This window comes from Meriones unguiculatus, chromosome 8 (assembly GCF_030254825.1).
Source record: "Meriones unguiculatus strain TT.TT164.6M chromosome 8, Bangor_MerUng_6.1, whole genome shotgun sequence".
In the NCBI taxonomy this organism is placed as follows: Eukaryota; Metazoa; Chordata; class Mammalia; order Rodentia; family Muridae; genus Meriones; species Meriones unguiculatus.
In genome coordinates this window covers 78,720,014-78,792,102 of record NC_083356.1, presented here as the reverse complement: position 1 = coordinate 78,792,102, position 72,089 = coordinate 78,720,014, and the positions used below count along the sequence as shown (strand labels likewise).

Below are 72,089 nucleotides of genomic sequence, written 5' to 3'. Positions count from 1 at the left end.
TCTTGTTACCTATGCACAAGTTATAAAATCACTCCATAGTATCATTGCATTCTAGAAAAACAAATTCCATTGGCTCACTTCATATTTCTTTGGAGTCTCATATTTTTCTCGATTTGTAAATTCGGCCTGATTGGGTTATTAGAATTACCAGAGAATTTTGTACATCTCTATGTAGAAATGTATATATGCATGCTTGTGTGTGTATGCGCATGTGCACACGCATGCTACTTTACTATCAAGGTCCATGGATTTCACTAATCACTGTAGAAGTAAATATATCCGTTTAGTACTTAATCTTGTTAATCAGCCCCATCAGTTCCTCTAAGCCTGGTTTTGTGTTTGTTTCTTAATCTGTTGATAAATGGGTTCAGCTTTGATGTCAATACTGTGTAGCTGATGGTTGCTATTTGATTCTTGACAGTATAGCTGAACAAAGGGTGGAAATAGACATAGATAATACTGCCATAAACCAAAGTGACCGCAGTGAGGTGGGAGCTACAGGTAGAGAAGGCCTTATGCTTCCCAGTAGCTGAGGGAATCTTGAGAACATTGATGAAAATCCTCAGGTATGAGATGATTGAGAGATGAATGGAGCCATCACAAATGCTGTCCCTCCTCTCATGGCTAAACTTTCATTGATGAGGGTGAAAGAGAAGGATCATTTCAGCATAGACTTAAAAATACAAGAAAACTGAAGGATTACATATCATATACAAAGGGTGAGTCAATTTAACAGATTCCTTCCTTCCTTCCTTCCTCCCCTTTTCTTTCTTTCCTTCTTTCTTTCCTCTACCCATCTATCTTTCCATCCATTTGTCCATCTATGTGTCCCTTCCTCCCTTCCTTCTTTCTTCCATTATAAGGTGCTTAGGAATCAAATCACCTGTTAGGTAAGTGTTCTATTACTGATGATGTCTCACTACAGATAAATAGCCATTCTTTTAAATCAAGCTGCTTCTTCTATATTGTTTTCAGGGAAGTCATTGTCACTGTAAAGCCACAGGGAACCAACTAAACAGCAATAGGGAGAAGATGAGGGAAGAAAAGGTGAAGGGAGAAAGTAAACTTACATGAGAAAATCTTATTCACTTTTCTACCCTATAGCTGAAAGCTTGTATCTTGAGGTCAGGGGAATGTAGCAAAGGAGTAAAAGAAGATTCAATGTCTATATGTATATATACATATAATCATTATTTTTGTCCATTGATTACTGATCAAGTCTCTGAGGTCAAATTGCCTCACCAGACATTCTCAAAGTTCATTTTCTTAAAAAACCTGTTTTTTTCTATTTTATAAGTATGTATATTTTTCTGCACATATGTGTATGTAGCCTGTGTGTGCCTGGTGCCCATGGAGGCCAGAAGAAGGTGTTTGACCCCCTAGAACTGGTGTTACAGACAGTTGTGAGCTCTGTGGTTCCTGGGAGCGGAAGCACAGTCCTGTGGAAAAGCAGCCCGTGCTCTTAACTGCTGAGACATCGCTCCAGCCCCTCCAAGATGATTTCTTACCTTGAGAATACACTAATGTCCAGTTTCATGTGTTCATTGTACTCTTTTCATTTCTGTTCCATGAAATAGTCAAGTCAGGTAAATCTGTGTTGAGAAACAACATACAAAAAAAAAAAAAAAAACCCACCTAATTTTAGAAGATCTAATTCTTCTTGGATCTGAGTGCTTCCTTCCCTGAATGTCACCACACACAAGCTCTAGCTAGTCATAGCCCCTGCTCCCCTCATGGATGTGTCTTCTGTACCTGCACTACTCTGTCTCTAACATGTGCGGGGGAGAAGTTGAGGACACAAATTAACCATGTGCCAAATGTCTCAGGGGCACGAAGGACCATAAATGATTTTCCTCTCCAAACAGTCCCTCTCCCATCTCTTCGGAATACCTTGTGTAGTAAGATACCTGAGCAGCTTGGTGTAGGCATCCATGCTAATAAACTTTTATTTCTAGTTCTTCCAAACTCTCAGAATGTTTGCCTGAGAATTATGCCAAGTGTAACTGAGGACAGAGTACCAATCATCAACGTCTGGATCCAGTTTCCCTTGTGAACCTTCAAAATGTCAGTTTGGTCTCTTTTTAGTACTACATTTACCAAATGGACAGTCACTCCAACCCACCCTCTCAAAGTTAAAAATAGCTAGTTTAGGAACACTTAGAAAATCAAGCTTTTGCTGGGCTAATTATGCTTTCTATGTTCTCACCAGGCATTTTAAAGGTGAATAGACACAGAAAAGACATTGGTCATCTTAGATACAGCCACTAGTTTAGCAGCTATGACTTTATGACTTTATTTTGTAAAAAAAAAAAAAAAAAAAAAAAAAAAAAAGCAGTATGAAGAGTTTCCCATCTAACCTTTGATACTATTCCCTCTGTGATCTCCAAGTCTAATGCTTAGATATTTGACTTGCATTCCTCACTACCACCTCTAGGGGAGAGCCAGATTGTAAGCACATGGAATGCATGTATCAGGCCCAATATCCCATCCTGACACACAGTACCTACTTTACTTAATAATTTCTGATTCTATCATATAATTCAACCACTCTCTTCTCCTTCTAGTTTATATTTCCCTAACTTTATTGAGAAAAAAATTGATGAGTAAAATTTTTATGTTAAGTGAAGTATGATAATTTGATTTAATATAAGTGTATACTATGAAATGGCTACTAATTGATTAGATATTTTCAATTAAGTGGCATATTCATTATCAGACATGCTTATCACTTTGTGTGTGTGTATATGTGTGTATAGTGAGAACATTTTCTAATAAAAATGCAGTACTAAAAGAGCTTTCTTTGAAAACACAAGGACCTAAATTCTACAGTAGTGATAAAAATTGAATCAAAGCAAAATGTTATAAGCATATTTCAAAATAAGAACACGATTTATGTAATTGATGATGTTAAATAAAACAATCAATGTGGCTGGTACTACTAATAAAATTTTGTTTTATTTTTAATATATTAATAGTTTATTTTTATTCTTTGAATGTTATGGGGATTTTAAACCTAGTAATAGTTCTAAACTTAACTTTTTCATGTTTAACTTTGTCAGTACTACAAATGTAAGCAATGTATATTGAATTTAAACTTTTGTTTGTAGGTTTCAGGTAATAAGAACTGCTGTTTATCCTAAACTTTTATAGTAATTTGCCATGTAAAACACATCCTTTTAACTGAAAAAAAAAATCCATACAGTATACACTGGTCACTCTTTTTCCTTCCCCAACTCCTCCTATGTCCTCCCCACCTCCTTATCCACCCAACTCCATGCTCTTTCTCTCTCTACCTTTAAAAAATAAACAAAACAAAAACCAAACAAACAGAAACAAGTGAGAAATGGCCACCCAAAGTCCACAAAACAGAAAGCAAAATATGAAAGCAAACAGCCAATAAGACAAAAATGCTCTCCCCCTAACCAGGTGAGACAAAAACTCTAAAATATTACCATTGATGTAAAATAATTTTTAATGTGTGTTAATCTACAAGCTTTAGGCCATGATGGTCACATATCTGCATTGTTAGAATTCGCTCCATTTATTTCACTAATGAGAAAGCTTTGTTTCAATTTATCTCCAAGACACATGCCAAGAAATGCTTCTAATTTCAACACAGAATTTGCCATCCAGTTTTTGAATTGAACAGAACGTTGGAAATGATGGCTGCAAAAATAAGTTCACCCTGTAATGGGGTGACAGTGCCCATAGAAGACACTACGTGATAAGTAAGGAAGACCCCAGTGCCAGCAATGGGTTACCTGTTCTAAATCATTATCAGTGAGGTCCAATAGAACGCTCTGAATGCTCTGACAGTATACGTTATTGTCAATGCACCTGGCTGCCCTGCAGAACTTGAACATAAGACCCATAGCTGAAGACACCACACACTCAAATCACAGAATACAGAGAAATCAGGAGCCTCCCACAGAGGGCCTCTGAAAGTCTCTACTTAGCAGTGTATCAAAGCAGATTATTAAGACTCATAACCAAACCTTTGGCAGAGTGCAGGGAATCATATGAAATAAGAGGGAGTTAGTAAGACCTGGAGAGGACAGGAGCTCCACAAGGACCAAATATATCAGGGCACAGGGGTCTTTTAGGAGACTATTTTTCCAACCAAGGACCATGTATGGAAACAACCTAGAACCTCTGCTGGGATATAGTCCATGGTAGCTCAGTATCCAAGTGGGTACCCTAGTAAGGGGAACAGGAACTATTTCTGACACGAACTCAATGGCTGGCTCTTTGACTCCCTCTTCCCCAAGGGAGAAGCAGCCTTGCCAGGTCACAGAAGAGGACGTTGAAGCCAGTCCTGAAGAGGCTTGATAAGCTAGGGTCAGATGGGAAGAGGTCCTCCCCTATCAGTGGACTTGGAAAGGGGCAGGGAGGAGATGAAGGAGGGATAGTAGGATTGGGAGGGCATGAGGGATGGGGCTATGGCTGGGATACAAAGTAAATAACCTGTGATTAATATAAAAAATAAAAATTATTATAAAAAAAAAGAATATAGAGAAATCAAGCTGGTATTGCCCTGGAAGCTTTGTCCTTACTGGGTAGTTTTCGTAGTGCTGGAAGTTGCTCTACATGATACTGAAGAAAAGTAGTGATCAGTTTCCCACAGCCGTGAACACTGAGTTACAGTAATGATGGTCTGCAAGACATGTCCCCTGGGGCAGTGCTGCCATCAACACGGAGGAGTAACCAACCACTTTCTGGATGGAGTTAAGGCCTGCTCCGCAAGACGAAACCACTACCTGGCACCATTATCAGGGCTAAGAACCTGCGGTTAGACAACGTGGCAGGCTCTATGGGGGAATCTCCTGCTCCTGTTCTGCTGGACTGACACAGCGTTAAACCGACGTAAAGGATTTATTGTCATACTCGTAGATTAGTGCATCTCTCAACCCTCACCGGACAAGCTTCTTTTCTGCAGTACCTGGTGATTAATACAGCGGCCTGCCGTTAGGCTCCTGCCAATTATAGATCCTGAGAGGGGAGTCAGGGCAGAATGGCTGGGGTCAGGCAGGCAGGTGGGCATGGGGGGGGGGCAGAGGGTGAAAGAGACCTCAGGCGGCAGCAGTGAGTGCGGGGAGAATAGACTCTCAAAAGACAGGCTTCAGTGATACAGCTTGTTTAACTAGGAGGAACAAAGGCTGCTTAAACATTTGAGAGATGGGTAAGGGCTTTGGAGGTGAGTGTACACCATTGGTCAGGGCCAGAGCACGGGGGATGCCTCATTTGCATACAAAGGAGTTCCAGATGATTCTGGACATGACCTTATAAAGGGAGAGGAAGTTTAATCTGGCTATTAGGCTGCCTGACCTCTGGGAAGCAAGGGTGAGGGGGCAGGGCAAGGTGGGGGAGGGGAAAAGCCCTACTCCTACATATCTCAGGACAAGATTTCTGAGGTTTGGACACAGCTCAGCCCCACTCTTAATCGAAGCTGGCTTCCCCCGGACCCAAGCTCCCTGGCCCCACAGAGACCCACAAGTAGTCAAGGTGCAGAGAACAAGAGATTGTGAAATTCTCAGTCTTTAATGAGACATCTGTATCACACTCCCTCCACGAAAGGTCCTGGAACATTTGTGGAATAGGAGGAAGAAAGATTGTAAGAGCCAGGGATGGTGGACGACCACAGGGAAAGACTGTTTTCTGGACACAACAGAGCATCTGCACATATGAACTCATAGCGACAACACGGTCTCTTTTTCATGACTTGCTGTTGTACACAAACACTCCTAAATCTATAAACAAAGCATCCTCAGTCCATATAATGTTACTTGTGTGCGTAATTCGAGGGATGACAAGAGAGAGTGCTAAGTGGGGGTGGGGAATATGTGGAGAGTTCTGGAGGGAGAAAAGGAAAGGGGGAAATTATGCAATCATATTTTAATGTTAAAATTCCAGTATTGGGGAGCATGAAGTGCCACCTCTATCTGGGGAGCCATTAGCAGCTGGGAGCTGCTGGGAGAGGATGAGTCAGTTTCACTTAAGGTTTTGGTCTCTGGTAGAGCAACCCCATTCTGGTGGATGGTTACATACCCAATAATATATAGGCAACACATGTTGGACTTGTCATTTCTTAAAATGAAAACACAGAGCTGAAAGGGTAAGGAGGGGGATGGATCTAGGAGGGATTTGGGGGAAGGGATGGTAATACAATCAAAATAATCTGTACTTTGTAATTAATAAAAATAAACTCACAACAAGTAAGTTTTAATAATTCACTTCTATTTCATTTCATTGAGCTGCACAAGCAAAGGAACACTTTTTTCTTTTTTCTTTTTTAAAAACTTCTTATTTATTCTTTGTACATTTCCTATCATGCACCCAATTCTACTCATCTTCCCATCTCTTCATATCTGCCCTCCACCCTGCAATATTTCCCCCCAAAGAAAACAAAAACAAACAAACCAAATCACCATGGAAGCTGTGGTGTGCCATGGTAGCACACAACACACCCCTTTTCCCAAACAGCTCCACTTTCAAACATTCACCGCAGTGAGTCTTTGGTCTGGTTCAAGGCTTCTGGCCTCTGCTACACTATCCATAGTTTCCTCACCTAGACCTCTCTACAATATCCTGTTGTTACCCTGGATCTGCAGGACTGGGCCACTCACGTACTCCGAAAGTTCATAGTTGGGGTGGATGTTGGGGTGGGCCAACCTAGAACCTTGAATCTGGGCCCGGGTGAAAGCTAAGTTAGTTAGCACACCAGCACTCCTGTGCCTGTGCCACTAGGGCCAACTCTACTGTGGCGCTCAGGAATGGTGTGGGCCACTCCCCTGAGCGCCACAGCTGGCAAGGTGTGGAGAGCCGGCTGGTTTGTCAGGCTGCTTTGTTACTGAGCTGTCAGCGGAAAAACATGTTTTCACCCAGGCCTTCACCTGAAGTCAGGGATAATCAGAATGTTTTGCTTCCTTTTGTTTGTTTGTGCGAGGATCACACAGACAGGTGGTCAAGGAAAACAAGTTTGACTTCTTCATGAACTCCTTCATTGTCCTGAGGTGCTTTGCTCGGACTATAAAAAGGGATTATTGGATTAAACTGGTGTAACTAGTTTCTACTGGAGCCCTCTTGAACAGATCCCATGTGTAGTGTGTTGGTTTATTAATTTTCTTTCAATCCTCACTCCTGACTCAAGAACTGTTCAACACTACAGTCGGGCTCTGGCAGCAAGGCAGGGTGTTAGCTCTCCTGCATCCATGCCAGCAGAGCTAGCTCTCCCATGCTTTCCAGGATTGGGACTAGCTCTCCAGAGTGTGGTGTCTAGTGAGGGGTGGGGTCAACTCAGCACAGTACTCAGAGATCAACATGGCCTTAGGCTACCACCCACATCAGGAATGTCTGCATAGCCTTTGGCGATAGCTCGGGCCTCAGACATCAACACAGACCCTGACTGCACTAGGACCATAAAACCCAGACATGGCCCCAGGCATCAGCATGGGCCCAGCTGTCACCATGGTCTCAGGTGGCAGCACAGGCCATTCCTCCCACCCCTGCCTCCATGTTAGTATGGCCTCCTGCCATCAGCATGGTCTCAGGCAGCACCTCAGACCACTGATATCAGATGGCCCTCCGTGACAACATGGGCCACAGACATCAGTACAGACCCCAGAGCCATGGACCCTGATGTGGTCCTTGGTGGCACTCTGTTCCAGATATCAGTATGGCCTCAGGTGGTTGCCCAGGCTTCTCATATCTGCCTGCTCCTCAGCACTGTAGAGTTGCCAGTCCCATCTCTCCCCAGAATGCATGGACCACTTGGCTTTATCTCTCATCTCTCCACTGCATACTCCATCTTTCCCTTTTCTCCATCTCATATTTGCTCCTTGTAGTGGCGCCTGCTGTGAGGCCAGAAAGGGTTCTTGGGTGTCATTCTTCTGGCCACCCCAGGGCCATAGGGCCACAGGGTGGGTGCTTGGGTGTCTTTCCTCTAGCTTCTCAGGGACCTCAGGGCTGTGGGGAAGGAGCTTGGGTGTCTCTTTTCCAGCCATCCAGGGACTACAGGGTCTGCAGGGCCGTGGGTGGGCCAACACCTTTTTCTTTACTAATAAGTGAGTGGTTTAGAAAAACAAAAGTAATTAGTTAAGTCACAGCACTAAATCATTTTATTATTATTATTTCAAAGCTATATTATCAAAATTTCAATTCTGGAAGTGAAGTTCCAAACCTAAAGTGTTCACCAGTCATATCATGAAGGGTGTTGGTTAATTATTTTATGTTTGCTTCAGGTAAAAAGATTTTAATGGTATTTAGAGTTCCCTGACTTTAACATTAGGTGAACTCATTTTTATGTTATTCTTTGTTTCAGTTGCCATGGTAAATAAAATAGATGGATACTTATGTTGTATTTTCATTAGATAGATTTCTGAACAGCTGTTCCTAGAGCCATAAACACAGTTTTTGCTGTCAAGGGAGACAGCATATGTGTCTGAGTGCCTGCCTCCATGTTTTGATTGCTGGAATACGGTGTTTATTCTATCCTACTCCCTTATAAATATGTAGAAATCCATTTTAATATTATCAAGTTTATTTATGATAAATATGTTTCTTTTTAAATAAATTGAGAATATTCAATTCAGCCTAGCATAGATATGGAAGAAAGCAAAGAAAATAAAGATTAAAATGACATTAATCTTAAATATTTGTTCTTGGTAAACAGTGTTGAAGAATGGTTAGGAAGAAGGGGTATTTCCTTAAGTCAGGATATTATGGTTAATGGAGGATTATTCCTTACTGGCCATTTATCTAACTACTCTTGAGAGATTGTTTTGTGCTAGGAATTGGTCTCAACACAGGCTACAGAGGTGAATTCATCCCTGACACTTCTATCTAGAAGCACAGCCCAACACAGGAACCAAGCCATACACAGCGCGCCTTAACCACACCTCAAGATTCTGCATTTACTGTGGTTGGATAATATTTCTGACAACTGTACCAGCAGCAGTGGATACACCATGGCCTCTTATTGTTCGAGTCCTTCACCATGTGCCAGCGTCTACATACACGCTCAGTATATAATAGTTTAGTTATCACAGTGTATGCATAAAAAATTAGATTTTATTTACACTTTATAAAAGGCTAGAGTTGAGCATCGCTTTAGGTGTTTCTCTGCCATTCTATATTCCTCTACAGAGAATTCTCTGTTTAGCTCCATACCCCATTTTTTTAATTGGATTGCTTGGTTTATTGCTTTTTAATGTCTTTAGTTCTTTATATATTCTGGATATCAGCCCTCTGTCAGATATAGGGTTGGTGAAGATCCTTTCCCAGTCTGTAGGCTGTCGTTTTGTTCTGATGACAATGTCTTTTGTTTTACAGAAGCTTTTCAGTTTCATGAGGTCCCATTTATCAATTGTTGTTCTAAGGGCTTGTTCTGTTGGTGTTCTGTTCAGGAAGTTGTCTCCTGTGCCAATGAGTTCCAAGTCCTGAAGATACCTGATAAGCTAGGGTCAGATGGAAGGGGAGGAGGTCCTCCCCTATCAGTGGACTTGGAAAGGGACAGGGAGGAGATAAGGGAGGGAGGATGGGAATGGGAGGGAATGATGGAGGGGGCTATGGCTGGGATACAAAGTAAGTAACCTGTGATTAATATTAAAAAAATAAAAATTATAAAAAAATAAAAGGCTAGAGTTGATATGTTAATTAATCATCAACTTTACAGAGCTATGGGTGCCATATCCCAGAATGATATTCAATTTTAGTTAGATCCAAAACACTATTTTGGGCTCTTACATTTATGTCACAAGAAGACAAAAAGTGATAATTGTGTTATTTATTATTTATTATGCATGGTAATTATACATAGTATACATGATTGAATAGTTCCCTCTGTCCTATCAGAGTCAGTGACATAGTGTCATTAGGACTTCTTTTAGCTCTCCCCTGAGATCATGTCCATCTTAACTGAAGGGCTGGCAAGCATCGTACCATCCTTTAATAGCACTAGGGAAAAGATCCCTTGGGCCACACCACTACTAAATCTAAGCCGGTCTCAGTAGCCGTGACCTAACGTGGATCTGCCTTCAGCACCATGGACAGATCACAATGGCAACCCTGTATCTTAGTGCTCAGAGCCCAGAGAGAAATGCCTTATCGCGTTAATGCGCCACGGGAGAGGTAACCTTTGTTCTTCATCATAATTCCTCCAACCAGCTCCCACCTCAGTCACCCTATATCCACCCACGCTTAACACCATCTTCTCTCTTTTATGATCTCATGCCCATTCCTTCTCCTCCCCTCCTTCTCTCTCTCTCTCTCTCTCTCTCTCTCGGTCACCTTTACCTCATTTTTGTATCAGTCTTGTCCCATTTATCATTCTTGCCTTCACTTCCCTTCATCCACACCCTTCTACAAGCCCTCCCTCTTTTCCCCTTCTATCCTGTCACATTTCTATTCTGTGAATTAATGTCCACATGTCCTCCCTGTTCCCTCGAAATCAACATTAATAGTTTTACCCTAGTCTTTTCCTTTAAATTCTCAGCTTTAATTCTGCTTCTGCCTCTCTTTATTTTAAAATCCTCTCTTTATTTTAAAATACTATTTTACTTACTAAATATTTTAATTGAAAAAGAAAATTTTTATGTATTTCTCATATTTAACATGATGTTTACAAACACTGTGAAATGCTTTAATCAAGTGAATTAATATAAGTATCATTTCAAATGCTTATTTTTCTGGAAGGAACACAAAATACACTTTAAATTATTTTTATGACTGTAAAACATCATTATTAATTTAGTCACTATGTTGTATAGCAAACTCCTTGAACCTGTTTTTACTATTTAACTGAAGTTTTATATAGTTTTGCAAGTTTTTATTTCTTTGATTTTTGAAATTATAAGATAATGTATTGATTAGCATGTCCTTGTCCTCCTGACCTCTGCTACTAAAAGTCCTTCTGTTCCTTTAATGTTCCTTTAATGTGTACACTCTCTTTCAATCTCTCATTTCCATTCCCATCTACCATCCTGCATCCTTTGCTTTCTAATCTTGTTAGTTCTTCCTTTTACTATGTCTTCATGTCTGTTGCTGATTCTCACAAGTCTTTTAGCCATTTTCCAAAGAAAAAGCTCACGCAGGCTTTTTAGAAGCATGGAATTTAGAAATAAATTTTAAGAGAACCTACCAATTAAAAGTAAACTTTGCAATTAAGTACTTATGTTTTGAAAGTTTATTGTTTGTATAAAGAATTTCCTCAGTAAACACAGACATGTACTCAAGCACATTCAATCAGTTACAGCCAAGGCTGCACACACACACACACACACACACACACACACACACACACACACACTCAGTTACATCCATGACCCATCCATTTGGAAAGTCATCTGCTTTCTGAGTTAAACGAAGAGCCCTTTCATTTTCACCTGGAAGTGTTTTGGTGTGTCAGGCCTCAGAATTTTGTTACTTCCTTAGCAAACTTCTCATGGCCTCAGCCCCCTCTCTGACTCCATCTAAGGCTGATATTAGACAAGTTCCAAATATGACCCACTGTCCCTTTGCTCATATTCAAGATATTACACGTGGCAGTGTTTTAATCCAACATCTATTTCTTTGTTTGGTTTCTTGAGACAGGGTTTCTCTATCTAGCCTTGGCTGTCCTGAACTCTCTTTGTAGACCAGGCTGGCCTCGAATTCACGGAGATTCACCTCTGTGAATTCGCCTCTGTCTCCCTGAGTGCTGGGATTACAGGCGTGTGCCACTGTGCCTGGCTCCGACATTCATTCTTTATGCTATTCAGGCCATGACTTCTTTGTGGCTTCTGTGTTGAGTTGTCTTCATGTCTTATCACAAGTTAGCTATTAATAATGGCAGAAGAGTTGAATCAATCAATCAATCAATCAATCAATAAGTGAATAGTTTTCATAGTATGTGACTGCCTGTTGTACTAATTTAGTAAACATCATTTCCAGGCAGCCTGTGTGAGAAAAATACTACTTGATAATAATTGATATATTATCTAAATGCCTAACATGATTGATTAACCCACCTCTATCCTTTCTGGTTTTCACTCGACTCTTTCCTGTGATCTGCTCTCCAATTCCCTTTATCCTTTCTGGTTCCTTCATGTGTATTCCTTGCTCTCCATTATACATAACTCTGAGCTTCATTGCATATAGTTCCTTCCATAGGAACTAAGGAACAGACTCTCAGCCCTTTGCTGTAACAATTGGTTTGCCTAGGTACGGAGGCTTCTGATTTACACTTAGGAGCAGTAAATTCATCAGTAAAGATTTATGACTGAACATGACAGTGTAGCCTGCTTTTGTGGAGGCCCTACTTAAAGGGACGGGGAAAAGAAGTCAATATAAGATAAAATTGATAACCTTCTGGCATTGTGAAAGCTAGCTTAGCAGGTAGAGAATTTTCAAATAACTTTATGACTGATTTCTCTATGTCCTGCCATCCAAGTCTGCCGTGTCCTCAGCAATAGAGTCTTATCATCTAGTTACGTTGAGCAACCAAGAGTATGGCACCAGCCTGTTTTGTTCTGGGTGCTTCCGGGGTCTCCTTGACCAACAGCTCATAGGGAGGCATCCCATGCTTGGTAACACCATTTTCATTTAATAACCAATGTCTTCCAGGCATGGCATTGCTCATCTATGCAGGGTACCTATGTTTAAACTTCTTTTAAAAACTGTTGTTTATAACTTGCTCACTACTGGGTTTTCAAGGCTTCTTTGTATATCCTTAGTTTGGGTTAATTTGCCCTCTACTTTCTTATCCCCCCCATTCCCCAGCCCCCACATCCACCTAAACCTTTAACCTTCACTATTGGCTCCATGCTATTTCATATCACATATGCTCTGCTGGTCCCATAAATTATATTTTTAACCTGTATTTCAAGATAGTGATTTTCATATAGCTTTTTCATAATCTATCATTCTGGTTCATCCCTTCCCCTGATCCCTCATTTCCCTCCCTTCCCATCATCCTCCATGCTTGTAATGTTTATTTTCTACTTTTAGTCTTTGAAGATGTTAAACATCATTTATAACAATAAATTGATCTTGTCATTTTTTCATTATTAACTGATTCATGATGAATAGCTTTTAGGTATGCGCTTCTTCTTCTTCTTCTTCTTCTTCTTCTTCTTCTTCTTCTTCTTCTTCTTCTTCTTCGAGACAGGGTTTCCCTGTGTAGCCTTGGCTGTTCCAGACTCACTTTGTAGACCAGGCTAGCCTCAGACTCCCAAAGATCTGCTTGCCTCTGCCTCCTGAGTGCTGAGATTACAAGTGTGCACTGCCAAGCCCCAGTTTAGGTATGCCTCTTAATTTGAAAACGTTAGTAGATTTTATCTGTGAGCTTTTTGTGCAGTGTGAAGCTTGTAAGTCCTTGAGAAGAAGTGTTACATTTGCTTCTATATAGTCCTCCACTGCGTTTACCTGTCAGAGCATGATTTTTCTTCCTAATCGTTTAGTCTGAGGTGTCAGCATATTTTGGAAATTATTTGTGCACAGATCCATAGCTGCATTCCTATGGGAAATGTTTCCCAACCAATGTAGTAAAGGCTGAAGTGCCAAAGTTTCTACGTGGTTTTTCACATCTAGTATAGATATTTATAGCATGTAGAACTAAGTCTATGTCAGCACCTCTCTGTACTGACTCCTGCCTGTGTACCCCTGTCACTGAGAGTTTAGCTTTCAGAATGTCTGGAATTCACCCAGTATTTTCTATTTCCAGCATCACACATGCCTGAGATCTTATTCTCAGAACCACATAGAATGTTATTACTCAAGATTGACTTGTATCAATTGTTGTTGTCATCTACCATTTATTATAGAGCCTTGAATTTTCATTGCATTCTTAAAACAAGGATCATCACAATATTTCCTCCAAATCAGTTTCTGGGCTGTGTACAAGATAGATTGGACTGCTTGGGTTTGATTCTGAAGCTCCTGTCTATTTAAACATGGAGTCATGAGCCTAAAGGTTGCTCTCGAGCCACCGAGGAAGCCCTGTCAGAACAGCTACACAGAGACACCAGGAATGAGCCTGCAGAAATTAGTACTGGCTAAAGATTCCAAAAATTAAGTAGTGGTAATATATTAAGAACAAAGGATAAATATAGGGGAAAACACAGAAAACAGAAAGTGATATGGGGAGATGAGGCAGGAATTCCTTCAGATGCTGGTTCATGTAGATAAAAATGGCAACAACTTAAACACAAGAAAAAAAGAGGAAAACTAGGGAATCTCAAGACAGTTCCAGAAATTTCACTTTAAAAGCTAACTAGTTGGGAGGAATCATTTCTTTATATGTTGTGTTTCTTAAAGGTTATCTCTACAGGCTCAGAGAGAGGAAAGCATGAAGTTGACATTGAGGTAAGGTGTGGATGGAGCACAAAGAGCTGAAAGCAGCGCATACAGGTAATTGTTTCATGATGATTGCCATTGGTAGGAGAGAAAACAGACTGCCTGTAAATACAAGAATGAATGAAGGGTTTCTCGTTGTAAGATTCTCTAAAGATGTATAGGTGTGTAGACTATATGAAATGAGCTTCTAGCATGGGTTGGGAAGATAGACATAGGAGAGAAATGACTATAAAAATTAAGAAAATTACTTAGAGAAGTATGTATATATAGAATTGAAAGTAAATATTTAAGGCCCTTGAATGACATTACTAAGTTAGGTAGAAACGATCTGATGATTAACCTCTGACCTCTGACTTAGGTTTTGATCTAACATCTCTTTCAGGCAGGATCTCTGTTACTCATCATGAGCTGTGCCCTGAATGCTTCACATTCTCCCATCTTCTTGCTCCTTGGGTTCTCTAGGGCTGGTGTGCCCCACAGTTTCCTCTTTCTTTTGTTCCTGTTTATTTACCTGACCACCATATTGGGAAATGTGACTTTGGTATTACTCATCTCGTGGGACTCCAGGCTCCACTCACCTATGTATTATCTGCTGCGCGGCCTGTCTGTGATAGACTTGGGACTGTCCACAGTCACCCTGCCCCAGCTGTTGGTCCATCTGGCATCGGATTCCCCAGCCATTCCTGCAGCCCGCTGTTTGACTCAGTTCTTTTTCTTTTATGTATTTGGAGTCACAGACACGCTGGTCATTGCTGTCATGGCTCTGGATCGCTACGTGGCCATCTGCGACCCTTTGCACTATGCTTTGGTGATGAGTCGACAAATCTGTGCCCGCTTACTGGCCTTGAGCTGGGTGGTGTCCATAGCGCACACCATGCTGCACGTGGGACTCATCCTGCCACTGTGTTGGGCTGGAGACGCTAGGGGCAATGTCAACCTTCCTCACTTCTTTTGTGATCACCGGCCACTCCTGCGAGCCTCTTGCTCTGACACACATTCCAACGAGCTGGCTATATTCTTGGAGGGGGGCTTCCTCATGCTGGGCCCTTGTTCCCTTATTATACTTTCCTATGCCCGAATCGGGGCCACCATTTTGCGATTGCCTTCAGCTGCTGGTCGCCGCAGAGCAGTGTCCACCTGCGGATCCCACCTCACCATGGTTGGTTTTCTCTACGGCACGATCATTTGGGTCTACTTCCAGCCCCCCTCGCAGAACTCCCGGGATCAAGACATGGTGGCTTCCGTCATGTACACCGCCATCACCCCATTGGCTAACCCATTTGTTTATAGTCTCCGCAATAAGGATGTCAAAGGTGCCCTCCGCAGACTACTGAGTCAGGGGAGAGTGGATTCCTGAGTAGCCTGCGTGTAGAGGTAGGTAGACGAGGATGGGCATGGGCGGGGTTTGATCACGGCTGGTTTGAGGGACAATAAGAGGAAGCAGTAGTCTACAGAACTGAAGCTGCTCCTAATTTGGTTCGTGTCGATGTTGTGCTATGATAGAGCGGTGAACATTCCACGTTAACCCCCCAATATGACAAGGGCTCCTTTACTTATATGTCCCTCATACATCTTCATCAGGCTAATTATCTCCATCTTCAAGCCTGGGCTGCTTTGGTTTCAGAGGTTTTAAAGATTATGAAGGTAAGATTTTGAAATTACGAGTAAAATCAAGCACACTGGAGTCAAGGACATCACTGTCCTTGGTGTGGAATGCTTTCATGCAGCACGTGTTGGTGCACATAGACAGGAAGTGACAACACTAAACTGGGTGGGCAAATTCACTACTTATTCTAGTTAATGAATAAGCGAATGTCCATTAATGAGTGTGGAACGATGGTCATAATTCTATTTTGTATGTCTGCCCCAATGTCCAGACATGGGTCACTTTGATGCGAACATCTAACTAAAGTTCCACTTTATATATTTTAAATTATGTCTAATATTTATTTTATAAACAAAGTACAGATAGACAAGTATAACATAACTGAACTACTTCATTGAAGAAGAAGAAGAAGAAGAAGAAAGAAGAAGAAGGAGGAGGAGGAGGAGGAGGAGGAGGAGGAGGAGGAGGAGGAGAAGGACAACCCTAGCATGGTTTGGCTTAGTTTTCTGGTGACTAGAGCCTGGCACCAGTCACACGGTCATTACAAGGTCATTCTGATAGTCAGATTACATCTTCATGAACCAATGTTAGCCTTTTTGCTTTACACTGAGGAGTCACAGAACACCCGTGCTTCTAATTTATGAGAACTCCAGACACCTGAAGAGGCAGAATGATCTTAGGCACTTTCAAGATCACTGCTCAAGCCAAGGTTTCATCTTCTCTGCTTCTACTTCCTGAGTTTTCTGACTTGTATACTCTTTTGTAGGTGCCCTACCCATCTCAGGGCACTTCTTCAAGCCTGGGATCTTTTCAGTTCAAGTTCAACTTCCACATTTCCCCTGTTTACTTATGCGCTATCTTCTCACTACTCATGTATTCGTCTACGTTCAGCAATTTTGGACAGTTTGTTGGGAGCAGCCACTGCATTTTTCTCATGAGATGGCACTGTTTATACACATCATTACTAGACCTTTGGCCAGCAGCTCCTTCTTCTCTCACTCTGAGTCTTTGTCAAGTTTCCTATATTTGCCTTATTTTGTCACAGAACTTGTCCACCATCAAAATATCACATCGATTTTAAAGTCTTCTCAGTTACTGTCACCTTTCAGTGACAACCTAGGGAAATAGGTCCTCAAATAGTTTAGGTTCATTATACAAACATATTTTATTTACATAAGCATCAGTGGTGTAAGGTTTTAATAAGTCACCCTGGTTCCGCCTTTTTATCTGTGTTGGTGCTTTCCGATTTACTTTGCATCACAGTAACGTGATAAGTCTTAAAAATTCTGTTGCCTGGACCCCAACTCTAAACACTTGTATTCAATGTGCAAGAGGTAAAGCTTAGGTACATCAAAGAGTTCCCAGATGATTCTGTGTTGTGGCTACAGTTCAGACCATTGATCTTGACTTTAGGTGCTTTGAAGTTTACTGGATTCTCCCTAAAACTCCTCCTATAAGCCACTTCCATTTGAGTAGTAGCAATAGCTAGCTCATGCAGTGCTCAGCATGTCTCAGGTACTGTTTCTAGTTCTCTCCTGTACTATTCACTCATCCTCCAAACCTTGTGAGATAGTTGGTGGTAATTTTTGTTTTAGACTTTTAGAAAAGGTCTTACTTTGCAGCTGAGGCTGGCCTGGTGCTTCCTGTACACTTGCAGGCTATCCTTGAACTCCTGCTGCTCTCCCTGCCCCAGTCTCCTCAGTGCTAAGGCTACAGGCTTGAGCCATCATGCCTGGCTGATGGCTTCTATTAGCACGCCATTGAGGTGCAGAGAGAGTAGCTGACTGCCCGGAGGCAGTTGTTGTCAGTCGGAGAGTGCCTGTTTACTCGGATACTAGATTGCCTTTCCAAATGGAACCCAGTTCTCACGTCTCTTAAACTGCATTTAAGTCAGGATCTCCATCACATTCCATGCAAATTACTAATGGGCTCCCTGGCCTCCAACTTGTACCATAGTCCACAGTGTTAATCTAATACAGCTCGCGCGTGCACCCACAGCCTTTGGATTTTGAGTCTTCAAACTTGTCTGAATTCTGTCAGTTCCTCATTGTCATTTTGTTTGGGGCTTTTGCATCCCTGAGGCTTGGTGTTCTACCTTCCTTATAAGTTTATTTATGAATCTACCACCATGTACACGACTGTGCATTGTAAACTATTAGGCTGTAACAAAAAGCTGTCATTAGTGTGGTCTATTTTTACAAGTGCATTGACAAAATTTTTGAAATTGAATTTTAATGCTCTACAACAGAAAAGACTGTGTTATATATTTATGAACTGTTTTCACAAAAAGGAGAATGTATTTCTAAGCACCCATTAACAGCAGAAATACTGTTTTACTTGGCAATTTGATATTTGTACAGTAGTAAATAAAAAGTTATTCTTTTATCTCCCACCAAATTGCATATTTTTCTCTGAAATCTTGCCTCTGAATTCTGGGTAATTCCCTCCTAATCCTTCCATTTTCTCTGTTCTCTTTATTCTTCTACGTTCTCCAAATATCTTGGCTTCTGACCGAATGTCCTAGACCTGTGCTTCAGAAGGATTAGGTGATGTTCATTTCTAAGATCCTGTTCCTGATACTGGCCAGTGGGTCACACACTCAGTAGCATAATCTTGTGTGTTTTATTTACTAAAATTATTCTGCTTCAAGAGCACAGGTATTTTATTTACCTGTGTGTTTTTATTTCTTTTTATTTCTTTTTTTTTTTTTTTACCAGTTGTGTTGTTTGGATTTCATATGTGCATACAGTGTATTTGAATCATTCTCTTCCTTACCTTCTCTTACCTTCCTCCCATCTTTATTCACTCTATATACCTTCTCATCTCCTTACAAGATTCATGACTTTATGGTTCATTTTGACCCTATATAGTTTGACCAGAACATCCCACTCATTCTTATTTTCATAATACTAGCTTAGAAAACTTTAAAAAATTCTGATATCAAAAAACACTTACCATGAGGTTATAACATTATTCTAATGGTATTGTTCACCTTTTAAAACCACCACCCTCAAGTTCCAGCATGGAGAAGTAAACATATCCTAATTTGGCAGAAAAGGAAAACACTGACAGGAAAGTTGTATTATTTGTTTGTTTGTTTAGTCCTGTCTTCACCCATCATTTTATGCCACTTTCTCATCAGTAATTTTCACATTCACCAGCCATATCCTACATATGCACACAGGAAAAAGTTTCCCTGCAGTGTGTTTACATTTCTAAGCCTGAGAAGAACACAAGCAAACCCTACAAAATATCATTGGCAGTTTCTTGAAGAATGGTCATTAAGACTCATGGTTTTTAAAATTTTTTATATTAATTTACTTAAATTTTTATATTAGTTTATTTACATCCTGAGGGTGTCCCCTTCCTTCCCTCCTCCCAGTTTCTCCCACTACCCCTCCTTCCTTTTCTTTTTTCCCTTTTCCCCCAGAAAAGATAGAGGCTTGTGTTAACCCTCCTCAGCACATCAAATCACACATCAGGACTGATTATATCTTCATCCCCTGAGGCCAGGCAGCCCTGTGAGGGGGACATGCTCCAAAAGCAGACAATAGAGTCCATGCCAGAAACAGCCCTGCTTCCACTTGCCAGGGGCCCCATATGAAGATCAAGCCACCCATCGGCCACATGTGTGCAGGGGCCCGAGGTCCAGACCATGCATGCTCCTTAGTTGATGTCTCAGTCTCTGAAAGCTCCCATGTGACTGAGTTAATTGTCTCTGTTGGTCTTCTTGTGAGGTTCCTGTCCTCTCCATGTCCTTCCATCTTTCCCCCAACACTTCCACAGAACCCCCAGCCATCTGCCCCATGCTTGGTTGCAATTCCCAGCATCTGTCTCTATCAGCTGTTGGCTGGAGCCTCCCAGATGACAGTCAAGTTAGGTTCCTGTCTTCAAGTATTGCAGAGTATCATTATTAGGCTCTCTACCTTGGGGTGGGTCTCAGGTTGGGCCAATTAGATGTCCCTCAACTGAGGAAGAGATACAGAAATTGTGTACACTTACACAATGGAATACTACTTAGTTATTAAAAACAAAGAAATCATGAAATTTGCAGGCAAATAGATGGAACTAGAAAAGATCATCCTGAGAGAGGTAACTCAGACCCAGAAAGACTCGCATGGTATGTACTCACTTACAAGTGGATATCAGGCCCATAGTACAGGATAATCATACTACAATCCACAGACTCAAAGAAGCGAAGCAACAAGGAGGACTCAAGGGAGGGTGCCTGAATGTCACTCAGAAGAGGAAATAGAATAGACAGCAGAAGTGGATGAAGAGAAGAACCGGGGCAGGAGATGGAATGGGGAGGGAAGCAAGGGTGGGAATCAAATGTGGGGGAAACGGTGGTGGGAGGAGAGGATTGGGAACAAGAAGGAAAATTGGGGAGGGAGATCTCTTGGTCAAGCTGGAGGCCTGCTACAGGGCCGGCTTCTGGGAGGATATGGGTGTGATTTTAGCTGAGACTCCTAACGAGGGATGTGGAGGGATATGAAGACTGAAGTGACCACTTTCTAGCCAGGTAGGACTAGTGTAAGGAGGGTATCAACAACCCACTGACAAAACCTGTGAACCAAAAATTACCCTGCCTACAAGTAATGTAGGGATAACAAGGCAGCACCTTAATCTTGGACCTCCTGTCTTCCAGATGTTAGGAATAAATTTATGTTGTTTAAGCCAACTGGTCAATGACACTTGCTCTTTCTAGTAAGATAGCTCCAGGGTATATCTGTGTCTCAGCAAGAAGTGAGGTTCCTGGTTATCACTTTTCTGGTGACTTTAGTAGCAGTTTATGTAAATCAGAGCAGTTTATTACAGCAGATATCAAATCAACTTAGAGCTATGGGCAGGGTATGGAGTGGGCTGGAGGGAGAAGGAATTTTCTAAAATCTAGGAGTACATGTTTGGAGTGATGATTATAAAGTTAATCACATTAATACTTCATCTGACCGCAGTTGGAGCCTCCTGGGGTCAGTAGAGTCCCAGAGTGAGCTCATGTGACATGAGCACGCTTCACTGCAGTGACCTGACCTTCAGAAAAGCTTTTGCAGAGAGTGATAAAATGGGGTTTTATGGTAAAGAGGAGTGCAGATCTGTCTAGACATTTATCTTGTTGTATGATATTAGGTTTAGAGGAAAATGAGGTTAATGTCATATGCGATTTCTTAAAGTAAATGGAAAGGATACAGACAATCATACATTATATTAATTTTATAGAAAATAGTATGACATTTGTACCAAGAAGACCAAAGAGAGTAGAATGAGGTGCACTATTAGAGTCAAGAGATAAGATGAAGGAATTACCAGCCTTGTGTTTTTGAGAGAAGAATGACTGTTGAGATGGAACAAGTAGTGATGGAATCAAGTGGGGTAGATACGGAGAAACATTTCATTGTTCTTGGATCCCAGAAGTATGTGACAGAAGTTGTAATTCATTTTGTGAGCATTTAGAAGATGTTTTGGAGACAATAACAAAAGATCTTAGTTATACATCTCAGAATCAGCTGTTGTGATTCATCTCCAAAAGAAGGTGAGTAGACTGAAAATAGAATTCAGACCAACAAGGCCCCAAAAAGATTCCTTTCATAATGTTCAGATACCAAACCAAACAAAAACCAACCAACCAAACAAAAAACAGTGGACACACAGTATGTCTGTTGATGATGCTTTCATGAAAAGGGGAAGGAAGACAACTGAGTTAAATGGAGACCCTCTCATCCTCTCTTCTTTGTGACTCGAGTTATTTTCAGAGTGCTAGTTATATATTGAGAGATCAGAAATTCTTAAGTGTCTGTTTTTCAATTTGTTTCATTTATTGACTTGAGAAATTTTACTGCTGTCTATAGGTCTCTCTCTTTCTCTCCCCCTCTCTCTCCCTCTGTCTCTTTTTCTCCCTCTCTCTTTCTTTCCCTCCCTTCCTCTCTCTTCCTGATCCTGTTTTCCTCCAGGTTTCCTGAATGGAACCCACTGAGCTCAGGATCTAATGGGAACAATGATGAGGCTGAAAATAGAAACAGTACAGAGATGAATCCATGAAATCAGCCCACAAGAACAACTCTCCTGCTCTTATTTGCTATTGCTGTTATGAGTGAGCACTGAAACATCAGTGTATTTTTAAAACTGGTTTTGTTCTGTTTAAAATTAAACAGATGCTTTGTTATTACATTCCTATCTTACTAAGGAATAAACAACGGCTTTTGCAGCCTTTTTCCTTGAGGGATTGGGGTCATTCCCCCTGTCTTCATGTAGGAGGTGTGCTCATATCTTTTCCTTCTTGCACTCTCTCTTGCTTCCATCTACACCTCCCTGTTGACATTTGTGTGGCTCTATTTTGAAAGAGTCTTTGTATGAAGATAACACAGAGTTTGAGCTACATTCATTGACATGGAAAGATAAAGGAGGAAATGAAGACAAAAGAGTAGACACTGGAAAATGTCAGTTTTCTTGAACATTCCGATTTCTACTTATAGATAACTTCCACTAATGAAAGATGGTATGACAATGTATGAACGAGAAGAGATAGGAAAACCAAGGTCCCAGCGAGCAAATGGGGATGAACTTTGAAAAAAAAAAAAAAGTGAGATCCTAAGACGCTGCCGCCCAGTAATGTGAACATTTTTGTGATGAGATAAGCATTCCCAGATACCTGAGCCTGTAAGAGGCAATTGATTTTTAAGTTATACAAGACAATGGTCCCTGCCTAATGGACTTGCACATGCAATTTTTTGGGGACTGGTTTCCTGTGGTGCAGACAGTCTCCTCAAGGGATCAGCCATAGCTGAGGTGGCTTTGAGGCTGGGTTTATCTTTCATTTGTGTTTCTCTGTGCTTTTAGAGAGCCCAACGAAACAAAGGGCAAAAAAAATACAATGCTAGGTAAAAAGAATGAAAAATCATCATCAAATGTGACACTTCGTGGATTTTTAAGAGATAAAGGATCAATGAGATAACCGCACCCTAACTATACCAGCAAAGGATTGCAGTGGAAGAGAAGGTTACCTTTGGGGGAAAGACTATGTTGGAAGCAGCCGGGACAGGAGGACGGTGAGTAAAGAGGGAGAATGGGACAAAATCTGTAAATACGCATGCTGACTAAAGTGAACGTCCTACCATATAAACTGACTGGGCACTGTACAGACACTCTTCTCCTCCCTCTACCTTAGAGCTCAGACCACAATAGCTTATTATCTTATACCAATAGAGACTGGAAATATTTTCTCTAAGAAAAGAAGGTTATAGCTATTAATTTGGGCATTATTTCTCAGAGAAAGCCCTCAATTTTAGTTAAGATAAGTAGAATAAACGCAAGATTTCTGTATTCTGACAGCAAACTTTCTCATTCCTGGGACAGAGTAACAATTTTTACCATGATAAATTGACAATAGCTATCTAGAACAAGCAAATGAAGGCACAAAAATGACAAAGCCAGCAGCATAAAAGAAAATACCAGTATTTAAAAAGACCACATAACTATGGCAAGAAGAAACCCAATCATCCAAGGTATATAAGTTAATAAAAAGACATGTATTCTCAATTTCACTTTTCTTTATAGCTAAATAAAATTTAACTGTGAATGTATATAACATTTTTACTACCCATTTATTTTTGTGGCTAGCTAAACTGTTTCCACCTGTGTGCTACTGTGAGTAGAACAGCAGTAAGCTTGGATGTACAGGTAGCTCTGTGGTAGGATACAGTCTTTTGGGTGTGTAGCTGAGGCCACAATGAAACCAAAACTGTGTTCACTAATGAAAAAAATTTAAAATAAAATTTTAAAAATTAAAAAATCTGCACTTTCAGAATTGTTTCCATACTAAAATAGTATGGAACAATAAAGGAAGAAATAGAACAATGAACTCATGAGAAAACAAACAGGATTTCAAAAACAAAATAAATGTCAGTTTTAGGAATATAATCCAAGACATACCTGGAAATACTGAAAAAAGAGGTTTAAGAACCAATTATCAAGAATTTTAGAACACATACTAGAGAAAAAATTTTAAAAAAATATGAGAAATTATTTTAGAATAGAAGAGGGTATATACATTTAAGTTAAAACACTCTCATATTCATTCACTATGGAATTACTAAAAATACTGCCTGAGGTAATATTATAGAATTCAGAGATGCATAGGATAAACATTCTAAAATAATACCAGGTGGAAACTTAGAAAAGGAATGGAAGACTGACTAGGAAAAAAAAAACATATTAAAACTGATTTGAGATAAGAACTATTTAAAAGTAACAGTTTTACCATTAGATATGAATTTTTGTAACATGAAAGTACTCTTGACATTCAAAGATGAGAACATCTCTACCATTGTTACATCATTTCAAGTTTTGTGAATACATCAAATAAAATAGATGAAAGAAAAAAATCAAAGCGTTAAAAAGATTATTAAAAACTGAGAAAAGGGGAGGAGTGAGATACTCTAAAAAAGATAAAATCTCAACTTTTTTTTAGAAGACTAAAAGAGATCTTAGGTTGATTTCACTCAAGCATCAAACGTGTGTGTAAAAGCTGGCAGCATATTGTTCAGAGGGTCTAGAAGTATGGACCTTTGAGAGCTGAGACTAAACATGGAGGTCGGCAAGCTTAGGATGAGGACCCTTTAGTACGTGTTCTCCCACAGTTACATTCACTCTACAGTGATTTTTCTCATACTCTCAGGAGCCTGCTGCGTCCTCAAATGTCTTTATTTACACAGCAGCGTGGGAAGGTTGGTAGAACGCTTGGTGTATTTGTATTGAAATTTTTGACTTGAAAGGGTGTGAGAACACAGTGCTGGGCGGGGCCTGGGAGAAGAGCCACTAATGAAGTCAGCGGTTACCTCAGTCACATCCTCTCACATCCTAAGTAAGTTCAGTTGATCTAATGGAACACAGTTGCCAGAAGAACAAAACTGATGCTCAAAGTTAGAACAAGATCTTCGCTCCAGAGAGTTGCTTATCTGAGGCAGGGACACTGTATGAAAGTCTAAAAGTTTGTATTTTTAGATGTTTATCAAGAATTTTTAATTATCAAGTGCAGGTTTTAGCAGGCATGCAGTTACCCCATCCGGGATGCAAATACTTGTGATATGGTTGAGATTTGACGTCATTCTCCTCCTTTTCCAGCTCTGATCTTCCCTCTTTGAAGGTGATGTAGACCATGTCTTATGGCCACTAGAAACAGGACAGAAGTGACTGAATTTGTGCTGTTGGGCTTGTCCAGCCGGCCAGAGCTGCAGCCTGTTATTTTTGGAGTTGTGCTCACCATGTACCTGACGGCGGTTTTGGGCAATACCCTGCTAGTACTTGTTGCTTGCTCAGACCCCAGGCTTTAGACCCCCATGTATTTCCTCCTCAGCCAGCTCTCCTTGATTGACATATCTCTGACAACCATCACTGTTCCTCAGATGCTGGTGCACACGCTCTCGGTAAACAGAACCATTTCCTATAACCGCTGCATGGTTCAGCTCTTTTCCTTTATGGCGGTGGGCAGTATGGAGGTCCACTTGCTGGCTGCCATGGCCTATGACCGCTACGTTGCCATCTGTGACCCTTTAAGATACTCTGCCATTGTCAGCCGCAACCTCTGTCTGCGAATAACACTGACCTCGTGGGCGGTGGTCAGCCTGAACAGTCTCCTGTACAGCATGTTGGTCACTCGTTTAAGCTTCTGTGGCAACCAGCTCACCCACTTCTTCTGTGACATCACTCCTCTGCTGAAGCTCTCCTGTACTCGACCTGTGGTCAACGAGATGTTAATCTTCACTGAGGGTGTAGCTGTGGTGGTCAGCCCCTTTTTCTTCATTTTTGGCTCCTATGTCCGCATAGGCGTGGCCATAGCCCACATGCACTCAGTTGCTGCCCTGCAGAAAGCGCTGTCCACCTGTAGCTCTCACGTTCTGGTGGTGATGTTTCTCTTCGGCTCTTTGGTTCACATGTACCTCAAGCCATCGTCCAGCTATAATCTAGACCAGGATCGCCAGGTCGCCATCTTCTACACACTCATTTCTCCGATGTTGAATCCGCTGATCTACAGCCTCAGGAACCAGGAAGTTAAGGGAGCTCTTGGGAGGCTTTTTAGGAAACTGCTTCCCAGGAAGCGCCCAGCCTGGATTTCAGGCAAACAAGGAATGGCAATGCACCTCCTGAGAAGCAAGGGTTGGTCTGCAGACACTGTAGATGGGTGACAAATTCTCTTAGTAATGCCTGTGAATCATATTCCCATGGAATACTTTTTGCTATCAGCTCTTGGTTGGGTTAGGAAAGAAGTGAATAAATGAATGAATGAATGAATGGCTCCAGACTCTTCTGACTAAGAATCTCATCTCATTGGAAATGAGAATATTCTTTAAGATATCCTTTTTTTTGGTGAACTGTGTAGCCCAGAGAAAAGTAAGTTAACTGGCATCAAGTCAGTGGTATAAAGAACTTTCGTTGGGTTAGTGACAGTTTGTCAAACACTCTCTTACAGAGAGAAACTGATGTGAATCATAAATGTGTTACTCAGAAGAGTGAACTTCGCCTAAATTAGGGAATAGGTAACACTTTCTGAATGTTTTAATAATTTCATATTTCAGCAATGTGTCCTCTCATGGTAATCACATCAAATGCTTGTAGCGAATGAATTGTTCCATTCTTCTCCATTAGCACAGAGCACAGTAACGGTCACTGATAACAAAGATCCAGAACATACACATGCAGAGAATGTGTGACTATGGGCGCTCAGCCCCAGGGGAGCTGCACCCTGAAACCTTAACAATAGCTGCTGTAAACAAGTCTGACACAATCACAACACCATCTGAAATGTCAGTGTGAATGAAGAGGAAGTCTCACAAGGCTCCAGGAGATGTGGAGAGGGACAATAAATGTTCACATATGAGTTCCTTTATAAGTTATCCAATCCCAAGTACTCATCCCTAAATATATGTTCATATAAGCAACGCTAAATGGAGTCAGTAGGAAATGTTTACATGTATAAATACATATACACGACAATAATAATTGAGTCAGAGAAAGGTCATGAATTTGAGAGGTAGTTGGGGGAACAAGACTAGTTGGAGGGGGGAGGAGAGAGGTGGAAATAATGTAAATATAGTATTCATGTGTGAAATTCTCAAAAAGTATCTCAACTAAAAATGTGAGAAGTTCATCCATTTTAAACAAGTTGATTTCATCCCTGAAACACATGTATGGAACAATGTATGTAAATCAATAAATGTCATCCGTCAAATAAATAGATTCAAAGGCACAAATTACATGATCCTCTCATTAGTCAGGAAAATTCTTCACCAAAACCCAACTTCCCTTCACAACGGAAGTCATGGAAAGGGTAGAATAAAAGGAGAATGCCTTAACATAATAAAAGCTACCTACGACAAATCTATAGCCAACATCACACTAAATAAAGAGAAACTAAATAAAGAGTCCTCACTAACAACAATAACGAGAACAGTAAGACAAGAGAAAGAAGTAAAAAGAATACATACAGGAAAAGAAGAAGTCGATTTACCCTATTCCTGTCTTTTCCTTTTATTGAAATAATTTTTCCTCATGTAACATATGCTGTTTACAGTTTCCCTTCCTCTGATGCTCCCAGTTAATCTTTACTCCCCTCCAACCCAGATCCACTCCCTTTTATGTCTTTTGTTAGAAAACAAACAGGCTTCTAAGGGATAATAAGAAAATAAAATACAATAGAATAAAAACTAACACATCCAAATTGAACAAAACAATCAAACATTAGGAAAAAAAGACCAAGAGGAGGCACAAGAAAAAGACCCACTCGTTCACACACTCAGGAATCCCAGAAAAACAAAACCTGGAAGGTATGAAATATACTAACGGAGCTGGTGAGAACCATGCAGGCGCTGTGTATTCCACTTCAATCTCTGTGAGTTCATATACGCTTTGCTAAGTTGATTTACAGGGCCCTGTTTTCTTGGTGTTCTCCATCACCTCTAACCCTTACACTTTCTGCCTCCTGTTCCTTGGGGTTTCTTAAGCTCTGAGGAAAAGGATTTAATGGAGACCTCCTGTTTAGGGTTGAGTGTTCCAAGGTCTCTCACTCTCTGCATAACTTCCAGCTTGTTTGTCTCTGTATTTGTTCCCATCTGCTGCAGGAGGAAGTTTCTCTACTGAAGGCTGAGCAAGGTGCTGATCTATGAGCATAGCAGAATGTCATTGGAGTCATCTTATTGCTACTTTTTTTAAATAAGAAAAGTAATGTTTGGGTTTACCTTAGGTCTCTGGGCTATCTAGTCTTAGGTCCTTGGTCACTCAAGCAGTACTGGATATGGGTTCCAACTCATAGAGTGGGCCTTACGTCAAATCAGACATTGGTTACTTCCACAAGCTATGTGTCATCATTGCCCTAGCATGTCTTGCAGGCAGGAAAGCATTGTAGATCAAAAAATTTGTGGCCGGGTTGGGGGTTGGTGCTTACATTTCTCTTTTAGTAGCGTGTAGAGTATCTTGTGGAATGATTATTAACAATTGATGTTGATTCATGTCCTTAGAAATGGTGGTTAGTCTCTAATCGGCTATTTACCCAAGTAAAGACACATGGAGACTATGATTTATTTAATTAGCATAGAGCATCATTACTCCCTCCTAAACCTCCAAGATAGTATATCTTCCTCCCGGCCCAAATTTCCCAGTCATACTAGCATAAAAAGAAAAAAATTCCTTGCTCCAGTTCATTCCTCCTGATGTTTCTGGTTCTCGTCTCATGGCCTCTCTCCACTCTCTTTTTCCCTCTCCACCCTTCACTGGTCCAGGATATCCCATCCTATTCTCTGTAGTGCTCAGCATTGTCTGGTTGGTGTTTTATCGGCACAACAGTGAAAAAAAAAAGGTGGGCATGTTTACACAAGCTTGAGACAAAAGATACTTAGACCAAACATCATGGTGCCATGTCCAGACTGAAACCAGATAGTGGGATAGAGGAACAAACATTTGAATGAATAAGGGTAAAAATCGTACACAGTCCACAGCAATATTATGCCAACAGTACCTTGCTTTGCCAAAGATGCTAGAATGTAGGGGTGAAGGCTACCAGCTTGACCTCGCCACATTCCGTGTTATCTTCAGCAATAAAACCTTGCTATCAGTTTGTGGATAGCAGTCTATAGTCTTGACAATAGTCTGGGTGATTTTGGGATTCCTGTGTGGCCCCTTTATGCCAACCATCAATTAGATGTCCTCAAGTCCCAGTACTGGAAGCTTCCTTTGATGACAAGAAGTGGCCAGTTGGAGCTCTGTCTCCCCTCATGATTCTGCAATATTGTTTAGATCATCCTCATGCATGTGTATATTTTAGGAAACTTCTATTGTATTTACTTTTCATATTCTCAGAGGGTCCTTAGTTTTAGCTGCCTTTCCCCATATTCTTTCCCTCATCCTCATCTTTGCTCTCTCTTCCAACTTGATTCTCTTGTTCAAGCTCCTAATCCATTCGTAACTATTGTATTTCCCTTTCCTAAAGAGATCTATATGTCACCCCCTTAGTCCCTTGCTTTATGCCTAAGCTCTGTAGTTATACAGATTGAAGCTTGATTATCACTGACTCAACAGCTAATATGCACATGTAAGTGAACACATACCACATTTGTCTTTCTGGGCCTGGGACACCTCACTTGGGATTATCCTTTTCTAGTTTCACACATTTGCTTCCAAATTTCACGATGTCATTTTTTTAACAGCTGAGTAATACTCTGTTGTGTAAATGTACCATATTTTCTTTATCCATTCTTCTGTTGTGTAACATCTAGATTGTTTCCAATTTCTAGCTATTGTGAACAGAGTTCATAGCAATGAACATAGTTGAGTGAGTGCCTCTGTGGTAGGATAAGCATCTTTTGGGTCTTTGCCCAAGAGTGTGATAGCTGGATCTTGATTCCCATCTGAGGAAGTGTAACACTGATTTCCATAAGTGGCTGTAAAAGCTTACCCTGCCACCAGCAATGAAAGGCTGTTGTTCCCCTTGTTCCACTTCCTCAACAGTATGATCACTCATTTCTGGTTTTTTAACTTAGCTTTTCTAACAGGAGTAAAATGGAATCTCAAAGTAGTTAATGATTAACATTTCCCTGATAGCTAATGATGATGAGTATTTCTTTGTTTCTCAGCCATTTGAGATTCCTCTACTGAGACTTCTGTTTAGATCTGTACCCCATTTTCCCCTCATGGATATAATGTTTTCCATCTATCCATCTATCTATCTATCTATCTATCTATCTATCTATCTATCTATCTATCTATCTATCTATCTACTCTATCTATCCATCCATCCATCCATCTATCTAATCACTTTACAGCCTGATCCTCACCTCCTTACAGTCCCACCACCCTCACACACCCCCTACCTTTCTCCTTGTCCCTCTTCTCAGAGAAGGAGAGTATCCCCACGGGTACCAACCCACCCTGGCACCTCTAGTCACAGCAAGACTAAGCAATCCTCTTCCACACAGGCCAGACAAGGCAGCCAAGATAGGGGAAAGAGATCCAAAGTCAGGGAATGACCTAAGACGGATTATGGGGATTCAATAACAATGTGAATATGCTAAGATATTTAATTCTATATCATATGGGAATAAATTGTGTATAAATTCTATTTTTTGTTTGCTTTTTTTATTCTTTATTCTCCCCATCTTCTCCCAGATCCGGGCCTTCTCGCCTCTTTACCTACCACATCATGTTTTCTTTCTCTCTATCTCAGGGGAAAAAAAAAGATAAAAAGAAAAAAAGAACAAAAATAAAAATCTGGGCTTAGAGGGTCCTGCAGAGACTGGTGAATCAACTAAGGCCCATACATGGAGAGGATCTAGACCACCTGCTCAGATGTAGCCCACAGGCAGATCAGTCTCCTTGTGGATTCCCTAGTAAGGGGGGCAGGAGCTGTCTCTGACATGGACTCAGTAGCTGGCTCTTTCATCACCTCCCCCTAGCAAGGTAGCCTAACTAGGCCAATAAAAAAAGGATCCAAACAGTCCTGATGAGACCTGATAGTCTAGGGTCAGATAGTAGGGGAGGAAGACTTTCCAAATCAGTGGACTAAGGGAGCAACATAAGGGGGAAAGATAGAGGGATGATGGGACTGGGAGGAGATGAGAGAGAGGTCTAAAGCTGGGATACAAAGTGAATACATTGTAATGAATAATAATAATAATAAAAAAGAAAAAAATTAAAAAATCAAAACAAAGTAAAAGAAAGAAAATCAAAATTAACAATACAATACAAAACAAAACAAAAAACAAACAACACAAAACAAAACAAAAAAATCAAACCAAACCAAAGTATGAAGTCTGTTTTGTGTTAGCCAGCTAGTTCTGAGCTTGGGACCTGCCCTAGGGTGTGGATAATATACCTGGTCACATTCTGTTGAAGAAAACTGATTTTCCCTTTCCCAGCAGGTATCAACGGCAAATAGCTTCTGGGGTGGGGGTGGTACCTTATGTCCACTTCCCCTTCTTAGTGGTGGGACTTCTGTCTGATTTTAACTATGTAGGTCTTGTATGTGCTGTCAGAGACCCCGTGAGTCCAAATGTGTATCATTGTGTATGGAAGACACTGTTTTCTTTGAGTCATTGACCACCTCAGGCTCTTACAATATTTCCAGCTCCTCTTCTGCAAAGATGAAGACATTACATTTAGGGATGAATGCTACAAAATCCCCCACTCTCCACATGTTGTCTAACCTTGGATCTCTTTCTTAATTAGCATAGATTGCTAGGAAAAGCTTCTCTGATAAGAGTTTAGCAAAACTCTGCTGAGTTACAGGCTAATGTGTGTAAATCCTATTTCCATAAGGCTTGTGAAAAAACAGAATTGTAAATTCATTACCAACTCATTAATATTGTAATGTTTCTGACTGAAACTTCTTTCTATTATTTTGAAATATTTTCAAATTGTAACTTAAGTGCTATAATGAAAATGAATCTTTCATGACTCTATTATCTATCTACCATCATGTCTATGTCTATATAATTTCTAACGATGCAACCTCAATGCCAATATTTTTAAAATTATTTATGTATTTACTTTACAACCTGATATTAGCCCCCCTCCTCCCAATCCCACTCTCACCTTCTTGTCCCTTCCCCTCTCCCCTATTCCTCAGAAATGGGGAGCATCTTGGCAACTTACCCCAGGTTATCAAGTCACATCAAGACTGATCATGTCCTCTTCCCTTGTGGCTTGGCTAGGCAGCCACGCCAGAAGGAAGTGATCAAAAAGCAGGCAATAGAGTCCATGTTGGAAAAAGCCCCAGCTCCCCTTACTAGGGAACCCGCATGAGGCCCAAGCTGTCCATTGGCTACATCTGTGTGGGGAGTGTAAGTCCAGTCCTTGGATGGTCCTAGGTTGGGTGCTTCAGTGTCTGCAAGCCACTCTGGGGCTCTGGTTAGTTGGCTCTGTTGGTGTTCTTGTGGAGTGCCTGACACCTCCAGGTCCTTCTATCCTTTCCCCCACTTTGCCACTAGACTCCCCATCCTTCTCCCAATGTCTGGCTGTGAGTCTCAGCATCTGCTTCAATCTGCTGCTGGGTGGAGCCTCTTAGAGGACACCTATGCTGGGCTTCTGTCTGTGAACATAACAGGGTATCATTGATAGTGTCAGGGATTGGCTCTGTCCCTTTGGGTGGGTCTTGGGTTGGGCACTGGTTGGACATTCCCTCAATCTCTACTCTAACTTTATCCCTGCACATCTTGTAGGCGGGGTAAATTTTGGGTTGAAGATTTTGTGGGTGGGTTGGTGTTCCCCTCCTACACTAAGTCCTTTCTGGTTAGAGGGTGTCCTCTTCAGTCTCCATGACCCCTCCTACTAGGAGGCTCAGATAGAGTCACCTCCATATTCTCCCAGAAGCCTGCCCTGTTTTAGGTCTCCAGCTTGTCACAGAGATGCCTCCACCCACGGTTTCTCACTTCCCTACAGGCCCTCTGCCCCCTCCCCCAGGTTCTTCCGGGGAATGATTACCACTTTCTTTTCTCTCTTCGCTCCTCCTCCTCCCTGTTCCCTCTCTTCAACCACTTCTGCTGTCTATTCTGTTTCCCCTCCTGAGTGAGACTGAAGCATCCTCCCTCGGGTCCTCCTTGTTACTTATTATCTTTGGATCTGTGAATTGAAGTATGTTTATCCTTATTATACGGATAAAATCCTCTTAGAGTGAGTACATACCCTGTGTGTCTTTCTGGGTCTGGTCCTCCTCCTCTTCCTTCTAACCCTAGACTATCAGGTCTCATTAGGACTGGCTGCATTGTCTTCCTCTGTGGCCTGGTAAGGCTGCTCCCCCATCAGGGGAAGGTGATCTAAGAGCCAGCCACTGAGTTCATGTCAGAGACAGTCCCTGTTCCCATTACTAGGGAACTCACTTGGAGACTGAGCTGCCATGGGCTACATCTGTGCAGGGGTTGTAGGGGTTCTATGTTATCTCCATGTATGGTCCTTGGTTGGAGTATCAGTCTCAGGAAAGACCCCTGGGCCCATAGCTTTTGGATCTGTTGCTCTCCTTGTGGAGCTTCTGACCCTTCTAGGTCTTTTATCTTTCCTTTCTTTCATAAGAATCCATGAACTCTGCCTAAAGTTTGGCTATGAGTCTCAGCATCTACTTTGATACCTTGCTGGGTAAAGTCTTTCAGAGACCCTCTGTGGCAGGCTCCTTTCCTGTTCCCTGTTTTCTCCTTCTTCCGATGTCCATCTCATTTGCTTTTCTGAGTGAGGATTGAACATCTTACCCACAGTCCTCCTTTTTTTTTTTTTTTTTTAGTTTCTTTAGGTGTACAGATTTTAATTTACTATGTTTATCCTACATTATATGTCTATTATCCACTTATAAGTGAATATATACCATGCGTGTCTTTCTGCTTCTGGGATACCTCACTCAAGATGATCTTTTCTAGTTCCCACCATTTGCCTGTAATTTTTTTATTTCTTTTGTTGGTGTTTAATTTCTTGAGTTCTTTATATATTTTGGATATTAGCCCTTTATCAGATGTAGGATTGATAAAGATCTTTTCCCAATCTGTAGGCTGCTGTTTTGTTCTATTGACAGTGTTCTTTGCCTTACAGAAGCTTTTCAGATTCAAGAGGTCCCATTTATTAATTGTTGATCTTAGAGTCTGAGCTGTTGGTGTTCTGTTCAGGAAGTTGTCTCCTGTGCCAATGAGTTCAAGGCTCTTCCCCACTTTTTCTTCTAATAGATGTAGTGTATCTGCTGTTATGTTGAGGCCTTTTATCCACTTGGACTTGAGTTTTGTGTGATAAGTAGATGTACTGTTTATGCTGTTATGCTGAGGCCTTTGAACTTGAGTTTTGTGCGATAAATTTGGATCTATTTGCATTTTCTACATGGAGACATCCAGTTAAACCAGAACCATTTGTTGAAGATGCTTTCTTCTTTTCTGTTGTATGATTTGGCTCCTTTGTCAAAAATTAAATGCGCATAGGTGTGTGGTTTTGTGTCTGGATCTTTGATTTGATTCCATTGATCAAGCAGTCTATTTCTATGCCAACATCATGCAGCTTTTATTCTTATTATTTTGTAATATAGCTTGAAGTCAGGGATGGAGATTCCTCTAGAAATTTTTTTTTTATTGTACAGGATTGACTTTGCTATTCTGGGTTTTTTGTTTTTCCATATGAAGTTGACAATTGTTCTTTCAAGGCCTGTAAAAAATTATGTTGGTATTTTCATGGGAATTGCATTGAATCTGCAGGTTGCTTTTAGCAGGATGGCCATTTTACTGTGTTAATTCTACCAATCCATGAGTATAGGAGATCTCAACATCTTTTGCTATCTTCTTCAATTTCTTTCTTCAGAGACTTGAAGTTCTTGCCATACATGTTTTTCACTTGCCTGGCTAGTTACGCCAAGATACTTTATATTATTTGTGTCTATTGTGAAAAGTCTATTGCTTCCCTAATTTCTTTCTCAGCATGGTCAGTTTTGGAGAAGGTTCCATAAGGTGTTGTGAAGAAGGTATATTCTTTTCTGTTTGGGTGAAAAGTTCTATAGGTATCTATGAGATCCATGGCATCTGTGAGTTTCATTATTTCTCTGTTTTGTTTCTGTCTTGATGATGGTGTTGGTATCTCCCACTATTAATGGTGGGGGTCAATGTGTGATTTAAGCTTTAGTAATGTTTCTTTTACAAACATGAGTGTCCTTGTATTTGCGGCATAGATACTCAGGATTGAGATGTCATCTTAGTGAACTTTTCCTTTGATGAAAGTGAAGTGTCCTTCCCCGTCTCTTTTGATAAAGTTTGATTGAAAGTCTATTTTATTAGATATTAGGATGGCTACTCCAGCTTGCTTCTTGGATCTATTTGCTTGGAAAACCTTTTTCCATCCCTTTACTCTGAGGTAATAGATTTGTTGCTGAGGTGTATTTCTAGTATGCTGTAGAATGTTGGATCCTGTTTATAAATCCATTCTGTTAGCCTGTTTGTTTGTTTTTTTTAATTAGTGAATTGAGTTCATTGATGTTGAGAGATATTAATGACTAATGATTGTTATTTCCTTTTATTGTGATGCCATTGGTGGTGGTGGTGTGTTTGTGTGCTTGTCTTTTTGTTTGTTTGTTTGTTTGTTTGTTTTGCTGTACTGATGTTATTTATATCTTGTGTTTTCTTGGGTGTAGTTAACCTCATTGGGTTGGAGTTTTCCTTCTAGCATCTTCTGTAGGGCTGGTTTTGTGCATTGCTTAAATTTGGTTTTGTTGTGGAATATCTTGTTTTCTTCATCTATGATGATTGAATGCTTTGCTGGGTATAATAGTCTGGGCTTACATCTATGTTCTCTTAGGGTTTGCAAGACATCTTCCCAGACCCTTCTTGCTTTTACAGTCCCCATTAAAAATGGTGGGATCTGGAAAAGATCATCCTGAGTGAGGTATCCCAAGAGCAGAAAGACACACACAATATATACTCACTTATAATTGGTCCTAGATCTATAACCCAGGATAAACATACTAAAATCTACACACCTAAAGAAGATAAACAAGAAAGAGGACCCAGGGTAAGATGATCAATCCTCATTAAAAAGACAAATGGGATGGACATTGGAAGTAGGAGAAAACAAGTAACAGGACAGGAGCCTACCACAGAGGGCCTCTGAAAGACTCTACTTAGCAGTGTATCAAAGCAGATGCTGAGACTCATAACCAAGCCTTCAGCAGAGTGCAGGGAATCATATGAAAGAATGGGGAGCTAGTATGACCTGGAAAGGACAGGAGCTCCACAAGGACCAAATATATCAGGGCACAGGGGTCTTCTATGAGACTGTTTTCTCCAACCAAGGACCATGGATGGATATAACCTAGAACCCCTGCTCAAATGTAGCCCATGGTAGCTTAGTATCCAAGTAGGTACCCTAGTAAGTTCTGACATGAACTCAATGGCTGGCTCTTTGACCTCCCCCCTCAAGGGAGGAGCAGCCTTGCTAGGCCACAGAGGAGGACTTTGCAGCCAGTCCTGAAGATACCTGATAGGCTAGGGTCAGATGGAAGGGGAGGAGGACCTCCCCTATCAGTGGACTTGGAAAGGGGCAGGGAGGAGATGAGGGAGGGAAGGTGGGATTGGGAGGGAATGAGGAAGGGGGCTACTGCTAGGATACAAAGTAAATAACCTGTGATTAATATAAAAAAATAAAAATTATTAAAAAAATAAAAAGTCAGATGTGATTCTGATAGGACTGCTTTTATATGATATGAGATTGTCCTTTTTTTCATGTAGTTTTTAAAATTATTTTTGTTCTGTACATTTAAGTTTTTTATTATTATGTGGTATGAGGAATTTTTTTCTGGTCTAATCTATTTGGTGTTCTGTAAATCTCTTGTGTGTTTAAAGGCATCTCTTTCTGTAGGTTAGGGAAATTTTCTTCTATGATTTTTCTTGAAAATATTTTCTGATCCTTGGAGCTGGGAATCTCCTCTTTCTTCTATTCCTACTATTTTTGGGTTTCTTTTTTTTTCCCATGGTATCCTTGATTTCTTGGATGTTTTGTGTCAGGAATTTCTTAGATTTAATATTTTCCTTGACAGATGTATTGATTTCTTTAATTGTATCTTCTATGCCTGAGATTCTTGCCTCCATCCCTTGTATTCTGTTGCTGATGCTTACCTCTGTGGTTCCTGTTGTCTTCCCTAAGTTTCTATTTCCCCAATTTCCTCTGTTTGTATTTTCTTTATTGATTTTATTTTCATTTTTAGGTCTTGAACAGTTTCATTCATTTTCTTCACCTGTTTGATTGTGTTTTCCAGTAATTCATAATTAGTTTCCTTTTTAAAGGCCTCTATTTGTTTGACTGTATTTTTCTGTGTGTGTGTGTTTGCAGTATTTGTTTCCTCTCTAAAGGCCTCTACCATCTTCATTAGTGTAGATTTAAGGTCATTTTCCTGTGTTTCTGCTGTGTTAGAATATCCAGAGCTTGCTGCCATATTGCCCTGGTTTTTGTTGATTGTGTTCTTATGCTGGCCTTTAGCCATCTGGTTGTCCCTGGAGTTGCCTGATTGTTCCTGGAACCCGCTGGACTTCTCAGGCATGTGAGAGGAGTCCTAGGTTGTGGGCTGGGGCTGGATCTCCTCAAGTAGCCTAGAGAGCTCTTCTCTGCTGGTTCTGTCCCAGCCGGAACTATAAGCATGAAAACAGGGCATGGGTCTCTAACCTGTGTGACCCTGTGAGGTCTTGCAGGTCTCCTCAAGACAAGTAGAGCCATGAACTGCAGGCTACATCTGCAGGTTTCTAGACTCTGGAGTCATCCCCAGAATGGCAGGAGTAGGGAAGCACTGGAGAGAGGAGATGGCGGATGGTGAGAGAGAGATGGATGGTGGCATTTCAGAGCCAGCGCATGGCTGCTCGCTAGCCCTGCAGACACTGCTCCTGCTGCTCAGACTCTGCTGGCTCCAGCACCTTACATGGGGAGCCTGTATGCTCTTATTCTGCACAGGGGGACCATAGAACTGTGGACCAGAGGCTGGGACCATGTCCCATTTATCTGGGACTTGTCCTCGGGTGGGATGCCTCTTCTCAGCCTGGAAACACAGACGTTGGTCGAGTCAGCAGCCAGGCCACTCACTTGATCTGAAGTCTTTGATCTGCTGCTACTCCGGTACAGCGATACTCAGACACAGTGCCATCGTCTTGGAGAGTTTCGCCAATAAAAATTTTAACAATATATTTGGCTTTAAAAATACTTCTATGAATTCTTTGAGAATCTCATGCAGTGCACTTTGAACATCTCTCTCTCCTGATTCCTCTGCTTACAACTCCCTCCCCCCCCCCCCTTCCCTGCCCAACTTTGTGGTTATTTCCTTTTTCCCTGTTGAGCTCAGATTGCGTTGCGAGCTAGTCTTGGGATTAGAGCTTGGCCTAGCGTGTGGTCGGCCTTCCACGGGTCACGTTATTTAGGAAGATGATTCTGCATATCCTAGAAGCTGTCGAATTCTACTAGGCTACACGTCTACCTTCCCTTCTCTAGGATAGGATTTTCTCTAGTTTGGGCTTGTGCGCATCATGTGCACGCTGCCTCATCTCAGTCTCTCTACGTTCAACTGACAAACGCCCTGTTGAATCTAGACGGCGCTTTCTTGAAGTCATCTACCCCCTCTGCTTGTTACGGTCTCTGTGGAGGGGTGTGTCGTGAATGTCCGACTCAAGGCTGAGCACCTTGTTTTGCTTTCTGCATGCTGATGAGTTATGTGTCTCTCTGCTCATTGCTGTCGACTACAGGGAGAAGTTTCTCTGAGGAGAGTTGAGAAGTGTTCTCACCTCACAGTGATTGTTTACAGCTCCAGGCATTTACCTGAAATTTTCATAATCTGATTTTTTTCTTAGCAGCTGAGTAGCATTTCATCGTGTAAATGCACATCATTTTTGTTCTCTGCTCATCAGTTCGTAGACCTCAAGGCTGTTTGCACCCATTGGCTGTTGTGAATACAGCAGCACTGGACGTGGGTGAACAGCTTTCTCTGGAGCAGTATATAACATCCTTTAGTTCTATGCTCAAGGGCACTCTAACTAGGTCATGTGGTAGATACGTTTTCAGCACTTTAAGGAGCCTCCATGATAGCTTCCACATTACCAAATGCCAGGTCTGATTTTAAATGTCAAATTTCCTTATAAATACAACGAAAATGATTTTTTTGTGTGTGTGTGGTTAAAAATCAGAAATAAAAAGAGTGAAATCAAATTCGGATCAATAAACCCTAAAGATATCCTTATTCATATTCTAACAATGCAGTGAAGAGATGCAATATGTCACTAGTTCTTTAGTCAGAGGGGAGTGAAAGATAAACAGGACCACAAGACCATTCCCTCCCTCACAGCTCCAGTTACTCTCAGCGAGGAACCCGAAATACTTATGTGTCTTTTTTTAGAGATTCTTTTTTTTTTCTCTTTTTCCAGATTTTCTGAGTTCTTTGACTTAAAGTTTCTAGCACTCTTTGTGTGGGTCTCTTTATATCTCTCCTCAACATCCATCTTTCCCTTATCTCTCCTTCACCCTCCTCTTCCCCACTCTCTCTCTTTCCAGCATCCTGGAATGGGATCCACAGGGCTCAGAATCTGATGAGAACAATGTTGACACAAAAAATACAAACAGTCCAGGGATGAATCTTTGACATCAGCTAAGAAGATGTCAACTCCTTGAAGAGTCAGCTTCTGGAATTTTACTTCTTTTTTTTAAAAAAAATTATTTTATTTTATGTGCATTAGTGTGAAGGTGTCAGATGCCTTAGAACTGGCATTACAGACCGTTGTGAATTGGGTGCTGGGAATTGAACCCAGGTCGTTTCAAAAGAGCAGATGGTGCTCTTAACCACTGAGCCATCTCTCCAGCTGAAATTTTACTTCTTGACCTTATTTTTAGCATATAGTCTGGAAGTTAGTCTCACAGAGACCTGACAGAAACAGATGCTCTTACCATAGTCTGTTCTTGAATAGGAAAGTCTTCTGCAAGTGAACTGTTGGGCAAATTTTCACTGACTGATGTAGTTTTTGCTTTGAGGAAGTTGCTTGTGGTTTTTTGCTTTAAAAAAATGCTATCCAACTGTTGAGTAAACGAATCTTGATCAGAATCCTGTCTTGACTCCATTCCTCGTCTCTGTCCCTATCATTCCCACTCCCTCCTTCAGGTAACCCTGCTCAACTTGCCCCGTGGGACGGGACAACCCCTGCTGATTGTGAGTAATAGACTCATTATGTTTTTAAAATACAGTTTGGTTTGCTTGAAAGAAACTGAACATATTGCTCCTACATTTTTATTTTAATTAGCATTAAATAACAGCTTATTTTGTATAACAGTGTATGATAGCCCATTTCTTAAAGACCGTAAGTATTTGCCCTATCTTCATTAAGAAAGACAGTTCATATTTCTCCAGTATTGCCTTCTCTCTTCCATCCTCATCTCCACCCCCATGTTGGTATCTGTGTTGTTCTAGCTTGAGAGAGTAATTGTATCACTATACATCTGTCTGAGCTACCCCCACTGACACAGAAAGACACTAGAGCAAATGACAACAAAAGAATGAATACTGGAATACGCAAGGTTTTAAAACTCTTCACAGCTTCCGTTTTATAGATGTGTACCATTGACGAAAGATGGTCTAAAGCAGTGGTTCTTGTTGGTTGCCACCCTTTTGGGGCGCTGTCAAAGGGGCCTTTCACAGGGGTCACCTAAGGCCATTGGAAAACACAGATATTTACATTACAATCCATGACTCTAGCAAAATTACAGTTATGGAGTAACAACAAAAATAATTCTATGGTTGAGGGGTCACAAGGAGCCATCTTAAAGGGTCTCAGCATTAGGAAGGTGAGAAGCACTGGCCTAATGTACTTAGATGAGCCAGCTGAGGACAACAAAGTCCAGACAAGCGAAAGAGAGTACATGTCAGGGAATGTGACAGGCACTGAGAAAAAGATGCAGCTCAGTGAAGTGATGCTTTTTGTGATCTAAGGCGATGAAAGCATTCACTTGCTATCTTCACATTTACAAGGTAACACATTTTTAATGCATTTAGACAAACACCCCTGACTTATGGACTTAAAAATCTGACTTTATCCAGTTCCCACCATTTACCTGCAAATTTCATGATTTCCTTGTTTTTCATTGCTGAGTAGTATTCCATTGTGTAGCTGTACCACAATTTCTGTATCCATTCTTCAGTTGAGGGGCATCTGGGTTGTTTCCAGGTTCTGGCTATTACGAATAAAGCTGCTGCAAACATGGTTGAGCAAATGTCCTTATTGTGTACTTGAGCAAGTCTTTGGATATATGCCTAGGAGTGGTATGGCTGGATCTTTTTTTTTTATTTTTTATTAATTACATTTTATTCATTTTGTATCCCCCCATAAGCCCCTCCCTCCTCCCCTCCCGATCCCACCCTCCCTCCCCTTTCTGCATGCATGCCACTCCCTAAGTCCACTGATAGGTGAGGTTCTCCTCTCCTTTCTGATCTTAGTCTATCAGTTCTCATCAAAAGTGGCTGCATTGTCCTCTCCTGTGGCCTGGTAAAGCTGTTCCCCCCACAGGGGGAGGTGATCAAAGAGCAGGCCAATCAGATTATGTCAGAGGCAGTCCCTCTTCCCATTACTATGTAACCCACTTGGACACTGAACTGCCATGGGCTACATCTGTGCAGGGGTTCTAGGTTATCTCCATGAATAGTCCTTGGTTGGAGTATGAGTCTCTGGGAAGTTCCCTGTGTTCAAATTTTCTTGTTCTGTTGCTCTCCTTGTGGAGACCCTGTCCTCTCCAGCTCTTACTATTTCCCACTTCTTACATAAAATTCCATTCACTCTTCCCAACAGTTGCCCATCAGGCTCAGCCTCTGCTTTGATAGTCTGTAGGGCAGAGGCTTTCAGAGGCCCTCTGTGGTAGGTTCCTAGTTTGTTTCCTGCTTTCTTCTCTGGCTTTCAGAAGCCTTCTGTAGAAGGTTCCTAGGTTGTTTCCTGTTTTCTTCTTCTTCTGATGTCCATCCTCTTTGCCTTTCAGGATGGGGATTGACTGTTTTAGTTAGGGTCCTCTCTCTTGCTTAGTTTCTTTAGATGCACAGATTTTAGTGGGTTTGTCCTATGTTGTATGTCTATATGAGTGAGTATATACCGTGTGTGTCTTTTTGCTTCTAGGACAACTCACTCAGGATGATCCTTTCCAGGTCCCACCACTTACCTGCAAATTTCATAATTTCCTTATTTTTCATTGCTGAGTAAAATGAGAAGCAGTATTCCTAATTGTTTGAGAAAGCACCAGATTGATTCCCAAAGTGGTTGTACAAGTTTACATTCCCACCAGCAATGGAGGAGGGTTCCCCTTTCTCCACAATCTCTCCAGCATGTGTTGTCACTTTAGTTTTTGATCTTAGCCATTCTGATAGGTGTAAGGTGAAATCTCAGGGTCGTTTTGATTTGCATTTCCCTAATGGCTAATGACGTTGAGCATTTCTTTAAGTGTTTCTCTGCCATTCGATATTCCTCTATCGAGAATTCTGTTTAGCTCTGTTCCCATTTTTTAACTGGATTACTTGGTTTGTTGCTTTTCTGCTTCTTTAGTTCTTTATATATACTGGATATTAGCCCTCTGTCAGATAGAGGGTTTGTGAAGATTCTTTCCCAATCTGTAGGCATTCGTTTTGTTTTGATGATGGTGTCCTTTGCTTTACAGAAGCTTTTCAGTTACATGAGGTCCCATTTATTGATTGTTGCTCTTAGAGCCTATGCTGTTGGTGTTCTGTTCAGGAAGTTGTCTACTGTACCAATAAGTTCAAGACTCTTCCCCACTTTTTCTTCTAACCGATTTAATGGTTTTATGCTGAGGTCTCTGATCCACTTAGACTTTAGCTATCCCAGAAGCAGAAAGACACACACGGTATATACTCGCTAATATAGACATATAATATAGGATAAACCTACTAAAATCTGCACACCTAAAGAAACTAATCTAGAGGGAGGACTCTGGCTAAAATGCTTAATCCCCATCATGAAAGGCAAGGAGAATGGACATCAGAAGAAGAAGAAAACAGGAAACACGTTAGGAGCCTCCCACAGAGGGCCTCTGAAAGGCTCTGCCCTGCAAACTATCAAAGCAGATATGGAGACTTATGGCCAAACTTTGGGAAGAATAGAATCTTATGAAAGAAGTGGGAAATAGTAAGATCTGGAGAGGACAGGAACTCCACAAGAAGAGCACCAGAGCCAAAAATTTGAGCACAGGGGTCTTTCCTGAGATTCATACTCCAACCAAGTACCATGCATGGAGATAACCTAGAACCTCTGCACAGATGTAGCCCATGGCAGTTCAGTGTCCAAGTGGGTTCCATAGTAATGGGAACAGGAATTGCTTCTGACATGAACTGATTGGCCTGTTCTTTGATCACCTCCTCCTGAGTGGGGAGCAGCCTTACTAGGCCACAGAAGAAGACAATGCAGCCACTCCTGATGAGACCTAACAGACTAAGATCAGAAGGAAGAAAAAGAAAACCTCCCCTACCAGTGGACTTGGGGAGGAGCATGCATGGAGAAAAGGGAGGAAGGGAGGGATTGGGAAGTGGGGAGGGATGGAACTAGAGAGGGGATAAAAAGTAAATAAAGTGTAATTAAAAATAAAATTAAAATAAAAAATTTGAGTTTTCCAAAGTAAGGGGAACAAGGACTATTTCTAACAGGATCTCAAAGGCAGGCTCTTTGACCTCCCCACCCCCACAGGGGAGGAGCAGTCCTGTTAGGCCACAGAGGAGAACTTTGCAGCCAGCCCTGAAGATACCTGATAAAACAGGGTCAAATGAAAGGGGAGGAAGTCCTCCCCTATCAGTGGACTTGGAAAGGGGCAGGAAGGAGACCAGGGAGGGAGTGTGGGGTTGGGGAGGGAATGAGGGAGCGGGATACAGCTGGGACACAGAGCTAACAAAATGTAACTAATAAAAAAAATAAAATTAAAAAAAATTAAAAATCTGACTCTACCTGTCACTAACTTTCAAGTTGAAATCAGAAATCTTCTAGGGTATTCCCCACTTTTTTTTCTAGCCGATTTAATGTGTCTGGTTTTATGTTGAGGTCTTTGATCCACTTGGACTTCAGTTTTGTGCAGGGTGATAAGTAGGGATCTATTTGCATTTTTCAACATGTAGACATCCAGTTAAACCAGCACCATTTGTTGAAGATGTTATCTTTTTTCCATTGTATGGTTTTGGCATCTTTGTCAAAAATCAGGTGTCCATACGTGTGTGGGTTTATTTCTGGGTCTTCTGTTCGGTTCCATTGACCCACCATTCTGTTTCTATGGCAGTACCATGCAGTTTTTATAACTGTTGCTCTATAGTACAGCTTGATATCAGGGATGGAGATACCTCCAGAAGATCTTTTATTGTAGAGGATTGTTTTAGCAATTCTGGGTTTCTTGTTATTCCATACGAAGTTGAGAATTTTTCTTTCCAGGTCTGTAAAGAATTGTGTTGGCAATTTGATGGGAATTGCATTAAATCTGTAGATTGCTTTTGGTAAGATGGCCATTTTTACTATGTTAATCCTGCCAAGCCATGAGCATGGGAGATATTTCCATCTTCTCATATCTTCTTCTAATTCTTTCTTCAGAGACTTGAAATTTTTTTCATACAAGTCTTTGACTTGCATGGTTAGGGTTACACCAAGGTACTTTATGTCATTTGTGGCTATTGTAAAGGGTGTTGTTTCCCTAATTTCTTTCTCAGCCCTTTTGTCTTTTGTATACAGGAGTGCTACTGGTTTTTTTGAGTTAATTTTGTATCCGGCCACTTTGATGAAGGTGTTTATCAGCTGTAGGAGTTCCCTGGTAGAGTTTTTGGGGTCACTCATGTATACTATCATATCATCTGCAAATAGTGATAATTTGACTTCTTCTTTTCCAATCTGTATCCCCTTGATTTCCTTCAACTGTCTTATTGCTCTAGCAAGGACTTCCAGCACTATGTTGAAGAGATATGGAGAGAGTGGGCAGCCTTGTCTTGTCCTTGATTTCAGTGGGATTGCTTTAAGTTTCTCTCCCTTTAGTTTGATGTTGGCTATAGGCTTGCTGTATATCGCCTTTACTATGTTTAGATATGTGCCTTGTATCCATGATCTCTCCAATACTTTAAACATGAATGGATGTTGGATTTTGTCAAATGCTTTTTCAGCATCTAGGGAGATTATCATGTGGTTTTTTTCTTTCAGTTTGTTAATATGGTGGAGCTTTTTTAATTAATTATTTTTTTATGAATTACAGTTTGTCATTTTGTATCCCAGCTGTAGGCCCCTTCCTCATTACCTCCCAATCCCACCCTCCCTCATCTCCTTCTATACCCCTTCCCAAATCCACTGATAAGGGAGATCCTCCTCCCATTCCATCTGACCCTAGCCTATCAGGTCTCATCAGGACTGGCTGCATTGTCTTCCTCTATGGCCTGCTAAGGCGGCTCCCCAATCAGGGGAAGGTGATTTAAGAGCCAGCCACTGAGTTCATATCAGAGACAGTCCCTGTTCCCCATACTGGGAAACCCACTTGGAGACTGAGCTGCCATGGGCTACATCTGTGCAGGAGTTCTAGGTTATCTCCATGCATGGTCCTTGGTTAGAGTATCAGTCTCAGAAAAGACCCCTGGGCCCAGATTTTTTGGTTCTGTTGCTCTCCTTGTGGAGCTCCTGTCCTCTCCAGGTCTCCCTATCTCCCCCTTCTTTCACAAGATTCCCTGCACTCTGCCCAAAGTTTGGCTATGAGTTTCAGCATCTGCTTTGATGCCTTGCTGGGTAGAATCTTTCAAAGGCAGTCTGTGGTAGGCTCCTGTCCTGTTTCCTGTTTTTCCCTCTTCTGAGATCCATCCTGTTTGCCTTTCTGAGTGAGGATTGATCATCCATTGTCCTCCTTCTTGTTTATGTTCTTTAGGTGTACAGATTTTAGTATGTTTATCCTATATCATATGTCTAATATCCACTTATAAGTGAGTATATACCCTGTGTGTCTTTCTGCTTCTGGGATACCTGACTCCGGATGATCTTTTCTAGTTCCCACCATTTGCCTGCAAATTTCATAATTTCCTGGTTTTTAATAGCTGAGTAGTATTGCGTTGTGTAAATGTACCACAATTTCTGTATCCATTCCTCAGTTGAGGAACATCTAGGTTGTTTTCAGATTCTGCCTATTACAAATAAATCTGCTATGAACATGGCTGAGCAAATGTCCTTGTTGTATACTTGAGTGTATTTTGGATATATGCCTGGGAGTGGTATAGCTGGATCTTGAGGAAGCAGTATTCCTAATTGTCTGAGAAAGCGCCAGATTGATTTCCAAAGTGGTTGTACAAGTTTACATTCCCACCAACAGTGAAGGAGGGGTCCCCTTTCTCCACATCCTCTCCGGCATATGTTGTCACTTGAGTTTTTGATCTTAGCCATTCTGATGGGTGTAAGGTGAAATCTCAGGGATGTTTTGATTTGCATCTCCCTGATGACTAAGGATGTAGAGCATCTCTTTAAGTGTTTCTCTGCCATTCTTCTATTGAAAATTCTGTTTATCTCTGTACCCCATTTTTTAATTGGATTACTTGATTTGTTGCTTTTTAACTTCTTTAGTTCTTTATATATTTTGGATACTCTGTCAGATGTAGGGTTGGTGAAGATCCTTTCCCAATCCATGGGCTAAGGCAAAGGGCACTGTCATCAGTATACTCTTTTTCTAGTTCATTAGCATGTACCCATTGAGGGAAGGAGTCTCTCCTAAAATGAGAAAAACTGATGTGAGAAACTCAAATATTATCTGATTAAAAAAAAATCAACCTCCCCCCCCAAAACAACCCTAAAAAGTGCCATTCCATGGATCTTTCTAATAATTTAATTAAAATACTTAACATCATTCTTTGTCCGTGTCATGTTCCAAACCCTGTCATGTTCCCCTACACATAGACTGCTCCCTACCAAATTTATGGCCTCTTTAATTGTTACATATATGCATGTGTGTGTGTGTGTGTATGTGCATTTGCAAGCATGTGCACAAAGTACAACCTGCTGAGGTGAGTCTTTTCAGTGTTGCCTGTATGTATCTGTTTTGGAGGCTGGCTATTTGGTGAGGGATAACCAATCAGGATCTTTATAAATGTAGTTCTTATTTTGAAAACGTTGATTTAAATGTATTTATTTCTTCTGGAATTTGATCATACTTCCTAACTAGTAGTTTGGTTTTTCTAGAGAGTGCTCGAATTTCTTTAATGCAGGTGAATGACGGAAAACACGGCTTTGCACCCAGTTGGCAGCTGCTCTGACGAGTTATCATCATTAAGTTACAAGTCATTGTTACTGTGTCTTAGAATGAGGTCAAGAATCTCTCCACCTGTTGCTTCTTCTTAAAAACTCATTTAAATCGGGTTATCTGAGGATGATATTTCTAAACTAAATAAGCAAAATAGCTAGATTTTACCCAACAGAGGTTTGGGATTTGGAGAGAAGAGTAAATGGCAGTTATTGGAGATGGAGTAATTGCCAGAGTTGTCCTTTTGCTGTCTCACAAATCTTCAAGCCCAACACCCAATTCAGCTGAGTTAGATTATTTGAATCATTAAAAACTGCAATTACAGGAAAGATATATTATGAAAGAAGGCGAAAGAAGGCTTCCTGAGATGATGGATAGGGAATCAGCTTCCCCTTGGGTTCCTCCTTGCCTGACTGTTGATAGTTTACAACACTGAGATGGTGTCCCCCAAAGGGTAGACTTTCCCTGCAGGACCAATTGTTTCCAGAAGTTTTATGGGTTTTACTCAGTGGTGTGGTAGAATCTAAGCATAAGGAAGAATGAACAGGCTTGTGAGTTCCAGCCCCATTGGATACAGAAAGGTGCAAGGGCTGAACTCATGCTAATTAGCCTTTTTTTTTTCTGTCTGAACACAACGGGAGCCTCTGGGGGTTAGCAGAGTCCCCGGGAGTGCATGGGGGTAACCCGCTTGGTTCTGATGAGCTTCCTTACATTTTCCCTTAGAGAATGATATGAGAAGGTCTTTTATGGACAAGAGGGAAGGCGACTCTGCTTACCTCCCCAACTCAGTGTACCCCCCTCCAAAATATGAAATTAACATCATGCCCTGTCCCAAGATAAATTGAAAGGAGGCACAAAATAGAAAAAATAGTGGCATGGGCACGAAGCAGATCAAGGAGAGATGAAATAGAAGAAATAGTGTGAAAATGTCTGCCTGTAATAAAAATGCATTTTTAAGTGAATGGTAAATGCTGTGATGGAGCAAAGTGCCAAAGCAAAGTGCAAGAGGGCATGAAGATGTGCCCCGAGAATCTAGGATCCTGAAACATGTGATGAAGCATCTAATTTATTTTGTGAGATTTTGGAAGATTTAGTTTGACATGGTGAGAAGAAATGCAATCTTATTTATACACCATGGGATCAGCCTTTGTGATTTTTCAGTTTGAGAGGGTGAGTGGTCTGAAAACAGATTTTAAATTAGTAGGTCTCTAAGGAGAGTCCATTTCTAACATTAGACATTGATAAAATAATAAAGAGGTGTGGCATGTCAGCTGATGCTTATATAGAACAGGAAAGTGAAGAAGAATCAGAGTTTGGCTGGACACGCCAGCCTCACCCCTCTGTGTGTCAAGATGTCCCTGACACACCAGCCAGGAGCTGAGAGACTGAACACGATCATTCGCTTGTTTCCAGGCACTCTTTCACCTCTCCCTATTTAGTTTAATTTAATAATTTGGGGAGTTCCAGCTTTGTCTGAGTGGGACTCTTCTCATCTCTTCAAAAGAACATCTCTTTCTCTTTTCTTTGCCCCAGAGTGGTTTATAGCTACAAGTCGCTTGAGAGAGTCTACAGAACTCACCGTTTGATGGGAGCATAATCGAGACTGGAGAACAGAAGGAAACATAGATGGATCCGTGAAACCCTCCAACAAGAACACAACTATTATTTGCTACTCCTCTTGAATGTGATTGATTTAAAAACACAATTTTGCTTTACTTGAAAAGAAAATGGGTTGCATTATCACACTGTTACATCTTTATAAGAGCTAAGTAACAAAGTTCTTCACTATTTCTTGGATACTATTTTTTCACTCTTTCCCTGTACAGGGACTTACTCCATCTTTCTTCCTGCCTGCCTGGTTCTTCTCTTTCATATCCATTTCTACATGTATGTTGACATTTGAAGTCAGCTTAACTTTGAGGAAGTAATAACATGCTAAGAATATAAGATGATTTAAGCTGACTCCACAGACAAATGTGGATTCAGGAAGAAATAAAGCCAAACAAATAAACACTGGAAGTTGTACGTTTCTCTATCTCTGCACTCTTTCTTGCTTTGTAGATGACTAAAGATGCTCTGACAACATGTGAATGAGAAGATGTAGGAAAACCAAAGTCTAACCAATGAATAGGGATGTGCTTCAGGAAAACACGACAAGTGCTGAGAAAGCCACAGCCCAATGAAGCAGAAACCTCTGTGGTAAAATACACTACAAGCATCAATCTGCTCTCTGTGACCCTAAAGGACAATTTTTAAGGTATGGAAATGGTCCTGAGTAATAGACTTGCACATGCAATCTTTTTGTAAGTAACTTCTTGTGGTAGAGACAGCCCTCTTGAGGAAGTGGAGGTGGCTTGGATGTTGTGTTTTAGTTCCTGTCTCACTAGAGATCTCAGCAATGCCATGACAAAAGGGCAACTAAGTGAGAAGAAAGGGGATCATTAGCAAGAGTGACATTTCAGTGGAATTTTAAGAGACAAAGTAACAAGATCACCTTATCTTACAATGCTGGGAAGAACTGAAGTGGAGGAGAACACTAGCCTTCTTAGAAGAGATGGCATGCCAGAAGTAGTCAATTCAGGAGAAGGAAAAGGTTTCCATAGAGTATAGAGGTGTGGACCAAAGTGAATGTCTTCCGACATGATGACTAAACAAGCCATTCTGCACACATCCTTCTCTTTTATCTTGAAGCTCAGGACATGCTAGCCTACCTTTTACCCCAGGGAAAATTTGGAAAATGTTCTCTAGAAAAGGAAAATCATAGCTATTAATTTAGTAGTCATGTCTCAGAGGATAGTTCTCATTTTTACTTGGTATAAATGGCTTAAAAACAAGCTTTCCATATTTTCAGACAGCAAACTCTCATATTCTTGGGAGAAAGTAATGTGGCTTCATACTTGCATTTGCGATTGCTACCAACTATCTAGAACAAGCAACATGGAAGCACACACACACACACACACACACACACATATGCACACACACCACAGAAAACAAATAACTCACTGAAGAAAAAACTTGATTCATGGTATAGGAAACAATATAAAAGCATTTGTTCAGAGAACCGTACCCACACCACAAAGAAAAAAAGCACTGTAGTGAAATATTAGCATAGTAAAGATCCCATCGAGCAATAACATACGGTTGCAAGAATAAAATAAACATGAGTTGCTAGTTACTGTGATTACAATCTAGTTTATTAACTAGAAAGAAAGTGAGATGGAAACCTTAAAGAAAAGCGATTAATCAAAAAACGGTAATGTTTAATTAGTAACACTGGCGTACCACAAAGCCTGGCTTTTCTGTGAGCTCTGAGAAAGAATTCAGGCCTGTGTGCTAGTAAGGCAATGACTTCCCACTGATCTGTCGTCTTACTCTCAAGTTCGAGGAACTGTGAGGGAGGTTTTTTTCCACAAATAAACCACAGTCTTCATATTTAAAAACTCAAGCTGGGTGTGGTGGTGCACACCTTCAGTCCCAGAACTCGGGAGGAAGAGGCAGCAGATCTCTTATTAGCTGGTCTGATCTACAGAGTGAGTTCCAGGACAGCCAGGGCTACACAGAGAAACCTTGTCTAGAGCCCTCCTCCCAAAATTCTCTTAATCGTTCATCATGGAATTAATGAAAACACCTGAATCTTTATAAAATTCAGGATCTTTATAAAATGTAGAGGTGGAAGGAATAAAAATTCTAAAAGAAGAAAATAGCAGCAGCACAGAAAGGGAAAGGGAGGCCCACAGAGTCACACAGGCAGTGGGCTTCTTATTTAAGATGAGAAACAAAAATGTTTTCAGTCACCAAGTATCCGTAGACATAAAATGAAAATATTCTGGACTTACAAAGACTGATAATGCCTGATGCAGCTAATTATTTGTTCATTTCTTGAATAAGTACAGAAAAGCTGATAAAAAAACCAGGAACCAAAGAAGTAAAATAACTATCAAAACTTGGAGAAAGAAAAAAAAAAAAAAAAAGAAAGGTGAGGCACTGTGAAGAGGATGGGGTTTCATCTTTTACAGCAGAAGTTCAAAGAGATCGTGGTAACATGTGAACACATGTGAATTAGCATATTATTCAGAAGCAAAGGAGCATGGACCACCGAAAAGCTGATGCCCAGCACAGAGGCAAGCAAGTGTAGAGCAGCGAGCATCCTTTTATTACCCACGGCGACACAGCTACATCCTATTATTATTTCAGGAGCAGTTACATGCCTATGAGTAGGTATTTGTGTGAGTGTGTGTGTGGGGTGGGGGGAAATTTATCAATCACTTTTATCCTCATTTTGCATAACTTTAGTTGAGCTAAAAGAACACTATGACTGAAAGACCAAAACTTCCCTCCTTCGTGCTTCAGCATGAGAATGTATCCTCACTTCAATGACTGGCTCCTTTCAAGTGAAGACTCTGAGGTTTGTTCGAGCCTTGGCATCTTTCTCTTCCTTTTCCAGCTCTGATCTTCCCTCTTTGAAGGTGATGTAGACCATGTCTTATGGCTACTAGAAACAGGACAGAAGTGACTGAATTTGTGCTGTTGGGCTTGTCCAGCCGGCCAGAGATGCAGCCTGTTATTTTTGGAGTTGTGCTCACCATGTACCTGACGGCGGTTTTGGGCAATACCCTGCTAGTACTTGTTGCTTGCTCAGACCCCAGGCTTCAGACCCCCATGTATTTCCTCCTCAGCCAGCTCTCCTTGATTGACATATCTCTGACAACCATCACTGTTCCTCAGATGCTGGTGCACACGCTCTCGGTAAACAGAACCATTTCCTATAACCGCTGCATGGTTCAGCTCTTTTCCTTTATGGCGGTGGGCAGTATGGAGGGCCACTTGCTGGCTGCCATGGCCTATGACCGCTACGTTGCCATCTGTGACCCTTTAAGATACTCTGCCATTGTCAGCCGCAACCTCTGTCTGCGAATAACACTGACCTCGTGGGCGGTGGTCAGCCTGAACAGTCTCCTGTACAGCATGTTGGTCACTCGTTTAAGCTTCTGTGGCAACCAGCTCACCCACTTCTTCTGTGACATCACTCCTTTGCTGAAGCTCTCCTGTACTCGACCTATGGTCAACGAGATGTTAATCTTCACTGAGGGTGTAGCTGTGGTGGTCAGCCCCTTTTTCTTCATTTTTGGCTCCTATGTCCGCATAGGCATGGCCATAGCCCACACACACTCAGTTGCTGCCTTGAGCAAAGCTCTGTCCACTTGTGGCTCCCACATTCTGGTTGTGCTGCTCCTCTATGGTTCTGTGATTCATATGTACCTCAAGCCAACATCCACCTATGACTTAGACCAGGATCGCCAGGTCGCCATCTTCTACACAGTAGTCACCCCTATGCTAAATCCACTAATCTATAGCCTCAGGAACCAGGAAGTTAAGGGAGCTCTCAGGAGGCTCTTCAGGAAGCTCTGCATCTCAGGAACTTTTCAGGCTGACTCTCAGGCAAACATAGAAAGACACATTTCATGAGAACCAAGGGTCAATTTCAGACCACCTCAAATAGCTGGTTTCCTCTGAATAATCCTATGAATCATATTCCTGTGGAATAATCTTTGCTATCAACTCCTTGGTTGGATTAGAAAACCATTTATGAATAAATGGTTCTTGGCCCATTTGACTAGAATCTCATTACAATACACGTCAGAAGATGCTTTCAAATCACTGAACTTTGAGTATGTAACATTCAACCCAGGGAACAAGTCACCCACAAGGTAGCAAATCAATATGGCTTACAGAACCTGATTTGTTTAATAGTCCTGTGTCTTCTACTGTCTTCCAGAGTGAAGTCAAAGCGACGTGCAGCACTATGGTGCAGAAAGTTAAAATGAAAATAAATCCTGGGTGGAATGGAGTAATCCTTCCTAAAAGGTTATATATTTATAGTCACTCAATTCAACAGCATTTTAACCCACAATAATAAACTCAATGTTTATACTTTAAATTGTTCTATTTTTACCCTTGACTGTCCTTTAGCCACCTTAATTTTGTGATGTGTGTTGGATAAACAGGAGGTGATGCTTCATAGACAATTAATTATATAACCTTTGAGGTGCATGAAAAAGTTCTATCTGAAAACAGAAACTCAGAGACAACAAAATGTAGATGATATTCAAAACTGTGGGTCTGAAAGAAACTTAGCAAAAAGTGAGCATAGAAAAGAGAAGAAATATGAGCCAAGAGCTGAGATGGATGGGGCAGAAAGATTTAAAGGTCTTGGAGAAGACAAAGCAAAAATTAACTGAGTATTCACAGTTAACTGTTTCACAGCACTTTGAAGAATTACGAGTCTATATTAACCATCACCTACTGAAATAAAAAGTTTCTTTGATCAAAGTGGAGAACAACCTAAGGATAAATACAGAAACATTTGGAAGGTAGTTTGACAACACAAGCATTTATCAAAACAACATCAAAAGGTTTTCCCCTGAGTCTATGATTTCTGTAGCCATGGGTTTGGATCGTGTTTACAGTAGCAGGAATGAATTCCTGCAGTGAAACAGGCCTCAGGTCTAATTGAGAGAATGGTTTATTGCACCGCAATAAACCATCACCCCACAGTTTTGCCACTATTTAGACTGGTAAACACATCTTGCTTGGTGGGTTGGTCTTGTAACATGCAGAGAGCAGGGCTGGATAAGACCATTTATGTCTCCCCCCACCCAGAGCATCTTCCACACTAGGTGCCTAGCAGGGAGAGCGTTTCCTGAGCAGTTTGATATTGATTTCTCTACATCCTACATGCAAAATGTCTCCAGCAATAGTTATGCTAGATAATCAGGAGTGATGACAGGAGCCTATGTTGGGCGCCACTGACCAATAACCCACAAGGGAGTACTCTGTTCCTGAGGTTTTTACTTAATAGCCCGTGGTCTTCAGGAGCAGCGTTGTTCTCCTGAGCAGGGAACCTCTGTTCAATCTCCTGGCTTTGGTTAGAATTTCAATTAGCTTACAAATTGGTGAGGTTTCACAAACCCTAGTTTTTGCTAACTTCCCTCCATCTCTCTTTTCTCTTGCTCTTTTTTTTTTTTTTCAATGCAGTTTATTCAAGAACATTGAACAATCCTCGGACCCCGGGGAAAGCCAGCCCACAGCTTAAATAGCCTCTGGGTAGCCAACCCAGGCGTGCCATGGGGGCAATGCAGATAGGTCCACATACATGGAAGCAAGCCAGATCCTCGGCCTTAGCCAAATGTGGAGTTGTTCGTGACAGAGAGCACTCACCATCGGGAAGGTGGAAGGCGGAAACCAGCTCCATCTTTAAGGCATAGCATTCCGCAGCTCTCTACAGTTCCCCCTTTTTGTTTTAGACGCATCAGGCAAGAGTAGAGGTCTGATCTCTGATATTAGAAATAAATTGGGACTTTGTACAGATGTTCATTTAGGTGTCATCCACCCAAAGAGCATCAGACCGTCCGATACCTTTTTCTCAGAGGCGGGACCTGGGGCATCAACCCGCATGCAATCAGACATGCTCTTCTCTGGGTCCAAAGCGGCTGACCCTGAGTGCAGTGCTTAGCCTCGCATCCTGAGCGTATCATTTTAGCTTTTTATGGTATCCAACCATGCTTGGGGAGAATGTCCTGCTTCAATGGCTGTAAAGGCCTGAATGATCATGGCTGCATCACACTGTTGTGAGACTCTAATCTTGCATATATACCACAGGCAAACCAAGGAGACCAACACCAGAAGGCCTGCTAACACTCCCATGCCCGCCCATTCCTTCAGATGATTCATGGCTGCAGCAATCCATGTTGATAATCCTGTGGCTAGTCCTGCGTCCACTCCGGTAGAATTTACTGTGACAATGGCCACTCTCAGCTGCTCCATCGTAGTATTGAATTCTCCAGTCCAATTACCTAAAATATAGCTCGACAATTGTTTAGACAGATTTGCAGCACAGGAAAAATTCTCATGTTGTATGCTAGTGACACAAAGTCCAGCATACTTTCATTGACAGCCAGGTTGAGCGATTTGCCATAGGGTATCAATTTGCTCCTGCAAGAGGTCAATCCTCTGATTGAACACCATCAAGCTTCCTTTTAGTTGAGCATTAATTCCTTTATGTACAACTAAGGCATGAGCTACATTGGCTAAATGATTATTCAGGGTCTGAGCAGTCTGCCCAGTATGACTCATGGCTAATGCCCTGGTGGTAGCTCCAACAGCCGTCAATGAGATGGTAGTAACAATGGTGGCTGTAGTTCCAAGATCCCTTTTCTGTCTGAAGAGAGTCATAGCGTGAGGGGCATCAATGGGCATAGGCACCCAGTGAGGCATGCGAGTAACCAGGGCATACCTAACTTTACTAGCATAAAAATATGGAACGCTTCACGAATTTGCGTGTCATCCTTGCGCAGGGGCCATGCTAATCTTCTCTGTATCGTTCCAATTTTAGTATATGTGCTGCCGAAGCAAGCACTCTCTTGCTCTTTTTAACCTCTTCCCTACTTAAACCTTTAGCTCCTGGATGCCCCCTCCCCCAGTTCGCTTTGGAGGAGTCACGAGTGAGGCCTGCTAGAATACGAATCAGGCTTCTCAGCGTTAAGATCAGCCATTCAAACCTTGTGCTCAGGCTTTCTTGCTAAGCAGCCTCTGCATTCTCCTGAGAATGTCTTTGTCCTGGGTATTTCACATGAGACCTAGCACCCTGATACATTTTCAGTTGTGCAATAGATTACTACTGGTGACGGGTATTTGTTTAGACAGTAGAGAACAAGTTAAGTGTCTTCACAGGAAAACAAATTACGAGAGGTTGAGGTGATAGATTTGGTAGTGATGGTTTTATGTTTATGTGTGCCTGAACTCATCAAATTACATAATCAAATTTGTGTGTGTGTGTGTACATGTGTGTGTTGTGTGTTTTCTGTGTGTGTGTTTGTGTTGCCTTGTGCATGCTAGGCAAGTGCTCTAACCACTAAGCCACATCTCCAGATAAATCTGTGTCTTCTGTGTTGAGGGTAGAGAGTGAATACATATGCAGCGGAGGCCAGAGGGCACCTCAGGTGTGGTTCCACAGGTGCCTTTTACCATCTGTTTGAGGCAAGGTCTCTCACTGGGCTGAACTTCACCAAGCAGGTGAGGCCGGCTTGCTAGTGAGCTCTGGGTATTGGCCTATCTCTACCCCTCTCGTCACCATCCCTGGGCGAACCAGTATGTTCCACCACACATGGACTTATTGCTGTTTTATTTTCGAGATTATATTTTAATTATAACATTTCTCCCTTCCCTCTCCATACCCTTCCGTATGCTCCTCCCCGTTCTCCTTCAAATTCATGGCTTCTCTTCCATCAGTTGTTACTGTATGAATGTATGTATTATTTGTACATACGTGTATATTCTCAGATATAACCTCTTTAGTCCATGCGATGTTACTTGTGTGTATGCTTTCAGGGTCGACCCTTTGGTACGGAACAACGGTTGGTGTTCTCTTCCCTGGGCATGCCGCCTCTCCAGCTTCCAGCCTTACTCAGTTGCCTGTACTTCCTCGTGCAGAGTTGAGCCAAACTGCACACCCACTCTATGTGGGTTCTGGGCGTTGAAACCAGGTCCTCACATTTGTAGCATACTTTACTGCCTGGGCTTTCATCCTATACCAGCTAGCTCCTTTTGTTGTTGTTTAGGAAAAGCTTGCACACACACAGCAGAATGCTCCAAGACCTTTCTGTACATCTCCTGCTACACTAATGTTTACGTTTCTCTGCAAGCTCCCTTCAGACCACAATATTCCCAGGGTGGGCCTCATGCAGCAGCATGGTGGAAAGCTTGTAAAAAACACGCAATTGCCTGCTGTCTGAATATAGATGAAATGGTACTTTTAGGTACGTTAGGACCAGGAAGATGGCATGCGATTCTTTGAATTGAGGAGATTTATTTGTAAGGGGAGAATGTGTCTCAGAGTCAGTGTCTCCTTGACATATCATGTAGGCAGCTCCTTGTTGCCCCCTCCATATGTAAAAGCTATGGGGGTTCATGGGACAGGGGATCGAGAGAATAAATGAGGAGGGAGCCACCCAAGGAGTCAGAGGTATGGTTGCCAGCAGTCTGTTCTATGGTTGCCTATCTGTCCTGGAACGCTGATGGGACTATTAGCAAAAGAGGTGTGGGTTCTCACGAGCCATTGGATGTCTGGAAAAACAATGAAGGGTAAAACAATTATATCAGGTTCTTTGCCTGAAATTTATAATGTACACTTTTTTCCTCACCTTACCATGATGGATAAAGCATTGACCTCAGTAATTGAGGTGTTTCCCTATTGGCCATTCTAGGATTCCCTGAGGTTGAGATAAAAGCTCCAGCTTTTGTGGGAGAGGATCTAAGTACTTCGATTGGCTGCTGTGGATCATAGCAAGCCAGGGAGGCATTTTTAATGTGGTTGTTAATAGAACAAAGTCTCTTCTTGGATCCTGGTGTCAAAGAGTGATGGATGAGAGAAGGGGTCTTTGGCACCCTTGAGTAAGTCAAATAGAGGCTGAAATTGACTGGTTGGTATGAGGAACCAAGGTCTAAGACAACTGAGAGCTACGTGACTCAATGCATGAGGCCTGATACTTTGACTGCCCCTATGATAATTAGGTACTGTGTTATGACCAGTCTTGCCAGCCCATAACCCTAAGAACCTTGATATACCTCACTCCTAAAACAATAAATGAGCTGTCTCTCTGAAGCTGGTCCAGGGTGTCTTGTCTGTCCTACTCATGGGCCTCCCTAATCCACACCCCTGCTATACAACAGTTGGGCGCCAATCCCAGAGGTCTTAAGGCCAATACCCTTAAGTGTGGCAAACTGATGTCACACATATTCTGTCTTTCTGTAGACAAAAGCTTATATTTGTTACCATCCTACCTATTCCCATTTCTCCTGGGTGACACCACAGACTAATGAAAATGCAAAAAAAATAAATATCATATGGTTTTCACTTTTGCTATTATGGGGTTCCTCTACAAATCAAACTGACAAAAGCCACGAATTCCAAGACTTCTGCAAAACTTGGAAAATTATCCACCACACTGGCATCCCTCACAATCCTCAGGGCCAAGCCGTCATTAAAAGAGCACATCAAACACATATAAAAAACAAAACCAAATAATTGGAAAACCACAAGGTATATTGAACTAAACGGGGCAAGGTTCACACTCAATGTGAAATGCCTGTGGTACCCAGGACGAACCTCCATTTTTCATCCCTGGGTTAGCCACCACATATATACCACCTAGCCTGGTCGAATGGAAGGACCCACTCCACCGGTGTTAGAGGGGGCCAGACCCCCTATTAATGGCAGAGGGGGTCTTTGCTTGTGTCTTTCCACAGGACCAACCTTGCCTTCAGTGTCAAAAAGATAACATGCCTGGCGGTCATGGAGAAGGCAAAACGGAAGCAGTGCTGGCAACCAGATCACCTGGAACAACATCCACACCCTCACTGACACACCCCAACATAGCTGCTACCCCACCCTGACCCCGGCCTCCTCCTCTGTCATTCTAATGGCTGTTTTTACTCTGATGAATACTAATCCCCTGCCTTCCATATCTCTTGACAGATTATAACCACAGCTAAGCCTGTACTTATAATGAGCCATGAATGTTCATCATAACATTGTTTTACAGGAAAAGCAAACAGAGGAACAAATAAGGTTGATGGTATCCTGGAGTAAATACTTCAACATGTTGCTGATTTTCTCCCATTCACCACACACACAAAAGCCTCCCACTGGTTTGTTTTTGTTTTGTTTTTGCACCTCTAGCACCTGCTCCCTGCTTGCTGCAGTGCCCACAAATTCTTCCATGATAACGCCAACAGAGAAAATGGCACCTGTCTGGATCTTCATGACATTCGTCAGTCTTTTTAGTTGACTCCATGTGACTATTAACCATCTTCTATGACCAGAAAAGATTACAACTTCAAGTTTTGGTACAAGACTTTGTAAAATATTAACAGCCAGGACAGGTGGTGCACACCTTTAATCCCAGCACTCCAGAGGCAGATCTCTATGACATTAAGGCCAGCCAGGTCTATGTAGTAAGTTGCAGCACAGCCAGAGCTACATAAGAGGGAGAGCCTGTCTCAAAAATAAAAACAACAAACAAACAAATAAAACATTAACAACGTGTCTGTAAGGAGAAAGGAAGGATGAGAGGTGGATGAAAGATTGCGTGAAAAAAATCAATTGCCCTTAATCTAATTTGCAAGGGAAATAGCCATAGTCCAGTGCTCATTGTTCAAGGATGGAATGATGATGGCCAAGCTCTGGAGAAAACAACCAATGCTCAAGACAGAGCACCAATACTAAATACATCCAGTAGCTAAAGTGGAACTTTGTGGTTTGTGGGTATATAAGGACTGCGCAATGCAAGGTGAATAATCCAGCCTTAAATAGAACTTCAGTGCGCTGTGGTCATCAGGAAATAGACCTGCTAATACTATAACTATGAATGTGGATTTTGGTCATTTCATCTTTCTAAAAAGTGGCATTTTTTATTATCTATTTTTATACCCATTTGCTGATAGTGTATTCTTTGTCACAATTTGTGCTCAGTGTTTGCAGCATTTATTCTGAGAGTTAATCAAAAAAGTAGAGCAATGAAAGAAAGAGATTCTCAGGGTAGGAAGTGGGATGCAGGGAAAGTACATTTGATTGTCCTGATGTTCTGGTTCAAACAGCTTTGTAACCTAGCCATTATAATTTATCACCTAACCCAGTACATTTTAGGAAGAGATAGCATTAATTATGAGACAAAAACAAGAAGAATACTGCCTCTACTGTGACCATCCAAATTCTTGGAAATTATTTACCTTAAGGAGATCAAAATAAAATAGAGAATCCAAAAGGAGAATGATAACTATTGGCTAGAGTGTGGGGTATAATAACTGGTCGGATTTGGAGTCAGTGTCAGACTTCAAACTTTCCCGTTACTTGCTGTATGAGCTCAGACAATTATTCAGTTACTCTCTGCCTCAGTTTCTCATTGTAAAGAAGGGAGAAATAGTCCCTGCAATTCAGAATTTCTGTAAAGATCTGATGAATAAAATATATGCAAATGAGCCATAGTAAATTCGATACATGTTTTATTATTAATAGTATAAAGCTGAAGTAATGTGGGTGGCGGGGGACAAAGCAAAGAGCTGCTGAGTAAAAAACTGGATGTCTGACCTCCAAAGTATCACATAAGAAACAGGGTTTTCTAACCACAGACACTTCTCACTCCAAAGCCTTCGGGTTGAAAGACCCAACTGGGGTCACATGCAAGTATGTTCTCTTTCTATGTTTCACATTCTGAGACCAAGGGAGACAGCTGCCTCAGTGGAGCTATTCTCATGACAAAGACTTAAAACATTGAAAGGGCAGAAACAGCTGGCCCAAGGCCCTTGAACACTTTCAATGAGGAAAAGCATTTGGTAAGCTTATTCGTGAAGTGCTGGCTGAAGTTTAGCCCAAAGTCATGGAGTGGGATGGAGACGTTCGTATTCTGCCTATGATGAAGCCATGTCAAGGACAGGAAATAAGGGAGGAATTCTGAACAGATACCACCTACCTAACGAACACAGCCAGCCAAGCTCCCGTTAGTAAATATGAAGATTGTTATAAATACAGTATATTATAAAATATATGTATACTTATACATATTATAGTCATTCATAGTATAGATTTTTTTTTCTGGGAGATGAACTCTTAGAAGAGGAATATGGTATTATCTAAGTATTTCTTTTCTTTTCTTTCTTTTTTATTTTTTGAGGCAAGTTTTTACTATGTAATCCTAGTTTGGCCCTGAACTCACAGAGATATGCCTGCTTCTGCCTCCTAAGTGCTGGGATTAAAGGCATGGACCTCAATGCTTGGTCCCAAATACAACTTTTAAAATATAATTGTCTAGTTGCTCTAAAAGAAAAAAAAAGTTAAGTAAGAAACTCTTATTAAAGAGGATATATTCCCAGTTTCAGGTGATATATAAGGTACCAAGATGTGCATGTGTGTCTGTGTGCTTGTGTGTATTCAATTTGGTAATCAATATGGCTACCAAGTGGCAACTGACCACTTGGCAGTGTAGTCCAGTGAATACAGTGGATCCAGAGATAATTAACCAATATACTGGACAGAGGTTTGACTCATGTTCCTGGCAAGATGTAACAGGACAATATGAAATTTCACTAAGCTGCTTAGAACAGTTTGCAATGAAAAGCTTTGGAGTTTTTTATTCCTAGACTTTTCCACTTACTATTTTCATAACACAGTTGACTATGAATATATAAAACAGTAGGAAGTGACGCTGTGGAAAGGGCAGGGTATACTGCATTCATTTACTCTCTCCTCATCTTAAGGGGGAGGTTTAGGAGAGGCCACTGGGCTAAGCAGTGACTTTGAATAGACAGCAGAGACTAGACCTAGTGCTGGAAGGAGGAGCTGGGCCGAGGAGGCAGGAAATACTAACCCAAAGGGAGGGGATCCAGACAGAAAGTGTTTGATGTGTAAGGCGTTATCTGGGCGAGGTGAGGAGCCATAGTTAACTGATCAAACGTTGGTGTCATTAGAACTGGGAAAGTAGCTCAGTGGTAGAGCACTTGTCTGGAAAAGTTAAAAGGCCTGGGTTTGATCTCCAGAAAACCAGAAGAGAAGTGGAAAGATCACAGTAATAGATAGGAAAAGCTGGCTTGGCTGGTTTATCTGCTCTTTCATTTTCTACATGTTAGGGCCTCCTTTGCCTAGAAAGACCTCAGGAAGAGCCAAAGATCTCGCAGACATAGCTAGATTCTCTGTCCATTCCAATGGCAAAAGTTTTGATTAAGATTCATGTTTACCTGAGAAGAAAGCCTTCTGTCATATTACACCAAGTAGTCACAAGCTTAGCTTCTTCTTAGCTCAGTGTGTCATCATCTGAGCGATGATGTTTCATCTAGACAGAGGGACTAGTCAGCCACGCTTACATCTTCTGAGCTGTCTCCTGGGAGGCTCTCCTCGTATTCTGGGTCTATCCTGACAAGATTGAAAATCTGACTTTTTAGCAGCTCTTCTGGCCTTTGAACTCATTCCCCACGCTCAGCAAAACCAGTCAACAGACAATCACCCAGTGTTAGAGAAATTCCATCTATCAACTAGTCAGCTGGGACTAGGAAGGTGTCAGCAATCTGTGAATGGAGTGTCTCGAGAAGGCTAAGAATATGGAAGTGGAAGACTGGTGCGCTTCATTCTGGGCGTTAGGTAGGTTCCGATCCCCGTCAATGTTGTTATGTCCTCTCCATGTTAGAGAGCAGTTAAGCCATTTTATCTGTCCCAAAAGATTCAAGCATCAATATCGCCCTCCTGGTATCCCTGGCAGTTAGAAAATGTGAAACTGACCAGTTTTTGGCCAATCACACGCACCATCACATTTTGCGTGAGATGTAGTGGTTGCAAGGCATATGCGAGCAGATCTGGCAGCGTCTAGATTCCGGTCTTGACCGCTGCTGTCAGTGTCGGTGGTTTGGAGATTACAGCACTGTTCTCAGAAGCCTCATTCTAGGCTGCTAGAATTTTGCCTATGTTAGTACACAGTCTTTCCTACTCTTGTGTATTTTAGAGTCTGACCCCTGGACCATGAAAACTTACAAGCTCTCTACAGCCCATTTAGAAACTAATTTCCTCCCCAAGTCACCCAGACTCACTATGAACACTGGGAATCTCTACTCTTTGTTTAACTGTGGGTCTGTGGATCATCTTCAATTGTAGTGAAACCCATGCTGGTGTTCTACACTAAGCACATGGGAGTTAGTTCCCTTTGTTTTGGGTACTTTGGGCTTAAGAAATACTATCTTAAGTAAGTTGGTTTCTTACTGTCACAATGTGGTCTTTTAAGATACTATCTTGCTTAAGATACAATATCTGATGAGAAAAATCCTCGCTATGTATTCAAGTTAGGTATTTCTAGAGCATTTATTTTTAGTTTTCTTTCGGGACTAGAAGTTAAGCTAGAATCTTGTGCACTCTAAGCAGGTGCCCTACTGACTTACCTTCACAACCCACCCCCCTTTTACTTATTTTGACACAAGGTCTAATTAAGTTGCTCAGGAGAGTCTCCAACTCTCTACCCCAGGCATGTTTGAACCTACATTCCTCCCGATTCAGTATCTCTAGGATGTCCTAAAGGAAGCAGATTTGTGAAGGACAAAATTACTTTCCCAGTATTATAGTTAAGATTTGGAATGTTGTCTGAGGTTTGAGCCAGAGAGAAGGGTTAGAACCTTCTCACCCATTTCCTGAAGGCTTCTTTGACGTCTCTGTTCCTCAGGCTGTAGATGAAGGGGTTCAGCATAGGCGTCACCACTGTGTACATGACCGTCACAATACGGCCGTTGGTCACTGAGTAGCTGGAGAGGGGCCGGAAATAGACCCACGTGAGGGTGCCATAGAATATGGCCACCACGGTGAGGTGGGAACCACAGGTGGAAAAGGACCTCCACTTTCCAGAGGGGATCCGGAGGACTGCTGAGATGATGAAGGCATAGGTGGCGATGATGAAGACCAGCGCTCCATCGATGACGATCACGCCCTCTGTGTGAATCATCAAGGTGTTGAGCTGGGTGCTGGTGCAGGAGACCTTCATCAGAGGGTACAGGTCACAGAAGAAGTGGGGGATCCGGTTGTCTGCACAGAAGGTCAGTCTGCCCATGAGGCACGTGTGCAGCAGGGCATGCAGATGGGAGATGACATGGCATAGAGCCACCATCCGCGCACACAGCATTCCAGTCAGTATTGTGGGGTAGCAGAGAGGGTGACAGATGGCAACGTACCTGTCATAGGCCATCACAGCCAGGAGGAAGTTTTCCATGGCTGCAAAGCAAATGAAGAAATACGTCTGGGTTAAGCAGCCCACATAGGAAATGGCCTTTGTAGAGGAGAAGATGTTTTGTAGCATCTTGGGAACTGTGGTGGAGGTGAAGCAGATGTCTGCCCAGGCCAGGTTACTGAGGAAGATGTACATGGGAGTGTGGAGATGAGGAGAAGAGACAATGAGTGCGATGATGAAAAAATTGCCAGAAACGTTGATGATGTACATGAGAAGAAAGAGAAGGAAGAGAGGGATCTGCTCATCTGGGTGAGTAGAGATGCCCAGGAGAACAAAGTGGGACACGATGGTCCGGCTGCTGTTGTCCATCTGTCACAACAAGAACAGAAAGGATCATTCTCATTCCTTGGAGCTATGAGCAGACTGTTCAGTAACCCTCAGCAGTTTAGTAGCTGCTGTACCCCAGTACAAGATACACATGGTGCTGATAAAGGGACTGAGTACTTAATACTTTTTTCATTGTTTTTAACATTATCACTGCGACCACAGCTAACATTTACTGAGGATCTTCCTTGAATCGGGAACTTTGACACATTATCATATTTAAATATCACAATTACCTTATGAAGCAATTATCATCATCAGCATCATTATTATGTATTTTACAAATTAGAAGGCATAGAAAGTTTAAGCCCATAAAGGGCACATTTTAATTTATACCATGCCGACCAGGATCCAAAGGTTATGCTGTTAAACACTATATGCTATGACTCTCTAAACTACAGCCAAGCGACCTTATTCATGACAGTAGGCTAATGGGCGGGATCCACACCCAAGGAACCTGTCTGCAGAAGGGAATGTCAGAGTTTACGTAGGCCAGCAGTTCTCACTCTGAGGCTGTGAACATGCACATCCTTGCTGATGCCAAAGGTCTCTCAAATAGTACACATTGTTTTATAGGAAAGAGTTTCCATATACTTCTTCTATAAGCGGCTTTTGTCTTCAGCTGGTCCTATGCTTTATCCTGCCTCATATCTAACAGAAGAGAGTCAAACGATAGTAGGGTCGATGCTCATTTTATACATGTACTCTAGCAATAAATAATACTCATTTTTGGATACATAGAATTGGTTTGAAAAAAGCACATTGTTCCATTAGATGTCTTGGTCTACGTTTTTCTTGTAACTGTTATTCATATCACGTCAGGGTTCAACTAACTTGGAATCTTGGGGGAAAAAATGGATTCTTGAAAAAAATTTTCCAAAAAGGAAAAAGTAGGATTTTGCTGCATGAGGAATACTACAAATCCTCAAGGAGATGATGCATAGGTGGTGAATTAGATATTAAAAGCAAACCTGTGACAGTTTATTGTGTGCAAGAGGATACCCAGAATTTCTATGCAAATACTATTACTTTTTATATCTAAAGATTTTGGTATACTGAAGATCCTGGAACCAATGGACAACTGTATCTGTTTATTATTTAAAATTTTATTATATGCTACTATCTGAAATTAATGTTTTGTGTAGATCAAAAACAGATGAAATTTGGCAACTTCCATATAGAAGCTAATAATATATAATTTGTTATTGTGCTAAGTGCTATAATATCTCAATTTAGATTAAGTTTTTCTTGATTTCTAACAAAATTTCATGGTCACAAGAAGCTAAAAAAGCTTTATTTTTATATCCTTTATTGTGGAAGGTAAGATAGATAAGTATAAAAGATTTTCACTCAAAAAGTGATTATGATGAGGTAAAATATGTATTGGGAAGGAAGAAGGCACATGTGTAAACAGAGCTTGTCATGGTGATCTCGTGCTTTCATTTAAAGTGTGCTGGTGAGCGGCAGCTCTGTGATGTAAGCATGATCCCCCATGTATAACTGAAGAGGGTGAAACTCAGAGCTCTATAGCATTTTCAAATTCAGATTAGTAAGTGGTGGAGCTAGAATTTAAGTTCCGTTGCATCTGATCTGAAAGCCTATATTCCTAACTACCGATTATCCACCCCTTAAGCTATTGCTATTAATTCCTACTTATACTTCTCATTTTGCTTTTACATTGTGCTAGATAAGTGACCATACACACACACACACACACAGACCCACAGACCCACAAATGTATATATGTGTCATATGAATACATGTTTGTGTTTAGGCCTCATTATAAAGCTAAAGGCTACATAGTCTCGTTTCTGCTTTTAAATTCACGCTATTGCAAATGAGAGTGCTGAGCAAAGTTCCCAAGGTCACTGAGTAGAGGTGGACACAGGCAGAGGAGGAGAGCGTTGTGTGGCTGAGGAGGTGAGAAGCCAAGGATCTTGCTTTTAAGTGGGGTGCAGAGAAACAAAGAGCAGCCTGACTTGTGAGGATGGACCCAGGAAACAGGACATGCAGGTTTGGTCCCACGTCTACCAGTGTTCTGAGACCTCTGGGAAAGCACCTGTTCTCCCTGCCTGGGAAATGGGGTCATATCAACTTGCAGTAAAAACTCTGCAGATGGGGAGGTTCCTTACAGGTCCTAGGAAAGAGCGTGAAGCTATCTTGAAATTCCCACAGGCACCGGGTTTCCTGTCGCAAAGCTGTTCCTGTTCCTCCTGCTACTTCATCCACAAACTGCCCTTTGCAAATACAGGAGGTATTTGCATAACAGTGTGAAGCCTGCACTCTGCGTTTCCTCAGTGCGTTGTCAAGTCCCAGGAGTGGGAGGGAAGGACTTGGCTGACAGCTAAAGAGAAGACAATGTGGATAGTCACAGCAAGCTTCTGCCTTTCCCAATCCCGTTCACATGTAGACGCTTTCTCAAATCACTGAATAGTTACGGATTTTTTTAAAAAGCCATTTTTCTAACTCAGGGAATGTTTCCATGGAAAACCCTAGCTATGCGTGCTCTTTTGTGAGTAGGTTTTAGTGGGTGGAGATGAGGGCATGAAGACAGCGGCATAGCTGAGGATAATGGAAGGAAGACAGACAAAGAAGGGAGATAACAGACAGAAGATGATAGAGTGAAAGACAGGACTTCATAGTACTTATGGTATTGTCCAAAGGATAGATGATTGAGTTAGTGTTGGCCAAGAGCCTGGCGTAAGAGTCGCCTAATGTGCCCACATATGCTGTGATGGTGCCCAGCCCTGTGAGTCCGAACCACTTCCCTGTGGACTCTCAGCTAGACTGGAATGGGCCGGACCTGGCAGGTCCACCTCTTCTTGGGCTATGTGTCATTGTGTCTTGTTCTGACAGATATGTGGAGCCAGCCACTCGCCACTCGGGGAAGATAAGGAAGCAGTCCAGAGCAAGAGAAAGAAAAGCATCAGGCAGGAGTTGAAAGGTTAGTGGCTCCAGGGGTGTCATGCTAGACTCCAGGTGCTTAGGCCTGTTTCCGGGAGGAGGGCAGGACTAGGTGTGCTGGGAGCCGGGGTTTTTACCACCCACCTCTGCACGGATCTCCCGGTTCTCACTAGCAGGAGTCCCAAGTGTGCCACTGTCCACACTTGCTGCTTTCTCTGGGGAGTGGGACCAATAAGGCAGTGTTTGTAAAGTTACTGTTATGGTGGCTTGGTCCCAGGAGCCCTGAAGAGGAAACCCACAGAAGCTCAGGTATGGCCAAGGCAGGGTTAGGTGCCTCCCTTCCCGGAGTCCTTTGAGAGGCAGCCTCTTGTTTTGCTCACACATAAGTAACAAACGCATTTTAGGAAAAGAATTAAGAGTAAAACATGCATCAAGAAAAAAGTGAGTCTTTCTACCCTCTGAATTCACCCCAGGGGTAATGAGTCACTTCTCCTGTCTGAGAGGTTCCACTTTAGACACTTCTCTAGGCACAGGTGGACATGTGCAAGTTCATAAAAATGAAACCTCGGGGCTGGAGGAACGGCTCAGTAGTTAAGGGCACTTGCTGCTCTTGCAGAGAACCGAGGATCGGTTCCCCGAACCCACGTGGTGGCTCACAACCGTCTGGAACTCGAGTTCCAGGGAATCTGATTTTTTCTATGACTTCCCTAGACTACCGCATACATGTGGTAGACTCAGGTATACACAGATACACGTAAAAATGGGTATTTTAAAAGGAATCTTACTTACGGAGCTTTCTTTTTCTCATACGTGAATTGCAGCTATCCTGTGGCAAAGTCAGGCCCAGCTTATTATTTTTAAGACATCTCATAGGATATTATTTACATGGAAATAATAACTGTTTCCTTATTCATGTCTCTTATTGTTATTTCTCTATCTATGAAGAGACTGCTACAATGAATATTCTTTTATAGGTAGTTTTGTGTACAATATGCTGCACAAGTACGCTTGATAAAAGTAGAGCTACATTCCTGTTGCCCAAGCTGGCCTTCAACTTGCTTTGTAGCTGAGAATGATTTTGAACTTCTGTCCTCCCGCCTCCACGTCCCAAGTGTTGGAATTATACACACAAAGCCCAGGATGACCTTGGAAGAGGCTTTACATGCCATTTCTTTCTTCTCTCATCACCAGCTGCAGGTGGCCTTCAGGTGACTTCAGGAAACTCTACACAAATTCTAGCACCTAGTGGGGAAACAAAAGGAAGGGTTTTAAAGAATAATTTTAAAGCATAAAAAGCTTAATGGCGCTTTACTGTATGTACTGCTGGGAAACCAAATGAAAATACCTACTCACCGGAACAAACCAGATGCTCGTTCCTTCTTTCAGTTCAAGCACTGTATGAGAAAATTCAAATCAGTTAGTGCACCGATTATGGACCCTTTTAAGGTCAATTACATAAAACTGATGGATACAAATGGGCCGAGGTGAAGCATGCACAGAATATCTTTGGAGTATCTGTTGGTATTTTAACTCATTCATAAGGAAAAAGAGTTAAGGATTTTAATATTTATTTCTTGTCTTTCTTTGCGTCTTTTTATGGATTCATTGTGAGTTTCACATCATGTACCCCAGTCCTGCTTGTCTCCTCATATACACCTTTCACCCTTGCAACCTCTCCCAAAATATAAACCACAAGCAAGCAAACAGCAGCAACAGCCATAACAAACCCAAAGCAGAGAAAACATCTCATCGTGGAATCTGCAGTATGTCCCGGTGTGTCCCACAGTATATCCCTCTGTCCACACATCTTCTCTTGCAAATGTTCATTGCAGTGAGTCCGGTCTTGTTCGAGATCTCTGACTTCTGTGACACCATCAATATTGGATCCTCACCAGCATCCCTCCCAGTTATCCTGTTGTTGTTCAGTGTCACGGCGATCCTGCAGCTTTGGAGCAGCAGGACTGGCCCTTTCACTGATGCTAACCATTTGAAGATGGTGTAGATTTGGGGTGGATCTGGGCCTGGGTGGTAGGTCATCCTGCCTGCTCTCCCTATTCACTCCACCAGGATGAGCTCTCCAGCACTGCTTCCACGAGGCCGCCATCAGCAGGAGGCAGAGGCAGCTCTCCCACTCTCATGCCCTCAGGGCCAATGTACCCTCACCCATCCCTAGAGGAGCTCCATTGTGCTTCCCAGTCAAGGTTCAAGAACCACTTTCCTAAATGCTGACAGCTCTCCCTCCCTCACACCCTCAGGGCTGGCTCACCAGTGCCTTCTCCATCAGGGCCAGCTCCACTGTATTGCCTAGGAGAGGTGCAGAGCCCTCTCTCCCGAGTGCTTTGGCCAGTAAGAGCAGAGTTAGCTTTCCTGCTTTCATGACCCCAGGGTCAGCTCCCCTGGATACTGCAGATGGAGAGGGGGGAGAAGGAAGGCAACAACCCCCAACACCTCAAGCCAGCTTTCCCTCCATTCTCTCCACCAGGGCCAGCTCTACTGTGTTGCTCAGACAAGGTACAAGGCCTGCTCTCCTGACAGCCACAGCCAGGGACAGGAACAGAGACAGGGATGGCTCACTGGCTCTCATAATCTTAGGGTCAGTTTCCAAACTGCCACAGGTGGTGAGGGGCACAGGGGTGGAGGGGAGAGGTACAGTAAGGTTTTGATGTTGTACACTTTCAAAATAAAAGACAGGCAAAACCAAAATTAAAAATTACGTACCAAAACCAAAGTGAGGCTTTAGCAGGGATGATCAAGCAAACAAACAGCAATGAAGACCACGCCTATGACATCAGACGAAGTAAACATCTAAGTAACAGTATCCATCACACCGTCAGAGAAGCACGCATTAAAATACCGCAGTTAGGTTCCGTAGCACCATTGTTAAGATGATCAAAGACTAGAACACTGACAGCGTCTTATGCTGGTGAGGATGTGAAACGGCCACTTCATTCGTTGCTGGTGGGATTTGAAACGTGGTACAATTACTTCAGAAGTTGCCTTAACAGTATCTTTTACACAGGAACAGTGTCTTTCAGCCATAGCAAGGAAGCTAAACACACGGACCCACAACCCACGGGAGCATGCACGGGACCCGAGCAAGCTCAAACCAGACAAACGCCCAACGCGGAGAGGGGAGGTAGGCAGGAAGTTCCACCCCTACCTGAGGGGCTGTTAGCAATCCACAGCTGCTGTGGGAGAGGGAGAGTTTGTAGGGGTTTTATTTTTAAGCCTACCGTGCCCCCAGTGGAGGGCCACACATCCTAGAATATATGGCAGCACAAATTGGATGTGATTTTTTAACTTTTATTAATTACACTTTATTCACTTTGTATCCCTTCCATAAACTCCTTCTTCTTCCCCTCCTAATCCCACCTTCTCTCCTTCTTCTTCATGCATGCCCTTCCCCAAGTCCACTGAAAGGGGAGAGCCCCCTCTCCTTTCTTCTGATCTTAGTCTATCAGATATCATCAGGAGTGGCTGCATTGTCATCTTCTGTGGCCTGGTAAGGCTGCTCTATCCTCAGGGGAAGGTGATCAAGGAGCAGGCCAATCAGATTATGTCAGAGGCAGTCCCTCTTCCCATTACTATGGAACCCACTTGGATACTGAACTACCATGGGCTACATCTGTGCAGGGGTTCTAAGTTATCTCCATGCATGGTACTTGGCTGGAGTATGAGTCTCTGGAAAGACCTCTGTGTTCAAATTTTCTGGTTCTGTTGCTCTCCTGGTGGAGTTCCTGTCCTCTCCAGATCTTACTATTTCCCACTTCCTTCATAAGATTCCATGCACTCTGCCCAACATTTGGCCATAAGTCTCAGCATCTGCTTTGATAGTCTGCAGGGCAGAGCCTTTCAGAGATTTTGTTTTTTTAAAGAGAACACAAAGCAGGGTAATTAGAGAAGGAGGAAAAGAATCAGAGGAGGAGGCAATGTGATCAACACTCTTATAGAAATAATAAAAAAAAACCCACCTTGAGTGAAATTCTCAAAGAACAATATTTAAAAACCTATCATATTAAACACACTTTTACTTTATAATCCTTCAGTCTTCCAATGAAGTAAAAAAACAGCATTTTCCAGACACAACAGGACTAATTAACATATGAACTCAGAAACTGTGACATCACGTACAAGACCTGCATAAATTTGAGCCAGACAAAATCCTAGCATGGAGAAGGAGCTAAAGACCTGAAGTCTCAATACCGTTAATCAAAAAGCTATTTGCAACTGATACCTTCTGGGAAAGAAAAAAATCAGTTTTCTCCAGGATGGCCCTATGCCCAGGAATAGCTTGCCAAAATGGTCTCTCTTTTGTGTTTGTTTGTTTGCTGTTGTTGTTTGTTTGTTTGTATGTGTGTGTTTTGGTATTTTCTGTCTTTGAAGGTTTTTGTTTGTTTTGGTTTGTTTTTTTTTGTTTGAGGGTTTTTTTGTTTGTTTGTTTGTTTTTTGAGAAAGCGAAAAAAAAAAAGCCATGAAATTGGTTTGTGGAGAGGAGGACAGGACCTTGGAGGAGTTGAGGGAGAAGAAAAAAATGTGATCAGAACATATTGTATGAAAAAATTAACACAATAACTACGAACAATTGCAAGGAAGAAAGAAGACATTTGGAACTTTATCCACAAAGAACTTGCACACACATGCTTTACAGCAGCCTTATGCAGAAGCATCAGATTTGGAAACAATGTAGAAGCTTATTGGGCTGGTGGGTAAATAATGTCTCCTGTCACACAATGAGATTTTATTGAGCTCTGAAAACAAATGAGCTATCAAGACTTAATGCACACGAAGACACCATGCATTATAGTACTCAGTGAAGGAAGCCAGTCTAAAATGGTTGTATGTGTATGGGTCCAACTATATGACCTCCTGTAAGA

At 41.7% G+C, this 72,089-nt stretch overlaps 3 protein-coding genes, 1 non-coding gene and 1 pseudogene across 4 annotated transcripts; 3 read left to right on the top strand and 2 right to left on the bottom strand.

Moving 5' to 3' along the window:
* The first annotated feature begins 14,731 nt into the window (after window positions 1-14,731).
* LOC110560754 (olfactory receptor 1B1) lies at window positions 14,732-15,685 on the top strand. The gene has a single exon (XM_021656779.2). It carries the CDS (start codon window positions 14,732-14,734, stop codon window positions 15,683-15,685), a length of 954 nt encoding a protein of 317 aa, XP_021512454.2.
* Window positions 15,686-25,092: 9,407 nt separating this feature from the next.
* LOC110560748 (olfactory receptor 1361-like) lies at window positions 25,093-26,112 on the top strand (annotated as a pseudogene).
* A 25,549-nt stretch (window positions 26,113-51,661) lies between these two features.
* Window positions 51,662-52,650, top strand: LOC110560749 (olfactory receptor 1J21-like). Its single transcript, XM_060390586.1, has one exon. The coding sequence runs from the start codon at window positions 51,662-51,664 to the stop codon at window positions 52,640-52,642; it is 981 nt and encodes a 326-aa protein (XP_060246569.1). The 3' UTR covers window positions 52,643-52,650.
* A 2,835-nt stretch (window positions 52,651-55,485) lies between these two features.
* On the bottom strand, window positions 55,486-55,592 carry LOC132656165 (U6 spliceosomal RNA). Its single transcript, XR_009594088.1, has one exon. It is a non-coding gene; the product is annotated as a U6 spliceosomal RNA (small nuclear RNA).
* A 7,783-nt stretch (window positions 55,593-63,375) lies between these two features.
* On the bottom strand, window positions 63,376-64,296 carry LOC110560755 (olfactory receptor 1Q1-like). The gene has a single exon (XM_021656780.2). The coding sequence runs from the start codon at window positions 64,294-64,296 to the stop codon at window positions 63,376-63,378; it is 921 nt and encodes a 306-aa protein (XP_021512455.1).
* Between the last annotated feature and the right edge of the window lie 7,793 nt (window positions 64,297-72,089).

Bases quoted from the DNA above. Each gene is read 5' to 3' on its own strand.
- LOC110560754 (XM_021656779.2), top strand. From the start codon at position 14,732: ATGAGCTGTGCCCTGAATGCTTCACATTCTCCCATCTTCTTGCTCCTT.
- LOC110560755 (XM_021656780.2), bottom strand. From the start codon at position 64,296: ATGGACAACAGCAGCCGGACCATCGTGTCCCACTTTGTTCTCCTGGGC.
- LOC110560749 (XM_060390586.1), top strand. From the start codon at position 51,662: ATGGCTACTAGAAACAGGACAGAAGTGACTGAATTTGTGCTGTTGGGC.